At 33.5% G+C, this 72,089-nt stretch overlaps 1 protein-coding gene and 1 long non-coding RNA gene across 2 annotated transcripts; one reads left to right on the top strand and one right to left on the bottom strand.

Moving 5' to 3' along the window:
• Positions 6,788 to 7,376, bottom strand: LOC109328053. The gene is made up of 3 exons (XR_002105395.1): positions 7,280 to 7,376; positions 7,048 to 7,153; positions 6,788 to 6,898 (listed from the first exon to the last, which is right to left on the bottom strand). It is a non-coding gene; the product is annotated as an uncharacterized LOC109328053 (long non-coding RNA).
• On the top strand, positions 46,089 to 57,934 carry LOC109327344 (tRNA (guanine(37)-N1)-methyltransferase 2-like). Its single transcript, XM_019560451.1, has 11 exons — positions 46,089 to 46,402; positions 46,700 to 46,797; positions 47,814 to 47,918; positions 48,194 to 48,256; positions 48,481 to 48,554; positions 54,693 to 55,218; positions 55,312 to 55,422; positions 55,579 to 55,701; positions 56,173 to 56,279; positions 57,453 to 57,527; positions 57,643 to 57,934. The coding sequence occupies exons 1-11, from the start codon at positions 46,308 to 46,310 to the stop codon at positions 57,700 to 57,702; spliced, it is 1,437 nt and encodes a 478-aa protein (XP_019415996.1). The 5' UTR covers positions 46,089 to 46,307; the 3' UTR covers positions 57,703 to 57,934.

Here is a 72,089-nt window from a genome sequence, read left to right as displayed (position 1 = left end):
CGAAAACATTTGTGCTTGTCATTTCTAAGTAAATTTGAGAGTTTAAAAATTGAGAGGTGAGGCTTATGGTTTTCAGATGTTATGGTGATGAATGACAATGATCTGGAGATTCTGGAACGAAGCTGAATGAATAGCCCTCTTTATATAACTCAAGATATTGAGGGCTTTGTGATAATTTTAAATATGGGATTCTGGTATGACAAGATGTAGGGCTGGGTAATAAAACTGACGAGTAAAAAACACACAAATAAAAAATTAATTTTTTTATCCATATCTATATTTTATATTTATACTATATATAAAGCTAAAACTGCAAATAATTACCATAACATAATTTTTCACATTCCAAAATCACCCTTTTGAAACTCCTCTATTAATAACCATGATAAACTTCTAAATATTATTTTTATTATTTTTCACAATACACCATTATTCTTCCACACATTTTCTTATTTTTATGTTTTCATCTTCAATTCTATATTTGATTAATCTTCTTACATATTTGGTCTTTATTAAATTATTTTTCTTTAAAGAATGTAACATAAAAATTATACATATAAAAAAAATAAGAATGTGGGTCGATAGGTATGAAGTACCAATCGACACACTAGTTCGTAACAATATCTCTTTAGCATTGTTGATACATTTTGTAACAAAAAATAATAAAGATACATTGATTTGTATATTTTTATATTTGTCTCCACAATATACATTATTTTGCTTAAATTAATTGCATTAATCATATTTTTTGTTTAAAAGATTACACTTATTTCTCATGCAGTGGTGGTCAATGTAATGAAAGTATAAAAATTAGGGGGTTTGTACAGGTGTAGAAAAGTGATGGGTGATTTATATAATTTCACTAAAACTCAGGGGTGAGTGTAATTTACTCTAGAAATTATACATATTCATTTAAGTAAATTCCCTTTAAACATGTTTTATTTTTATATAATAGTAGAAATGTATTTATAACACAATAAATGATTCCTTAATTTGAATGAGATACTTATATCTAGAGATGGCAATCGAGCTAAATAGGTTCGGGTGAATGGGTTCGGGTAGTGCATTACTGGAACCCACCCAATTGTTTCATTTTTGACTCAGACCCGTGCAAATATCCAATGGGTCTGTTACCTACAGATCCTTGAGTACCCAGCGGATTTGCGAATACCCACAAATTAAAAAAATATTAAAAATAATTGTGAGTAATTTTATGTAATTGTATGTTTGCTTCCTACAATCTTATATGTTATTTAAGTAATAAACAAGAGAAAAAGTTATAAAATATAATTTAAAGTTTTAAATACAATTTAAATTGAGTATTAAGAACAACTCATTTTACTCAAACAATCATAAAAAAACAAAATCACTACTTCAATGTTTACACATATGAATTAACAATATAACATCACATTACACTCCTTAACAATATAACATCAATGTTTAACCACATTACAATTATGAATTAACAATATAACATTACAATTATGATTAACATGATATTACAATTATGTTATTGTATATATAGATTTAGGAAGGAATAACGGGTCCAGGTACTGCGGGTCTGGGTATCTCATTATCCAGACCCAGATCCATCCAATAACGTGTCTCAAAATCTCCAGTCTCAATTACCTACGGGTTCAAAAACACATTTACAGACCCGGCCCATTGTGGGTATTATCTGCGGGTTCTCGTGGGTTCGAGTCCCATTGCCATCCCTACTCATCAGAAATAAAAATTATATATTTTGAAACTAAATTAACAAAAGCAAATTTTATATATGGGCGAGCATGAATGTAGTGATACTAGTGTTCGTAAGTATCACTATAAGAAGAAAAACTTGTTTGCCACGGTTAAAACCATGACTAGTACACTAAAAAATCGTAGCAAATCATTATCTGGTGCAAGTTGTTGTCCTATAGAGGCATTAAATTTTGTTGTTATTGGATTCACTGGAGAATCAAACAAGGATGGCATTGTGCCATTTGGTGGAATAAAAGGATCCACATCTAGAGTTTGATTCATCATCATGCTTAAACATGGATATCTAATTAGTTGTTATTATTCTATCAATCAAATTTCAAAAATAAGAAGTAGAAGTAAAAAAAAGTGTGATCGAGTGTACACACCTAGTGGGACCTAAAAAGGATAGATGTATGCAATTTTAACCTATAAGTAGAGAGATTGTTTATATGTTTAACTAATTTATCTAACATTTAAATTCTTAAATGTATGTTTGTGAGTTGAGTTTCAGATGGAAAGGATGAGAAAAAGAAGGCTCTAGGCTCATTTCAATAGTATATTTCATGACTCCTAAGCCTTTCTTTTCTCTTCCTCTCTATCGCGCCCCGATTTTCAGCTGCACGACTTTGTTTAGAGTCGCCACTACATTTTATAGTTAAAAATGTCGAAAAATCTTTTAAGTCCAATTACCTTGGGTTTTTGGATTTTTGATATCCAGGTTTGGGAGTCGGTTACAAGGTAAGGAAGGTATTAGCACCCTACCCGCCCGCCTTAAGCGGTACCCTTCATTAAAATATATGACTTTATTATTATTATTATTACTAAATTTTATGATTAATTAATCAATTATTAAGAAAAAATAGTTTTTTTTATTATTATGCCTGACAAGATTGACTTTGATCCTACGTACCCCTATTAAGAGGATCAAGGCTTACGTAGTTCTTTAAGTAGAAAATGGTTTATTGGTTGGATGTATTTTAATTAAAGAAAAAATATTTTTTAGTAAAAAATATATATTTTGCAAGTTTTGTTTATTGTAAAAGGGTTTTTTATTTTGTCATTTAAAAAACGGAATAAATTGATTTTGAGATTTAATTGATTGAAAAGAAGCGGCGTAGAGCGACCTTTCGAAGATGAACTGAGAAGAAAGAGACCTCTAGGACAACCTTCTCTCCATCTTTGATTAAATCTCAAAATTAATTTATTTTTGAAAAGTGCTTGTTAGTCATGTTTTTGTTTAGAAAATATTAAATTTTTGTAGAGATGTGATTTGCGATTTTATTATAAAAAAAAGAAATTTTTATGTATTATTAAATAAAAATAATAAAACTTGATTTAATTAAAGGATACCTCAAAGTGATTTATTTTATCATTTAAGCATTTTTTATTTATCCAAAAAAATTATTTAAATATGAGTCATTGTTTTTAATTTTATGTGTAGTAAAATTATTCAATTGTTTAAAAAATTATGTATTGGATAATGTTATTATGATATAGAATTAATGGACAAAAGAATAAATTAGAGTAAAAAATGAGCCTACCTAATTAAATGAGTAGGAATCTGCACTGTGAGGGTTGGGACTAGAGTGTGGCAGCTTGGAGATATGTATGACACGTGGCAGAAGGTGATTGGATGGATGATGAAGGTTTGAAATGTTTGAACACGTGGCGTAGATTGGTTGGATGAAGGATATGATGCATGTGGGCAAGTGATGGACTCACCCCTACCGAATCTCTTGTTCTCAGGGGAGGTAGGATCCAGTGCCGCATGATGCACAAAAACCAGGTGACATTTGGAAGCTTGAGTGGCTAGTCTTCGAGTCAACGCTAGAGCCAAAAAGGTATGCAGATATGACGATGTTGCTTACGTGGAGACGAGTGCACTGGATGCACAATAAGCCTACCCGCACTAGATCCCTACTTTAGGAAATTTAGTACTTTTCTTCTCTCTCGGTGATGGCAGGTTTTTGACATAGTTTCTTTTGGTTTTTCAGTGTTTACAGTGTAAACTTTTTATGTTCATTATATGCCCTAGTGAACTTTTAACCACCAAATCCTAACATTTCGGTTAACAAAATTTCGAATTCAAATAAATTTAATCTCTTAATTTTAGGATCTTAACAGACTGGTTTGACTCTATCTTTTCATATTATTTTAATAATTTATTGTTATTCATTTTTCAAATTTAAATTAAGTTGTTAGTATATTAATTATTTAAATTGTTTCGATTTTTTTTTATAAAATATGAATAAAAATAAAACTAATAATTTTCTATACATTTAATATTAAAAATTTCAAAAAATTAAAATAAATAAATAAAAAACATTTTTCTTTCTCTTTTTTGGAAAAAGAGTATGAGTTCATAGTGACATATTCCTAATTCAAAATTTTTATTTCCTAAAATTGTTTTCTTAATTTATTTTAGTTGTGAACATTTGGTTAACCTAACAACTTGGATTCAAGAACTCTATCAACATCAATTTATTATTATTTTGAATTTTCAGTTAACCTAATCACTTGGATTTAGGAACTTCATTTGTTTATTAAAATAATTTCGAAAATAATTATAAAAGATTCATAATATTTTATTTTATTTTTATTCATCAAATATTAAAATTTTGGAAAATATCAAAATACATAAAATGAATTTAATTTATTATTTTTATTTAAAAAGTTTTATTTTAGGCTTTTTCTGGGTCGGACAAAATTGGGTATTCACATTCTCCATCCAAAATTCTACTCATAAACGAACCCTTAACAATATTAAGATATATGAGTGTCAAAACATCATTGGTCAAACAAACATTAAGTAATTGCATATTTAAATCAAGTGATCTTAAATTATACGTGCTTGACCAATCAGATGCATGGTAATGTTAAAAGAACAACCAAAATGGACAAAATAGGCATTAAAGCACTCACTCATTCACAGAATTCATTTGAATGGGATGAAAGTCGTTTGGTGCTGGTACTCCAATAACCATATCACTACTTGATATATCATTATTCATTGAGCCAAGATCTGGTTGACTAGCTTCTGGAATAGAAGGTTGATTTAGCAATGGGTATCCCATAGGTATAGTGTTGGCTGCACAACAAAAGAAAAAAATGATAAGATAATAAATAAATGTGAACTCATGCAACTATAATTGGCTATGTTATGAACCACTTTTCTCACAATACAAAAATATATCACCAAGCCTTCATGGTTTAAGAGAGAACTTCCAAGAACCTAGTGCATCTTTTCACTACAATTATTTCTCTTAAAAGGTAATGGGGAATGTGTATCTAAGCATTGCCCAATAAGACACTGTTTTTGTTCCTTTTTCATCAAGTATTTAATTTAGTAGCGCATCAATTTAGTAAACAATAATTGAGATAATTTCTTCATTTCCATACTATTTTATATAATCTTGTAGGAAGAAGGCTAATTCCTTTTGTTGATTCTATAGAAAAGTAAGGATACTTTAGATGTAATGATCTTTGGACTTATTGGGGCTGAACTGTATTTGGTTGTCTTTCTCTGAACTTCTGAAGTGATTCTATTCTTCAATATATTCTTGTTTTGCTTTAGAAATTATAAATATAAATCTAAAAGAGACATCTTTAAAAAAACTTATGACGCAAGAGTTTATCATGCATTTGATGGACTCCATTCTGTGTGGTAGCCAATTGTTAAAATGTGGTAAGAGTCATGAAAAGAAAGCTTCTTGATGAATCAAGAAATGTATAAAAGAAAGCTTAAAGAAGCTTTAAGAAAGAAGAATGAGAAACAAAGATTAATAATATTCTCATTGAATGAATTGATTGATTGAATAAGAAGTGAGTCAATATAACTTATTTATACAAGAGAAAAGAATGAAAAGAAAACTTGTAAAGCAAGTAACTAACATAACCTAACTTGCTAATTCCTCACTTTCTAACCATCTATCATCATTCAAAATAACCTATCATATATCTTTAATATCCCCTCAAGCTGGTGAGTGAAATTTTTTACTCTCCAGCTTGGAATTGATTTGAAGCTTGATTTGAAGTAATAACAACGCTTAACCACCCACGACAGAAGCTATATCATCAAACGCTTAACCATTCATAGCAGAAGCTATATTTTTGCTTAACCACTATGGACAGAAGCTACCCATCCAATGCTTAACCATCCATGACAGAAGTTATATCTGAGCTTAACCATCATGGACAGAAGCGAACCAACCATTGATGATGAAAGAGAGAGAACAGATCAGAATCTTGATCCTAATGAGATGCTTCTATGATGAATAAGAAATAGGGGTAAATGATGAAGAATAAGAAAAGGATGTAATCTTGTATAGGATAAATTGGTCATGATACTCCATTCTTGAAGAGCTTGAGGATATCAAGAAGCTAGCTTATGTACTTGAAAAGAATTTTTGACCAAAAACAAACTCCTTTGATATGAATTTGAAGGTCGATGAAGAAGGTGATAATGAAGAATTTAGGGCCATATGTTGAAAAGAAACATTGGATGCTGAAGAACAACGATGGAGCAATCAAAGAAATCAAGACAGTCTTGTCACATGCAGCATTGTCACCTATTGGAAGCAAGATAACACTAATGAAGACCATTGAGATGAAAAAGAAAGCACCACCATGTTCTTGATTGTTGAAGTTTTCCATGAAATCCTTCATGGAACCATAAACAGAAACTATCAAAAGATAATTATGCTATGATACCATGTTAAAATGTGGTAAGAGCCATGAAAAGAAAGCTTCTTGATGAATCAAGAAGTGTATAAAAGAAAGCTTAAAGAAGCTTAAAGAAAGAAGAATGAGAAACAAAGATTAATAATATTCTCATTCAATGAATTGATTGATTGAATAAGAAGTGAGTCAATATGACTTATTTATACAAGAGAAAAGAATGAAAAGAAAGCTTGTAAAGCAAGTAACTAACATAACCTAACTTGCTAATTCCTCACTTTCTAACCAACTATCATCTTCCAAAATAACCTATCATATATCTTTAATACCAATGAAAACCTTTGAGCAAAGTGAGACATCATTATATGAAATTGCTTGTCAATCAAATGATTGAGCATATGTTTTTTCTTTTTCTATTCCAGACATTAGTAGTAGTCATTGAAGAAATTATTGTTATCTTCTTCCAGCCTCTCCCATACTGAATAATTAAAAAGGGGAAAAAATAAATCAACTATCAAACTATGTTTATGTAATAAATATCTTAATAACATAGCCAATAGATTATTTTTGTTTTTAGAATGGAAATTGAAATATATAAATGGTAGGACAAAGATTAGAAAATGGTACCTGTTGTAGTAAACACAAGATGTATCTTTTCATGAGTCAATATTGCATTCACTCCTTTATCTTTATCCATATCTAATTGTAGGCACCTTTCTATCAAATACTTGATCTACAAAAATTGTTTGAATGTTTAACATAATTAATGAAGGGCAAAACAAATTAGTCCAAATTAGCTTATGATAATTTTCTTCTCAAAGTATGACCCAAATAGATTATAAACAATGAATTTTCTTACATGATAAACATCCTGCAAAGATAGATTGCTATCATTCTTTAAAGCAAATGCCGAATGAGAAGGTGGCTTACTCTAGAATTGATAGGGTTGTTTCTGCCAAACCATAAAAAGTATTAAATAACTTGAATATAATAACAAATCTCAATGATGTTTCTCACATTTGACATTATAAATTTACCTAACTCAATATCTCGTCATGCATTAGCCTTGCCATTGCTATTGAATTTGGCCTAATATGTACATATTGACCACATAGGATTAGCTTCAAGTAAGATTGTTCCTTAGTAATTATGAGATAACATATTTGAATTTTGGAAACAACCTCTTCATTCATGAAGATAAAGACATGTACATTTATTCTCCTTAAACTCCCAATAAGTAGGAACACTAGGCCGCTTTTTGTTCATGTACATATTGAGCACCTCTAACTATGCTATTGAAATTAACCTATTATGGTTTAATATGTTTGGACTAAGTTCTAACAATGCTTTATTTTGACAATGCTCGTGCTATGATGAGTGTCGGTAAGTCACTAATGTGTTATTTCCAAATATTAAAGATATTTGATAAAAACAACAAAGGTTAACATTGGAAGTACAGTACAATAATAGAATATATTCCAATGCTTAATTTTGTCTACCAGTATGGTTACATACAAAATGTCCATTGAATTTATGACATATGGAAATCATTGTGGATACTTCAAATCGAGTAATAACATAAAAATGAATATAGAGGGAAAGAGAACCTGCAATTTCTTCATTTTAACTGAGAAATTTAAGATATGACTAGTTGTCAAAGCCTCAAGTTGTTTTCAACACCTAAAACAAGAATAACATTGATATTATGAAGCAAAGTAAAATACATTCTTTTAGAACCATGTAAATCTTGAAGCCAATAAACTCATCTAAAAACAATCTAATTCATCGTTTGAATCATTAACTTTGACAAAATTATATAATGTAACAAGCTAATGCATATTGAAAAATATATAATAAAATAACAAGCATTGAAAATTACAAGTTTTGAACTTTTCATGCGGTAAATAGGCTTTTTTTAATGCAAGGCTTCTATCTATAATTTCTTAACTAGTAAGAATGCATGACAATATCTGCCATTCGATATTTAAGGTGATGTGGAAAAAGGTCTGAAATAATTGCTTACGTCATTAACTTTAAGAAATTATAAAATTTAATACAATTTCTTTTTACTGTAACACAATCAAAACAATAACGACATTCTATAGAGAATCACTGTTTTGAATTTTTAATATAATTAACACACAATTCCACGATGCAATATTCCTATTTTTAATTTCTAAACCACATATTGTTATCAAGAATCGAATCTTTGATATTTAATCTGATATGATATCGAATCGAATAAGCCTTATAGTATTAGATCATTATTACTCTAACCTTGGACATAGTTTAGCATTCTATATTTAAGGTGGAGTAGCTTAATCTTATTTCATTTTATTTTTTAAGAAATAATAAATGAAACAATAATTGAAACTGGGATTTGAGAACACTTAGCAGCTATATCTATTTATTTCTATAAACTCTAGTGAACGAAAAGAAGATATATATATATATATATATATATAGGTAACAAGTGTGTTTAAAAAATAGAAAGAAGAAAAGGTTTATTATAACTTACCACTTCCGGAGAAGAAACAATTTAGAGGGAAACAACAAGTATTCATAGTATATAATTTGGAGGGAAACCACAAGTATTCATAATATTTGGAGGGAAACAATAATAAATATTTATAGTATTTGGAGGGAAACAAAGTGCATTTTATGACATATGTTTATCACTTATCTACAACGTCTTAAACTTTTTTAAGGAATACAACTTATTAAGCAAGTATTGATCCCCAAAATGTGAGAAGTATGTATGCAACTCTTATTGATACTAGAAGGAATATCGCCAGCTTGTGGATGCCCCTCAACTTCCTTCATTTTCATTAAACGTTCGAATTTATTGTACCATTGAATGAGGGTAACCAATTGGTTCTGCATCCGAAACAAGTCGGCTTTTTGTTGCATGCTTTTGACAGGGTACAAATTTTGCTTGCTAACCCCGAATCCTGCACCCCAGATACGACCAGAGTACTTAGACAATCCTAGTGCCTTATCAAGTACCACTTGACTATTCGGGGTCTATAGCTCTCCTTTATTTTCAATGGGATTTGCATATGTGGTTGGAGGTTTGAGGTAGACATTGCCATCAGCATCTCTGCACTTGCCTCCATCGATTCTAAATTATCGGAAAGCCTTGTGGACAGATTTAAGTATGTAATCCTTATGCTCAACCAACATCAAAAGTTTACTAAAAATATAAATACAACACATAAATACATTGTTTGGAAACACAAAAATACATGTAAATAGCATGAACGCACATATACATTGCATGAATACACAAAAACACATATAAATTGCATTAAAACACATGCATTGCATGAATACACAAAAAGACATATACATTGCATGAAAACACATAAATACAATCACTAAAATGGAAAATTACTGTTATTTCATTCCAGATACGCTCCTTTACGAGATTCAACCTAATCAGTCCAAGATTAAGTTTTCTGATTGAACAAGTTTAAGAGTGTAAAGGGAAGTAAATCAACTTTTAGATATTTAAACGTCGTAACAAATCAATAACACTCATATAAGAAAATATTGTTGATATGACATCTTCCACAATACTCCTTTAAGAAAGCACTATTGATATGACATCTTCAACAACACTCACTAAACCATGCACTATAGAATAGATGTAAATTAATAGTGCCTACGTAAAGGAGTGTTGTTAAATAACTAGGAGGTGAATCCACTTTTGACATCTCATCATCATAACATATCAACAATGCTCATATAAGAATGCGTTGTTGATATGTAATATTCAACAATGTTCCTTTAGTCATTCGTTGTTGCATAGATGTAAATTAACAATACAGTCTTAAAGGTGTGCACTTAAACAAAAATCATTCAAGTCAAAGCTAATTCAACAATGCTCTTTCACGCCAACGTTTCAACAAAAATCATTCAAGTCAATGATAAAGTTACATCCCCATCTACGTTAATAGTATTATCTTACCATGCACTATAGAATAGATGTAAATTAATAGTGCCTACGTAAAGGAGTGTTGTTAAATAACTAGGAGGTGAATCCACTTTTGACATCTCATCATCATAACATATCAACAATGCTCATATAAGAATGCGTTGTTGATATGTAATATTCAACAATGTTCCTTTAGTCATTCGTTGTTGCATAGATGTAAATTAACAATACAGTCTTAAAGGTGTGCACTTAAACAAAAATCATTCAAGTCAAAGCTAATTCAACAATGCTCTTTCACGCCAACGTTTCAACAAAAATCATTCAAGTCAATGATAAAGTTACATCCCCATCTACGTTAATAGTATTATCTTTAATATGCATTGTTGATGATCTTTCGCCTCGTTTTCACAGCATTGTTCTAGCAAGCGCGGTTGAATTACTGTTGTTAATTGCGATATCTAGCATAGTAATTGTTGTTACTTTGGTTATTGTACTTGTTGTTTATAGAACCTGTAGGTTTGTAGTTGTTACTTTGCTTCTTTTTATTGTCTTTCCAACCATTGTTATTTATAGTTTGGTTTGGAAAGCACTTTCCATAGATCATTCTTGTTAGGTATCAGTGGTCTAGACACACCTAGAAAGGGGGGGTTGAATAGGTGTAGCGGTTATCGGTTACCGCTTCTCGCACCAAAACCCGGTTATGGAAAACAACCCAGGTAATAGATTAACCAGTGGGCTTAATCGATTAACACGTAACAGAAACATAATTACCAGATTAGCTTATTGCACAATCATTTACCAACAAACAAGAAGAGATATAACAAAGTAGCAGTATGCCAAATATCAGCTTCAAACACGATTAAAACAGTTTGAATTACAAAAGAGATTGAGAAAGAACAACTTGCACAAATGAATTTTTATCCTGGTTCGTTTACGGGTCCACTTGCAAACTATATCCAGGCCTCCCCTTATAATCTTAGGAGATTTCTCTTCACTATATTGAAAACTTTGTATTGTCACATACACCAATTCAATTACAAGACTCTAGACGCTTCTTTCTTGAATTTCAAGAACCTCTAACCTTGGTTTGACTATCTATATCGCTCGAGAAAACCTTTCTCGCGATCCAGCCCCAACCAAGATCCTCGCTCTAAATTCCAGACCTCTAAGCCTTGGTGAAGATTCACTCAATCTCAATGGTGGTAAGACACCAAGAGACAAAACCCAAAGTATAAAAACAATATACAAAAACAGAATTTTACCAAGCACTAAAATCCTCAAATTACAACAATGAAAACTCAAAGATTAACATACACTCAAGTAAAACAAGCCATTATGAATGTATGCAAGTTAATACAAAACATATAACGCTGAATATTTCTCTAAAATCTCTAAAAATAATATACGAACATGCAAGAAAGAATGAATGAGATTAAGCACATGAAAACAAAATGCAATACATCATGAACAATATGAACTAAGCATGTTAATCTCTCTTTCTCACACATGCATCTCTCTTCTGCCTATAATGCAGTAAATCACGAAAATATGCTCTCTAATAGTCCCCAAACAATAATATGCAATGCTACATGTTTCTGCAATTTGCCAGAACTTATACAAAACACATTTGGCTCTTCAAACCGTTATTTTCAGTCACGCAGTTAAAACATAAAACAGTTAAAACAGAAAAAAGATACATTAATCGATTAAGATACCATGTTAATCGATTAACCAACATATATCAATACGTGATTAAATGGTAAACTACTTATATGTTATGCTTGACTCCTATACATTTTTTAGCAATTATGTTATGCCTAATATGCACATATAGCATGTATGATTAATGCATGAACATATAATAAACTAGATGATATGCCTCATGAATATGATATGTCAATATTAATGGCTTGTGAGAGTTGCATATAGGCTTACCTAACCCATACTCACTAACTAAGGCACACATCCCATACTACTTAGAATATAACTCTATTGAGAAAACCTATAATAGATATGACCATTGAGTTCTAGGCATGTTGATTGTTGAGACATCTTCAAGCTTTTACTAACTTCTTGTCTGCATCAAAACATAGGCAAAACATTGCTAGTGCAATCCTTGACACTTTGCACTTTCAATCTCCGCTTTTGATGATGACAAACACCACATCAAATACCACATTACATTTGATGTAATAGCTTGACGATGTTGTACAAAGCAGTTGTAAATTCAAAGTTGAAGCGCTTGCTCTCCCCCTTAGGTAAGCAACGATTACTACGGAAGCTATTTTACAACCTGCAAATACATCAAACACAACAAACAACCTTTCTCCCCCTATTGACATTATCAAAAGGATATGAATATTCAATTATAGTCAAAAGTCAGAAGAGTTATTATTGTTAAGACAGACTGTAATTAATCAATTAATTTTGGGTGCTTAATTAATCAACCAGCTGTAAGAAAATTGCACAATTGCTCATTTTTATATGATTTAATCGATTAAATTGACAGTAAACAGTGACAAAACTGATTCAATGGCATGAAAGGCTTTGTGAAGTCAAATTAAGCGTGAAATGATTAAACAGTGATATATTTGAATAGTAAACAATAGGCTTAATCAATCAATAGGAGTACATACACCAAACATGATCAAGATCCATTAAACATAAATCCATATTATTTACGACATAATTAACCATCAAATATGAAATAGACAATTTGAAAACAGTAAAATATTACTTCCAATTGTAAACAGTAAGCAATGATTAAGCATAATACCAACGCAAGCTTAGTAGAAGATAAGTAGTTTAGCTATTACAATCCATATGCAAAAGCAAAAATAGAAAATGATGTTCTCAAGAAGAAATCAAGGATCAACATAATCTATAAACTAGGAAGTATAAACCTAAGGATATAAGGTCTCATAACTACAGATGAGATGGAGGGTTTTTATCGTCAGGAATGGTTGTGCCACCACTACCCTTGATGAAGGTGCTCAACTTGTTGAACTCGGCACACAACCTCTTGCTTTGTGAATCAGCAGTTGTCTAAACGAAGTTCCTCAAGGATTGATAATGACTATCTATGTAGGCAATTTGACGCTCCTCAAAGTTCTCCAAATCAATATGGTATGTATCCTTTAAAGACTGAAAATGTAGATCCATCCTATTGTTAAGTCCATGTTCCATAGCATCCAATAGAGCTTGTCTAAAGGCTGGTTCTTGTGTTGCATTTCCAGAAGACTCCCTTTGAGTTGCAGCATTTGGCTCATGTGTTTCATCCTGATCATCCTCACCAGATGGGTCGAGGTTCACAGTGTTGAAATCCTCCTAGTATTGCCAAGTGCTGCCATACTTGTAGATGCCCATCTTGTGGATCAAACTTTCACCAATCAAGTGATCTTTATCAGAACATTCCACAAGAATAGTATCGGAAACATCAACATGCAAATAGTCAATAATGCATGAGATGAAAATACTGTAGGGAAGCAACTTCGATTACAATGTAGAGACACTATACATGACCTTCAGGATCTCTTCAGGCCAATTAATCGTCACATTTTCCTTGACAACATACATGAACCTCAAATCATTCACGGTAGGTTGTGCATGATTTCTGTTCCTTTGAATCAATATGTATACAATTAGATAGTGCAAGAGCCTATTCTCTATGGATAATGACCCAACTTTTGTCAATTCACCTTGAACATATAATTGAGGTCTCCTCAAACACGACTTATACACTTCAGCAGCATCAAAAGAATTGTTAATCCAGTCACAATTTCCTAGAAAAGCACCATTACTCGATAATCCACCCATATTAATGAATATTTCATCACTCAGCTGAAATAGTTTTCTAGATATCATAGACCAGTACTTTCCATCCTTGTATCTAAAATTAGCATAGTATTCCCTAACTATAGTAGGGTAAATGTTACCTTTCAATTCCAAAAAAGGGACAGCCCCTCGTGCTTGCATTCCATGCAGAAAATCGAAGTTTTGTTCCGCTAACCAAGTTAAGTTGGCATACCTTATGTATGTAGGATTTCTTCCCTGAAACTTGAGCAACCGAGTCTCTTGCAAAATAAAAGAATAATACGAGTCTCCACAGTCTTGCCTTACTTGTTGATTCGAAGATACGGCTTTTGGAGCATGTGGTGGAAGTTGAGCGGTTGTTTTAATCATTTTTGCACGACCTTTTTCCATTTGTAGCTGAAAAATCGAGTTGATTTGGAGGTTTATGGAAGGATTCACAGAAAACCTAACTTAGGGTTTGGAATTTCGGGGTAAACGGATTTCTTGGAAATCATTGATGGAGAAGAAGGTTTATGGAGTGGAATGGGGTTGGAGTATTCGGTTTTAGGCTAGGTTAAAGTGTAGGATTGATATTGAACTTGATCCTCTGAGATTTGAGAGAAAAGGGGATGAGGGAGGTTTTGAAAAGTGCCCATAAACGCTTATGTTTCTATTTAACTGGTATAGTTAATCGATTAATTACCAGACTTAATCGATTAACCAAGTTAATGCTTATGTTTCTATTTAACTGGTGCCGTTAATCGATTAACTACGAGACTTAATCGATTAACCAAGTTAAAAAATAATAGGTTTTAAAAAAATGCACCTATGTAATAGATTAAAATAAGGCCTTAATCAATTAAATACCATCAGATACAGAATCAAGAGCGTTTTGGATGTTTAAAAGCCTGCAAAGATTTCTAACTTCTAGAATGCAATATTGAGCAGTCACATATATACATAGAGCTTATTTATATAATCATGGATCATATAAGGAATAACTAGCATTCAACATATTTTCATTTTGAAGCATACAAGGCAAATAATCATGCAAGGCAATAACATAAACTCAATCAAGATATTTTTCATCAAGGATTCCTAGTTTTCTTTGAAGAACATAGAAGATATCTCGTGAGAGGGGCTTGGTGAAAATATCCGCTAATTGCTTAGAGGTTTCTACGAATTCTAGCACACAATCGCCTTTCTGCACATGATCACGTAAAATGTGATGCCTAATCTCTAAATGCTTGGTTCTCATATGCAAAACGGGATTCTTGGAAAGGTTCATGACACTCGTATTATCGCACTTAATGGGGATATTTTCTATTTTAAGCCCAAAGTCCTTAAGTTGCTGCTTCATCCAAAGGATTTGAGCGCAACACACGCCAACAACGATGTATTCCGCTTCTGCGGTGGACAAAGCAACACACGCTTGCTTTTTTTTGTGCCATGCCACTAAGGAACTGACTAATAAATGACAAGTCCCACTAGTGCTCTTTCGATCCAACTTACACCCAGTGAAGTCAGAATCAGAGTAACCTACCAAGGATAATGAGGCATCCCTAGGATACCATAATCGCATATTTTTTGTTCCTTTTAAATATCTCATGATGCGTTTAACAACACTATAATGTGAATCTTTAGGCAAAGCTTGAAATCTAGCACACATACAAACACTAAACATAATATCAGGACAGCTTGCAGTCAAGTATAATAAAGAGCCGATAATCCTACGATATTTGGTTACCTCGATAGCTTTTCCCTTTTCATCTTTATCTAGATAGCATGAGGACGCCATAGGAGTAGATGCATCTTTACATTGCTCCATATCAAATTTCTTTATTTCTTTAGCAGTTCCTTGCAATATTTCGATTGATGAATGAAGATGTCACTTTCCATTTGTTTAATCTGAAGCCCAAGGAAGAAGGTCAGCTCACCTATCATCGACATCTCGAACTCGCCCTGCATCATCTTAGAAAATTCCTTACAAAGGATGTCATTAGTAGATCCGAAGATTATACCATCAACATATATTTGAACAAGTAAAAAATGATTATCTAATCTACAGATAAAGAGATTGGTGTCGACCATACCTCTTTCGAACCCTTTCTCTAATAGGAACGAACTCAATCTATCGTACCAGGCTCTAGGAGCCTGTTTCAGGCCATAAAGGGTCTTCTTGAGTTTATATACATGGTTCAGGTATTTGAAGTTTTCAAACCCTGGTGGTTGGTCTACGTACACCTCCTCTTGAATATAGCCATTTAAAAATGCGCTCTTAACATCCATTTGGAAGAGCTTAAAATTCATGATGTATACGAAGGATAATAACATCATAATGGCCTCAAGTCTGGCTACAGGAGTGTAAGAGCATCCTAATGGCCTCAAGGCTGGCTACGGGAGCGTAGATCTCATCATAGTCGATGCCCTCCTCCTGGTTGTAGCCTTTGGCCACTAAGCGAGCCTTATTTCTTATGGTCAAGCCAGATTCATCTAGCTTGTTACGGAAGACCCATCTCATACCAATCACTGGAAATTCTTTTGGTTTAGGGACCAAGTCCCAAATATTATTATGCTTAAACTGGTTTATCTCCTCTTGCATAGCTATATCCCAGTGTACATTCTCGATGACTTCAATGATGATCTTTGGCTCTATTTGAGACACAAATGCAATGCAATTACATAAATTACATAAAGAACTACGGGTTACCACCCCCGTAGATATGTCACCTATCACCTTGTCTTATGGATGATCCTTTTTGGTCTTCCATGCAATTGGCATGTCCTGATGCTCCTGTTGAACTATTTGTTCTGCATCTTCTTCACTGTTCTGGTTCATGTCCATTGAATAAGCTTCTTCTAGCACACTTGAAACATCAGCAGGAAAGACCTTTCTCTTCTCTTTTGGAGAAGATTCGTTAAAATTAACATGAATAGACTCTTCTACTTGCATGGAGTACTTATTAAACACATGTAAAGCCTTACTATGTAATGAATATCCGAGGAATATGCCTTCATCAGCCTTCAAGTCAAATTTTCCCAAAATTCTTTTTCCATTATTGAAAATAAAACATTTGCACTCGAATGTATGAAGATGAGCAATATTCGGTTTTCGATCTTTTAAAATCTCATATGGGGTTTTTGAAAAGTAGGTCTAAGAAGTATTTCATTCATCACATAACACACAGTGTGTACTGTATCAGCCCAGAAATATTTGGGAACATTGCTCTCATTTAGCATGGTTCTTGCGTGCTCCTCTAGAACTCTATTTTTCCTATCAACATCTTCATTTTGTTGAGGGGTACGGGAAGCCGAGAACTAATGCATAATGCCATGCTTATTAAAAAATTTATTAAACTTATGATTTTCAAATTCTACGCCATGGTCAGATCGTATGTAAATAATTTTAAGGTTAAACTGGTTTGAATTTGTTTTTCTAGACATTTAAAAGATTTATATGCATCACTCTTAGATGCCAAAAATAAGGTCCATGTGAATCTAGAAAAATCATCAACAATTAAAAAAGCATAAAAACTTCCACCAAAACTCATGATCTGCGATGGTTCAAACAAGTCCATATGGAGAAGCTCCAAATGTCTAGTAGTGGATATCGCATTCTTTTTACCAAAAGAATTCTGAACTTGTTTACATTTTTGACACATGTCACAAGAATTTGAGTTTTAAAATCAAGTTTTGGCAGGCCAATAACCAAATTATTTTTAGATAAGTTTTCTAGATGTTTCACATGAATGTGTGCGACCCGCCTATGCCAAAGCCATATGTCATCTTCTTTTGAAATAAAACATTTTGAGAAAAGAGAAGTGACAACCTCCAGGTCAACCTTATAAATGTTATTAACACGATAGCTGACAAACTTGACATTATTAGATAAAACATCACGGAATATACAACATTCAGAATCAAATGACACGCGATTGTCTTTGTCACAGAGTTGGCTAATACTCAAAATATTATGTTCTAGACCTTCGACGTATAGAACATTCTCGAATACAGCATGATTTGAGTTCCCAATTTTTCTAGTGCCTAGGATCTTCCCTTTGTTGTTGTCTCCGTATGTGACAAAATCTTTTTCCTTCAATGATAGGTCTAGGAATTTTGACCTATCTCCTGTCATATGTCTTGAACACCTACTATCAAGATACCAATGTTGCCCACGTGTTTGTAGACCTACCTGCAAAATAAATCACTTGTTGGTTTCAGGTACCCAAATTATATTGGGTCCTTTTCTATTAGTAACCAGGGAGTTATCTTCCTTTTTCACCCAAATGTAAATACCACTCGGTATCTATTTCCTGATGTAATAGGGGTAAGAGGTGTGGCCATGTGTGCCACCATAGAAACATGTAGAAACTCTATTTTTGTTATAAGACTTTTTATTTGCACGAGTTATAGGTTTCCTATATGGTCTATTTCTACGTAATGGGGGGATATACCCTAATCCAGTATGGTCACCAACATTTCTTGTTTTACTTAGCAAGTTATCTAATTGGGTTTGACTCTCTATAAGTTTTGTGAGTTTTTCATTTAGTTTAAAATTCTCATTTCTCAAGTCCTCGCAAGACTCATAGACATTTGTTTGACATAATTCATCGTTAGAGCAGTCGCATGAATTACAAGAAAAAATTAGATCTAAAGTTTCATTTTCTAATTTCAGCTCATCTAATTCTATTTGTAGTTGTAATATTTTTTGATCATTTAGCAGAATTACCCTTTTTATATTGGCATTAATTCTAGCTAATTTCTTTAGCTCTTCATGAATTTTGACATACACAACATATAAAATCTCATACGAAGGAGAGTCATCAGAAGAGGATGAGATGTCAGAATATACCTCATTATCAACATCCTTTGTACTACCTGATTCGCAAGCCTCATCTTTTATAGTCATTAGGCATATCTTGGCGGTCTCCTCTTCATCCGAGGTGCTTGATGTTGTCTCTTCCTCCGGCACATCCCAAACAATGTAAGCTTTCTTCGATTTGAAGTCTCAGGGAGTGCTCTTTTCTGAATCAACCTTCTTTAGGTAAGTGGGACATTGAAATTTCATGTCCCGTCTTACCATATTAATGGCAAGTGAAGCGCTCTTTATTCTTGCCTTTTCCTGTTGATTCCACCTCTTTCTTTTAGAAATGTTTGAAACCTACTTTCTTCTGCAAGAATTTCCCAAACTTTCGTACGAAAAGGTTTAACATTTCTTCATCAATGTCAGAGTCATCATTATCTATCTCTTCAGTAGGTTGTGATGTTGTAGCTTTAAGGTATATGCCTTTCTTATTGCGTTCTGACTCTTCGTGCATGGTCAAGCGTCCAAGCTCCATCTAAACAGTTTGAATTATAAAAGAGATTGAGAAAGAACAACTTTCACAATTGGATTTTTATCCTGGTTCATTTGCGGGTCCACTTGCAAACTACATCCAAGCCTCCCCTTCTGATCTTGGGAGATTTCTCTTCACTATATTGAAAACTTTGTATTGTCACATACACCAATTCAATTACAAGACTCTAGATGCTTCTTTCTTGAATTTCAAGAACCTCTAACCTTAGTTGGGCTATCCCTATCGCCCGAGAAAACCGTTCTTGCGATCCAGCCCCAACCAAGATCCTGGCTCTAAATTCAAGACCTCCTAGCCTTGGTGAAGATTCACTCAATCTCAATGGTGGTAAGACACCAAGATCCAAAACCTAAAGTACAAAAAAAGTATACAAATATAGAGTTTTACCAAGCACTAAAATGCTCAAATTACAACAATGAAAACTCAAAGATTAACCCACACTCAAGTAACATAAGCCATCATGAATGTATGTGAGTTAATACAAAACGTATAACGCAGAAAATTTCTCTAAAATCTCTAAAAAGAATGCACGAACATGCAAGAAAGAATGAATGAGATTAAGCACATGAAAACAACATGCAATACATCATGAACAATATCAACTCAGCATGTTAATCTCTCTTTCTCACACATGCATCTCTCTTCTGCCTATAATGCAGTAAATCACGAAAATATGCTCTCTAATAGTCCCTAAACAATAATATGCAATGCTACATGTTTCTGCAATTTGCCAGAACTTATACAAAACAGATTTGGCTCTTCAAACTGTTATTTTTAGCTACATAGTTAAAACAGAAAACAGTTAAAATAGAAAACATACACGTTAATCAATTAAGACACCACGTTAATCAATTAACCATCATATATCAATACGTGATTAAATGGTAAACTACTTATATGTTATGCTTGACTCCTATACATGTTTTAGCAATTATGTTATGCTTAACATACACATATAACATGTATGATTAATGCATGAACATATAATAAACCAGATGATGTGGCTCATGAATATGATATGTCAATATTAATGGCTTGTGAGACTTGCATCTAGGTTTACCTAACCCAGACTCACTAACTAAGGCACACATCCCAGACTACTTAGAATATAACTCTATTGATATAACCTAGTATAGATATGACCATTGAGTTCTAGGCATGTTGATTATGGAGTCATTTTCAAGCTTTTACTAACTCCTTGTCTTCATCAAAACATAGGCAAAACATTGCTAGTACAATCCTTGACACTTTGCACTTTCAATTCTTGCCTCGTAAGTCTCCTATATTCTTGTGCATGTAATGCATTCAACACATGCCAAGGTGATGTATGACATATCCTTAGACATTTCTAGAGATGAAATTGCAACTTCATATTTTTCAGGAAATGTAACTAGAATCTTTTGAACTATTCTAGAATCAGAAAATTTTGTACCAAGATGCCCTACATTTTTGGCATTGGCTAGAAGTTTATTAGAATACTCCTTGATTGTTTCTGAATCTCTCATCCTTTACATCGCAAATTCTCGGGTCAAATTCATTTCTTGCATCCTTTTGACTCTTTCATCTTCCTCATATTTTTGCTTCAAAAAATTCTACATTTCACTGGATGCTTTCAGTGTCATTATTTTGTTAACAATGGTGGGTGAGACAGGTGCATTTAAACATGCTCTTGCTTTGGAATTTCTTTGCTTCATATCCTTCTCATTTTTAATTTATGCAACAAATGCATTGTGTGGAAGAGTTAGAATGACATAATATTGGTTAATGGCACCCCATAGATCATTAGTATACAAGAAAGCTTTCATTCTTAGATCCCATACATGATAATTTTTTCCATTAAACATTGGAGGTGAAAATTGAAAGTGCAAATAATCAAAACTTGCATATTTTAAGTTGACCTTGGTTTTGATGAAGACAATGGACATACAAAGAAAGCTTGAAAATCTTGAAACAAATAACAAGCCGAAGACTCAAGGGTGATATCTATAAACCTAGGGCTTTATATCTTTACCTTTCTATAAGTCTTAAGATGATTGCCTTAGATCGAGTCTAGGCTATGTAAACTTAAGTGGGAGTCTCACAAGAACTAAAAATGAACGAGACAAAAATTGAGACACATCATATAGAAATCATATGGTAAGTAAGTTCATGCATTTACATACATGGTTTTGTGCATTAAAGGTTATCATATTTGAAAAATATGTATTGCGTGATCACATGTTATATAGGTAGTTTACCATTAATCAAGGAACTATATTTTACATAGTATAATCGATTATGTATAATGTTAATCGATTATCGAGATTATAGTGGCTAATCAATCTGAAACCTATGATGTATTAATTGATTAAGTCATTGGTTAATCGATTAAGTCATAACAGACATAACATAAAATCAATTTTAAACATCTCATTAATAGATTAAGTCACTGAATATTCGATTGATGACAACATCTGTGTGGTTTCTATAAATGTTGTAACTCTAGCCCATGTGGCACAACTTGTATAAATTTCGAAAATAGTTTAGAGCATACATTTTCATATCTTGCATTACAATGAGAAAGTGTCTTTAGAGAACTTAGAGAGTGATAGCATTCTGAATTAGATTCAGAAATTTAAATCATTGCATGTTTTCTCTAGGTTTCAATGCATTGCATTCTTGCATACTTTCTTGATTTGTTTTAGAGATAAGGGAGGAAACTATTTTTCTAAACAGTTTGCAATTCAGTTTAACGAAAACCTTATACATTATATCTATTAGATTAGGTTTTTGTGAGTTTTCTTCTTAGTGTTTTAGATTGAGTTTTAATTGTTGTATCCGAGTATTAAGTACTCAAGATAACTGAACAAAATCAATATTAAACAAAATTGATCTCTTGGTGAACAGTTTCACTTCAAGAGAGATCTTGATAATCTTCACAGAGACTAGGAGGTCTTGGTTCGAGCGATACCGATGTTGAGACTGAATCGCGAAAAGATAGGAGATCTTAATAGGCGAGTTAGATAGGTCAAATCAAGGTTGTTAAGCTCATCGGTGCCAAGAAAGAAGTGGCTTAGTTTTTTGTTTTTTTAATTGGAAGTGTTTATGTAAAACTTACAATTGCAATAGTGAAGAAAAATCTCCCGAGATCAGAAGGGGAGGCCTGAATGTAGTTTGCACTGGACCGCAAACGAACTAGGATAAAAATTCCTTGTGCACAATTTTCTAACCCTTATCTCCTTTACTTTTAGTCTTTATATTCTTGTTAATTGGTTGATTCTGTGTTGCCTACTATAAATTGTTTTAGTACCATTTTGTAACCTCTGTAATCAATTAATTGTATAATGATTTGTAATCGGTGACTTGATGTGCAAGAAACCATAAAATCAAGAAGTGTAAGAATCAGGATAATCGATTATCCACAAGCATAATCGATTAAGCCCAAGTACTAGTTAATCGATTAAAACCAAGCTTAATCGATTAAGTGTAGTAACTTTCTATGTTGCGCAAAATATCGGAAAAGCAAAGTAAGTGATCTGCAACACCTATTCAACCCCCCTTCTAGGTCTATTATAACTTGCAAATACCAAATAAGTGGTATCAGAGCTAGGATAAAAGTGCTAGCTTGACCACGTATTCGTTCAATCCTAGAAGATAATAGTATGGGTTCCACAAACCCTTTTGGCGGTCATGGTGCATCCATCAACCGCCCTCCAATATTCAGTGGTGAGGGTTTGCCTACTGGAAAGTGCACATGAAGATCTTTATCGGGGCGATTGACACGGATATTTGGGAATCCATGGTCAATGGTCATTTCATTCCACTCCACTTGGGGGACGATGATCCTAAAGAAAGCCCGAAAAGTCTTTGGACTGATGATGAACGTAGAAAGGTTCAACATAACCTTTGAGCTAAAAACATTATCACATCGGCTCTATCATATGATGAGTTCTTTAAGGTTTCGTAGTGCCAAAATGCAAAATAAATGCGTTAACACACGGGTATGAGTTATTTCACATGTTACCAAACGAATCTATTAGAGAATTGCAAAAGCGATTTACTCACATATTTAACCATTTAGTTTCCCTTGATAAAACATTTTTAAAGGAGAACTAACGAATGAAGTTTTGCATTGTCTTGACAGGAAATGGCAACCGAAAGTAACTACAATCATTGAGTCAAAATATATGGATTCCATACATTTAGGGACATTATTTTGCAAACTCCAAGAAGGTTGAATCTGAAAAAGAGCACTCCTCGTCACTTAAAATCATAGAAGGCTTATATATTATGAGATGTTCCTAAGGAGGAATCAGGATCAAGCACATCCGACGAGGAGGGGTCTGTGAAACTATGCTTAATGGTAAAAACGCAAGAATATTGCAGCTCGAATGGTCAAGATGATACCAATGAGGTATACTCTAACACTTCATCTTCTTCTGATGATTCTTTCCCTATGATGAATTATATAATGCTTATGTTGAATTACATGAGGAATTGAAAAAGCTTGCTAGGATTAACGTAGACAAAAAACAAGTAATCCTCTTGCATGAACAACAAATTATTAAAAGGCAAAAAAAGTTAGATGAACTAAAATTGGAAAATGAGACTCTTGATTTAATCTACTCATGTAAATCATGTGATTTCTAAAACAATAACTTATGTCGAACTGATGTATGCGATACTTGGGAGAGTTTTCAAACTGAAAATTCCAATTTTCAAGAAAAACTCGAAAAGCTCACATATAGTAGATTTAACCTAGACACATTACATGCTGAATCAAGAAATGTTGCTAACTATACATAAATAGGATATAAACTCCCAACTAATAAGAAAAGGCCATAAAGGAGACCTATAATCCATACTCTTAATTAGTGTATTCAAATGATCCATGTGAATATGAGCAATTCTCCTATCCCAAAGCCATGCCTCATTATTATTATTGGCAACTAGACATTTTATTGGTAAAGATGAATATATGTCAATCATATAAATATTATTTATTCTCTTACCAATAAGTTTAGAGTTATTAGAATCCTTACTTTCGATGATGCATTTATGTGGGTAGAATGCCACATGAAATCCTTTCTCACATAGTTGACTTATGCTCAACAAGTTGTGCTTGAGTCATTCAACAAATAATACTCCTTCTATAGTTGTTTGAAGGTAGTTTACCGATTCTACCAACTCCAAGTATTTTTCCTTTGTTGTTATCACCAAATGTGACATAGCCTTTGTCCCTTGGAGTAAAGACAAAAAAACTTATCTTTGTCACCCGTCATGTGCTTTGAGCAGCCGCTGTCCAAGTACCATAAATTTGAGGTGGCTCTCAAATTTTCCTCTTCATCATCAGAGTGATGAGATGCCATGAGAGAGAGATGTGCATGTTCTTCATTTTCTGGTTCAAAGGCGGAACTGGTATCATTATCTTCCCAAACTATATTAGCTCTTCGTCTAGTCCTCATTTCATTTTTACCCTTGAAGGCATTCATCTTCATATTTGGACAATCCATTTTCATATGACCAGGCTGGCCACATTCAAAGCATGTGAAGTTTTGGTTTGAAGTGGAAGCGTCATTATTCTTAGTGAATTTCTTCATTTGTCTAGTTTTAGTGCCTTTGTTCCTTTTAAAGAACTTGCTGAACTTCTTTACAAACAAACTCATATCTTCCATCTCTTATTTTTCAGATTCATCTCCTAATGAATCATATCTATCCACTTTTTCCTTGAGAGAGATAATATTCTTCTTCTTTTCTTACTCTTCATGTTGTTTAAGCTGACCGAGTTCTAATTCATGTTCCTGCAATTTTCCAAACAATGCAGCCATGGACATCTTTGATAAACTTTTCTTTTCAGAAATGGTTGTAACTTTTGGTTGCCATGTTCTGGTAAGTGATCTTAGAACTTTTAAGTTCAAGTTACTATTTGATAAAGTTTTTCCAAGTGAAATGAGATGATTTATAAGGTAAGTAAATCACTTTTGTAAATAAAGTATTTTCTTTCTAGGATTCAGACGAAACATTTCATATTCTTCGGAAAGAGTATTTAGTCTCAACCTTTTTGCCTCTTCGGTTCCTTCGTTTGTAGTCTCTAGAGTATCCCACATTTCTTTAGTAGATTTGAAGTTTGATACTCTAAAAAAATTCATCAATATCGAGTGCTGAAGTGATGATATTTTTAGCTTTTAGATCATATTGCACTCTCTTCTTGTCTTCATCATTCCATGAGGATTTTGGCTTCACTTCCCTCACACTCTTGATAATTGTGAAGGGTTCATAGGGACCTTCCTTAATTGCATTCCAAATGTCTAGATCTTGAGACTCTATGAAGATTCTCATTTTGATCTTCCAAAAGTCGTAGTATTCTCCAACAAAGCTTGAAGGGCGATTGATGTTGGAAGATTCTCCTAGAAATGATCTTGTGGCAATCTTCGAAGTAAGATCAGTTTTGAGAATAAATTACTCAAAAAAAGCTCTGATGCCAATTGTAAGACTGAGATGACATCTAAGAGGGGGTGGAGGGAGGTGAATTAGTTGTTTAAAAATATGACTGATTTTTCTGCACAATTCAAGAGTTAATAGTAGTGGAAAATAATATGCAGAAATAATCAAGTAAATGTAAGGAGATAAAAGAGAAGAGAATATAAAGATGTTTTTATACTGTTCACCTTCTTGTCCACCGACGGCTACACCCAGTACTCTTGCAGCACAAGAGATTTCTTCACTAAATATTAAGAGTAGTAATTACAATTTCTCACTCTGAGATTCCCTTGTACCTTACTCGCTCACTAACACCTATATCACTCTTTAGAAAACACATTTTCCAGGTGACTCTATCCCTTTTCTTATCACACCCTTGTGAAAGAAAGTAATTCAATACTTTGAATGAAGAAAACGTTCAACAATGGCAATGAATTGCCTTGACAAGATTTAAAGTTATAAAATCTTGCAATTCAATAACTCAATGTATACTTTAGTACTAATGTTCATAAGATTTGAATAACTTGCAATAACACTTAAGGCAACTTTGAAAAACAAGTTCTGAAAGTTATGAACAAGTTGCGCCAAGTGTTGAACAAGTATTTCAGAAAATTGTAGTTTTAGTAAGTGATTTCAATCTGAGTTATGTTATGTATTGTGTGTGTTTGAAATGAGTTTCAAAGCCTTTATATAGATCTTCCAATCAACCAGAATACCTCTATGAAAAGGTAGGACTTGTTTGGAATGAGACTATTTCATTTGGGTGGAAAGTTGTGCGGTTTGAATCTAAAAAATGGTGTGACATCTCTCAGTAATCAATTGCATAATCGAAGTAATCGATTACCCAACAATTTTGTCCAACTGAGAAATTAATTTTCACAGACAGTAATTGATTACTCAAAAGTTGTAATTGATTACCCAATTGTTCTATCCAACTTGGTAATTATTTACTGTGTTGTGTAATCGGTTACCCACATGGTGTAATCGATTACCCTGATCAATTTTTGTTGGATAACTGATTTTTACTCATGTAACCTATTATTTAGTTCTGGTAACCTGTTCCTTAGTTCTGGTAACCTATTACTTACTTCTGGTAACATATTACTTAGTATTTTGAAAAGTGTTTTCATTTATACTTGTATTTATCAATTTTCTCTTAAACTACTTTTGAGCATTACTACTAAGTGTATAGATTAGAGTATAAGGATAGAAGTACCTAAAGACTTATATTCTAATTGCTTGAAGCTTTAACTTCATTGTCTTCCTAAGTATTCTTCTTTTTTCTTCTTTTATGTGATGTTGATGTCTTCATCGAAACCTTGCCAAAGTCAGGAGCCAGATCTTCACATAATCCATATCGCATAGGCATAAATTTGACCCATATTTGTTAGTTGTTCAAAAAAATCCATTTCAACTAAAACAAACTCAAATATAACAAGTTGTTAACAACTCAAAATATCAGACACATAATTAACAATTTCTTAATAACAAGCACTAAAAAGAAGGAGAGTTGGAGGAAGAAGAATGGAAGTGAGTCTGGAAGAAGAAGAGTGGCTATGACTCGTGGAACACCTTTGAAAATGGAGAAGAAATGTTTTGTCGTAGGGGATTTGTGAGTTGTGAGTAGAAGGGGATTTGTGACATTGTGATAAGAAGGAGATGGAAAATTGGCAACAGTGCAACACTCGTGGCTTACTTTGTGAGTTGAGTTATGATTTCTCACAAAACATGTCATGATTTACATTGTCACTTCTGGGTGAATACTAAATGGCAGAATGAGTAAGGGCCTTCAAAAAATTGGGCCACTTAATGTTCGTGGGTCATGACATTGCAATAGGAGTCAAATGTTGCAAGTGTAATTGACTTACTTAGTTTTGATGAAGACAAGAACTTTATGAAGACAAAGACTATGTGAGAGCTTGAAGATGAAGACAACTTTATAAGCAACATGCCAAGACTCAAGGTTACCATAGATTAAGGAGAAAATTTTATGTTTTATAGAAGTCCTAAGATGATTACATAGACTGAGTCTAAGTTAGGTGATCCTAGGATGGAAGTATCACAAGACCTAAATTTGACTTACCTAAAATGAGACATTTCATTCATCTATACATGATTAGATAAGTGTTCATGCATTGCATTGATCATACATGATTTTATTACATTAAAATAGTACATATTATAACATCATGCATTACATGCTCATTCATCATTTACGAGGTTCATTTCACATCAAAGAAAGTACTCTTCAGCTCTATCATTTGATTAACATGAATTGATAATCAATTTTCTATTCGTGGAATCTGGTAATCGATTAGGCATTATAATAATCGATTATTCAGAGTTCTAGTAGCTAAAGATTTTGGTCTTATGGCAATAATCGATTATCAAAAGTAATGATCAATTATGTCCATTAGATATATTGTTTTTAGCTTATCGATAATCGATTACGAGTTTAGATAATCAATTAGATCAAACAAAAAATTGTTTTGTATAAAAATCATTTTTCTTCTCATTGGTTCAAAATGTTAGTTTTCAAATTTTCCTATTTTCTAAGAACTCTCTGAGTGAAATCTTCTATTGATTTGAGTTAGTGTTTCTTTGAAATTCAAGAGAGAAAAGAGAAAGAATTTTCATATTTTCAATAGAGTGCATATTCAGAAAACCTTCTATAATAATTCATTAGAATCTAGGGTTCTTGTGAGATTTTTGTGATTAGGGTTTAGTTCTAAGTTCAGTGTTGTATTAGCACATTCAAGGTGCAAATTACTCAGATTTATCTTTCATTAGCCAAGTGAATTAAGATTCTCAATAGTGTTTAGAATTAGTGGTTGAATCTTGCAACAATTAGGTTTTGTATATTCACACTTTACAAAGGTCTTGGTTGTGAGTGATCAGTGGCTGAGACTATACCATAAGTAGGTGTTGAGTATTCGAAAGAGCAGTTAGAGGTCAAACCAACGTGAGAGACTCTATGGCCAAGAAAAGAGTGTTTCTATAGTTATTGGAAGTGTGTTTGTAAAATATATTTGATTCCATAGTGAAGAAAGTCTTCCGAAAGGGAGACCTGAATGTAGTTTGTAAGTGGACCCGCAAATGAATCACGATAAAATACTTTGGTGCACTCTTTTCTATCCTTTATCTCTTTACAATTCAGTTTTTATGTTATTGATTCTTTATGATGCTTAATTGACTCTTGATTTGAGAGTTTTTGTTTTATTATTTGATACAATGTCATTAAGTATTTGAATCTATAAATATTAGTTTTGGTAAAAACTTATTTGGCACGAAAGCGTATAATTCAAGATTACAAGATTTCGAGATTCAGAATAATTGATTATTGTCTGTCAATAAATGATTACTATGTGAATAATCGATTAGCCTATGTGATAATCGATTATCCTAGATTGTGTTTGTGATATTCGCGATTAACCATAGAAGTTGCTTTAGTGAACCGCTACACCTATTCACTCTCCTTCTAGGTATGTTTTACTCTGATTTTACACAACAAGTGACATCAGAGCTAGTATGGTTGTGCTAGCTTAACCGCTTAGATCGTTGATCCTAGACAAATATCACTATGGGCTCTACTAACCCTTTTGGTGGCGATGGCACATCCATCAACCATCCTCTAGTTTTTAGTGGCGAGGGGTACGCCTACTAGAATGTTCACATGAGCCTTCCTTGATATGTGCCCTTCCTTCATCATTTCATTCCAATTTAATTTGAAATGCCAAACTATATCTCTTCGCCTTATCTCCTAGCTTAATTACAATGCTACTTCAGATAGAGTCGTGTCTCATGTCTATCTTCTTGATTCCTTAAGATGGGGTTCAAACCGTGCCACCTTGCCTATGCTTGCTTGAACTCTTTAAGGTCTAGTCGTGCCAATTTGAACCTGCTAATCTTAAATCCCAATGTCCTAGTCGTGCCATGCCTAGGGTCAAGTACTTGGCCACTAATGGACCATGTTACAAGAGAATAAATAATTAAATTCCCAACCCCATGTTACATGACTTTATTTGAGAAACTAAATTAAAAAAAAAACTTAAACAAATAATTAAAATCCTAAGACTAAAATAAATCCTAAGACTACCCATGAGAATTAAATTCTCATTTATTACAACTTATGCAAATAAAATTAGGTAAGTTAAAATAAATCCTAAGGACATAAGTGTCATTCCTCCATGTGATCTCTAGGGTCAATTGTGTCCTTTGTTGCCTTAAGGGGTCCTGATTTGGCTTTGGCCCTAATTATAGGACCTTTATGACCTCTCTTGCCCTTTGAATCAAAGGCTGACCTAGGATGGTTTACATCACAAAGGATGTGGATTCTATGATACTCGCTACACTTTTTTGCAAAGTTCAAGATCATGAAACGGAGTTAGGCCGCTTGACATTGCATGAGGAATCAGATAAAAAGAAGAAGAGAATTTCTCTAAAAGCCTCTATATCACAAAGTCAAAAATACATACTTGCTGATTCCAATTCAGATTCCGACGATGAAACGTTGATGCTTATGGTATGAAAAATCAGCAAGTTCCCTAATAGGAAAGGTGGGTTGAAAAGGTTTCAAGGAAAATAAGCAAAAGACTCATCCAGAAAAGGCATGGCTCCGAAGGAATTCTTTACTTGCCACAAATGCAAAAAAGAAGGGCATATGAGATATCATTGCTCAAACTATTTTAAAAAGTATGAGAAAGACAGGATCAATAGTCAGGACTTCAAATCGGAGAAAGCTTATATCGTGTGGATTGATCCCGAAGGAGAATTAACATCAAGTACCTCAAAGGAGGAAGAAACGACACATTGTGCCTCATGGCCAATAATCAAGATTATTGCAAATCAATTGAGCATGTAGAATCTAGTGAGGTACAATCTTTTGAAAATAGTTCATATTCAGATAATTCTGGAAATTCACCTACATATGATGAACTATATAATGCCTTTGTTGAACTACATGAAGAATTAAATAAACAAACTAGAATTAACGTAGATAGAAAAATAGTCAACTTTTGTAGGAAAAGAAAATAGCTGAAATGCAATATGAATTAAATGAATTAAAGTTATAAAATGAGACTCTTGATCTTATATGTGCTTGTGATTCATGTGATTGTTCTTCAAAATTAATTGAGACACATGTATGTGAAAATTGTAAGATTTTAGAAGCTAAAAGTTCCGTTTTAAAACAGAAAATTGCTAGCTTCACATATATTAGTTAAAACCTTGACAACTTACTTGCTACTTCAAGAAATATAGGTACCCGAGCTGGTTTAGGATATAAACAAGCTAAGAAAAGGAGACCATATAGAATGTAAGTAGCTCATAATCATAATATGAATACAAATAACTTGTCTACTTCTTTTTATTATGGAATTTATGGTCATACATCCATCTCTTGTCATATAAGAAGGCATGGAGTGCCTAGTGGTAAGTTTGTATTGATACAAAAAGGACTAGCTCCCTTGGTTATTAACAAAAGGGGACCCATCATAAATTGAGTACCTAAAAGTATCAAGTGATTTTATTTTGTAGGTATGCCTCCGAACACACGTATAACATTGATATCTTGATAGCGATTGTTCGAAGCATATGATAGGTGATCGGTCAAAATTCCTTAAACTATCATTCAAAGAAAAAGGCTATGTCACATACGGTGATAACAATCAAGAAAAAATACTCTGAGCCGGAAAGATAGATAATGCTTCGCAAGCTATTATCGACAAAGTTCTTTACGTAGAAGGGTTGGAGCATAACTTTCTAAGCATAAGCCAATTGTGCGATTGAGGTAAGAAAATGTTTTATTTCATGATTGACTTGGAACATATCACTTCTTTGTTTTCAAAATGCTTTATTTCAAAAGAAAGTGATATTTGGGTTTAGCATTGGCGAGTAGCACATATTCACTTAAAACACCTAGAAAAAGTGTCATCTAAGAATTTAGTAATTGGGCTACCAAAACTGAATTTTAAAACAAATGACTTTTGCGACACTTGTCAAAAGTGCAAGCAAGTCAAAAATTACTTTTCATAAAAAACTGTGATATCCACAACTAGGCCATTGGAACTACTCCACATGAAGTTGTTGGATCCTCACAGATTATGAGTTTTGGTGGTAGCTACTACGTGCTTGTGATAGTCAATGACTTTTCTAGAATTACATGGACTTTGTTTCTTGCTTGGAAAAGTGATACCTTCAATTCTTTTAAGAATATTGCCAAACAACTTCAAAACCAATTTAATCATAAAATTGTATTTATTCATAGTGACCATGGTGGTGAATTTGAGAACCACATGTTCGATAAATTTTGCAAGAAGCATGATATGCAACACCAATATTCTGCTCCTCGAACCCCTCAATAAAATGGAGTTGTTGAGAGGAAGAATCGAGTCTTAAAGGAGTTGGCTAGGACCATGTTAAATGAGAGCAAGGTTCCAAAATATTTTTGGACCGATATGATATAGACTATTTGCTATGTGATAAATAGAGTACTACTACTTAAGCCTTCACTTTGTAAAACACCATATAAATTATTAAAATGTTGTGAACCAAATATTTCACATCTTCATGATTTTGGTTGTAAATGTTTCATACTTAATAATGAAAAAGATCATTTAGGAAAGTTTGATTCAAAAGCTGATGAAGGTATATTCCTTGGTTACTCTGTACATAGTAAAGCATATAGAGTTTGTATCAAACATACTATACATGTAGAAGAATCTGTTTTTGTTCATTTTGATGAAACTTTTCCAAAAGAGAAGAGAAGGGTTGTTTGTGATGATATTCCAAGTGCTTTAGAAGACGCATATGCAAAAGATAATGAAACATAACATGTTGAATATGATGATCATGAAGCAAGTCAAGATCATCAAGATATGCCTATAGCATGGAAGAGAAAGAAAGACCACCCCATTGACAAAGTAATAGGTGGCATTTCTAAGGGAGTGGTAACCCGAAACTCTTTATGCAATATCTGTAATATTGTTGCTTTTATTTCACAATTTGAGCCTAAAAGTGTTAGAGAGGCCTTATAAGATGAACATTGGGGTATAGCTATGCAAGAAGAGCTAAACTAGTTTGAACGAAACAATGTGTGAGACTTGATCCCTAAACCAAGCGATCATGCTATCATTGGCACAAAATGAGTCTTTCATAGCAAATTAGATGAATCATGCTTAATAATTAGGAACTAAACAAGGTTAGTTGCTCAAGGTTATAATCAAGAAGAAAGTATAAATTATGACGAAACCTACGCCCATGTTGCTAGGTTGGAAGCCATTAGAATGCTCTTAGCCTATGCTTATATAATGAATTTCAAACTCTTCCAAATGGACGTAAAAATTTCATTCTTTAATGGCTATATTCAAGAAGATGTATATGTTTAGCAACCTCCTGATTTTGAAATTTTTAAATACCCAAACCATGTGTTTAAGCTCAAAAAAGCTTTATATGGGTTGAAACAAGGCCCAAGGGCTTGATATGAGAACCTAAGCTCATTTATGTTAGAAAAAAGGTTTGTGAGAGGTAAGGTTGACACCATACTTTATATCGAAATCTGAAAATAACATATTGTTAGTACAAATTTACGTAGATGATATTATTTTTTGTGATACTAACGATAACAAGTGTAAGGAATTTTATGATTTGATGAAAGGAGAGTTTGAGATGTCTATGACGGGGGAATTAACTTTCTTCCTAGGGTTACAAATAAAGCATATGAGTAACTGAATCTTTGTTCACCAATCAAAGTATTGTAAGGAGCTTTTGAAAAGATTCGACATGGATAAATCAAAGATGCTTCTACACTAATGGCATCATCTTGCTACCTTGACAAAGATGAAATGGGAAAAGTTGTTGAGGTAACCAAATATAGTGGTATAATTGGCTCTTTATTATATCTTACAACGTGTAGACCCGATATTATGTTTAGTATGTATATGTGTGCTAGATACCAATCATGGCCTAAAGAGTCACATTTTTCAGCTGTGAAACACATCATGAAATACTTAAAAGAATTTATACACATGAGACTATGGTATCCTATGGATGCCTCTCTCTCTTTAATAGGGTACTCGGACTCCGAATTTGCCAGATTCAAATTGGACCGTAAGAGTACAAGCTTGTGTCATGGCACAACAAAAATTAAGCTTGTGTTGCTTTATCAACCGCCAAAGCGAAATACATTGCCACTTGTGTGTGTTATGCTCAAATTCTATGGATGAAGCAACAATTGTTAGACTACGGTCTAAAGCTTGATAAAATACCTATCAAGTGTGACAACACTAGTGCCTTAAACCTATCTAAGAATTCCATATTGCATTCTAGAACTAAGCATTTTGAAATTAGACATAATTTTCTTAGAGACCATGTGCAAAAAGGTGATTGTGTTATTGAGTTTGTGGAACGTTCAAAGCAACTTGCCGATATTTTCACCAAGCCTCTGCCAAGGATACATTCTTTGTTCTGCATAGAGAACTTGGAATTCTGGATGAATCATATCTAAGTTAACATGCTTAAGGTTTTATATATGACTTTGCCATGCCTCTAATATATGCTTATATGTTACTTGAGTTGAATGCTTCTTGTATATACTTGAGTTCATGATTGTTTTGCATGTTTAGTAATGTGTCTTAGACTCTTAGGATAGGCCTTTACCAATAGTATCTTAGCATCCACCTAGAACCACACAAAAATCACTTAAATTTGTGTTATTACTACAAGTAATTGATTGTGGCATACTATAATTGATTACCTGAGCAAAATTATTTTCAAAATAATCGATTATTATCAGTGGTTAATCGATTACCTGGGATAATTTTTTTAAATTCTGAAAATTCTCACAACGATAATTGATCATCACTTGTAGATAGTCGATTACTAGCAACAGTAAAATAGATTGAAATCTCCTATCTATCATCTCTCCATTCAATTTCATCAAAATCCATTTTTCCCTAAAATTTCCCAATTCAGAAACCTTAAGTTCAATTCGAGAAATCGATTGGTTAATGAATTATACCATCCCCTTTCTGCAAGATGAATGATGAGAGACCTCAACGTGTGAAGTACTTGACAAAATGCAATAGATCTTCTAAAACTAATGGTCCATCTAGTTCTAGAGCAGGTAGAACCTTAGTGAGGAATGATCCGTATTATGCTCCAAATCTCCAAGCAGCGAGATTGGCTAGGTTCCTTGGTAGAAAGTAGACTTACATTAGATATGTTGACCTTACATGGATGGTGCAACAAGGGTTTGAGTTTTCACACCAATTGGAGGTACAAGGGGGTACTAACTTCATCAAGCTAAATTGTAACATATATCTTTCTCTAGTTAGGGAATTCCACGCAAATTTTCAGTACAAGAATGATGTGTATATGAGTTTGGTAAAGGGAAAACTGTTTAATTTGGATGCTCATATATTTCTTAATGTCAGAGGTCTTACAAGTGATGGTGCACCTCTAGGTGATTGGCACGATGAGTCATAAGAATCATATGATACTGGGATATGTATAAATCTTGTCATAGAGGACATCACTTCTATATTCTAGGAGAGGCAACGAAAGTTGGTGCTTTTTCGGTTGAAAACACATTGCTACATCTACTTGCGTATATTTTAGTTAAGAGGAACACCAACCATGCTCCATTTATCATCACTGACCTTAAGTTGACGTTCGCTATTAAAGAGAGAATTATGGTTAACTGGCTTGCAGAAATCCTCAAGGTTATGTTTGAGATTACATCTTCGTCATCTAGACTACTAGCATATGGGATCTTTGTTTCCCACATTATTGATCATCTTAGGATTGATACATCAAATAAGGAGATTATGAATGTGAATTCCCGATAGCACTTGGTGAGTGACAATCTGATTCACAAGATGAGAATTTACAAATATCATACAGGATGGATGTATTAGTATGATAATAACCTTATTGTTGGTTTTGATCTTATAGATGAAGACGAGGAAAATGACTCAGATGACCAGGACCCTGGAAATCAAAGCCTTAGAAAGGGCTCAATTACTATCTCTAATATAATCTCATGGAGACAAATCACCACCACCACCTAAAAACTAGTCTAGCTTAGGAATGTCTAGTTTTCTTAGTTAGGTTTTAGTTTATGGGTGTATGTGTGTCTGTGTGTGTTTTTTTTTGAGCTTGTTGTGTCCTGGACTTATATTTTGTTATGTTTTGTTTGTACTACTTAACTCTATGGTTATTATACCGTTTAAACATCGTATTTTCTCGTATTATGGTTTGTATGTGCAATTTCTTACATGTCTACCATTTTCTTGTTATGAATGCCTGGTATATGTTATCATTGATCATATTTTATCTACCTGGTAATTCTATGTGATTCAATATGCAAAATGGATAGTAATATGCTTACGATTGTTATGAAAATTGCATGTCTTTAAACCATATATATTTTTCTAATTGTTGAGCAAAATAATCGATTACTATCAATGGATAATCAATTATTTACAATAAACTTGTGCATTTGTTCAATTCTTTAACTACTTGATCAATCATACAACTTCTGATTTGGTTAAGTCAATATACAATTGTTAAAATCTTTCCTTACTTTTGGCCATATTAATCACACTATGTTATTACTTTTTGGTCATGCCAAAAGAGGGAGAAAATATTGTTTGACATTTTGCATGTTGTATTTTTATGCTTCTACAAACCTAAGTATACATGAATATTGATGTGTGCTACCCACACTATCTCTCGCATAGATTGAGGGGGAGAGAACTAAGTGAGGAGGAGTAGTGCTTAAATTTTCACAACCTTAGCAAAACTTCAAGCTGATCGTCGTCAAGCTTATCAAATGAGTGAAATTGTTCAATGTTTGACATCATCAAAAAGAGGGGGATTGACATTACAATAGGAGTCAAAGGTTTTAAGTGTGATTGACTTACTTAGTTTTGATGAAGACAAAAACTTTAAGAAGACGAAGTCTATGTGAAAGCTTAAAGATGGAGACAACTTTACAAATAACTTTCCAAGACTCAAGGTTATCATAGATTTAGGAGAAACTTTTATGTTTTATAGAAGTCCTAAGATGATTACTTAGACTAAGTCTAGGTTAGGTGAACCTAGGATAAAAGTCTCACAAGACCTAAAATTGACTTACTTAAAATGAGACATTTCATTCATCCATACATGATTAGATAAGTGTCCATGCATTGCATTGATCATACATGATTTTATTGCATTAAAATGGTACATATTTTAAAATCATGCGTTACATGCTCATTCATCATGGTGTGTAAACTTTGAAAATCATTGTACGACTTAAAGAAAGCTCCATATTGTTGGTTCACTAAATTGTCTCATGTATTTGTGATGTGAGCCAAGGGGGTACCCTAAAATTTGGAGAACAAGCACCAACTCAAGGACATTTGTTGGAGGCACACTAAAGAGTAAGAGGCTATTCCCAAGCCAAGCCCAAAAATAATATGATGAGGAGGTTCAATTCAAGCCAAGTCATGAAGTGACATTCAATAAAGTGAAGATATGTACAAGTAGGACCCATGCATTTTGAGCAGCCACCTACACCAGTTCTCACGCGTGTGTTTCAATTGAATAAGGAATAATTTATGTATTTAACTCATTTGGAAACATTGACATTACAGTTGCAAGGAAATATAGAGTGGTATGGTAATTTTCCTTTATAGGAGAATGTCGTGTGGTTGAAAGGTGGAATGAATTGTTTCCTTCTTGGAATAGGCGCGTGGTATGAATTGTTTCCTTCTTGGAATAGGCGCGTGGTATGAATTGTTTCCTTCTTGGAATAGGCGCGTGGTATGAATTGTTTCCTTCTTGGAATAGGCGCGTGGTATGAATTGTTTCCTTCTTGGAATAGGCGCGTGGTATGAATTGTTTCCTTCTTGGAATAGGCGCGTGGTATGAATTGTTTCCTTCTTGGAATAGGCGCGTGGTATGAATTGTTTCCTTCTTGGAATAGGCGTGTAGAATGGATTGTTTCCTCTTTTGGAGGATTGGCATGGTAACTAAAGAAGGAATGCTTTATTTTAAACCTATCTAAGAATTCCATATTGCATTCTAGAACTAAGCATTTTGAAATTAGACATAATTTTCTTAGAGACCATGTGCAAAAAGGTGATTGTGTTATTGAGTTTGTGGAACGTTCAAAGCAACTTGCCGATATTTTCACCAAGCCTCTGCCAAGGATACATTCTTTGTTCTGCATAGAGAACTTGGAATTCTGGATGAATCATATCTAAGTTAACATGCTTAAGGTTTTATATATGACTTTGCCATGCCTCTAATATATGCTTATATGTTACTTGAGTTGAATGCTTCTTGTATATACTTGAGTTCATGATTGTTTTGCATGTTTAGTAATGTGTCTTAGACTCTTAGGATAGGCCTTTACCAATAGTATCTTAGCATCCACCTAGAACCACACAAAAATCACTTAAATTTGTGTTATTACTACAAGTAATTGATTGTGGCATACTATAATTGATTACCTGAGCAAAATTATTTTCAAAATAATCGATTATTATCAGTGGTTAATCGATTACCTGGGATAATTTTTTTAAATTCTGAAAATTCTCACAACGATAATTGATCATCACTTGTAGATAGTCGATTACTAGCAACAGTAAAATAGATTGAAATCTCCTATCTATCATCTCTCCATTCAATTTCATCAAAATCCATTTTTCCCTAAAATTTCCCAATTCAGAAACCTTAAGTTCAATTCGAGAAATCGATTGGTTAATGAATTATACCATCCCCTTTCTGCAAGATGAATGATGAGAGACCTCAACGTGTGAAGTACTTGACAAAATGCAATAGATCTTCTAAAACTAATGGTCCATCTAGTTCTAGAGCAGGTAGAACCTTAGTGAGGAATGATCCGTATTATGCTCCAAATCTCCAAGCAGCGAGATTGGCTAGGTTCCTTGGTAGAAAGTAGACTTACATTAGATATGTTGACCTTACATGGATGGTGCAACAAGGGTTTGAGTTTTCACACCAATTGGAGGTACAAGGGGGTACTAACTTCATCAAGCTAAATTGTAACATATATCTTTCTCTAGTTAGGGAATTCCACGCAAATTTTCAGTACAAGAATGATGTGTATATGAGTTTGGTAAAGGGAAAACTGTTTAATTTGGATGCTCATATATTTCTTAATGTCAGAGGTCTTACAAGTGATGGTGCACCTCTAGGTGATTGGCACGATGAGTCATAAGAATCATATGATACTGGGATATGTATAAATCTTGTCATAGAGGACATCACTTCTATATTCTAGGAGAGGCAACGAAAGTTGGTGCTTTTTCGGTTGAAAACACATTGCTACATCTACTTGCGTATATTTTAGTTAAGAGGAACACCAACCATGCTCCATTTATCATCACTGACCTTAAGTTGACGTTCGCTATTAAAGAGAGAATTATGGTTAACTGGCTTGCAGAAATCCTCAAGGTTATGTTTGAGATTACATCTTCGTCATCTAGACTACTAGCATATGGGATCTTTGTTTCCCACATTATTGATCATCTTAGGATTGATACATCAAATAAGGAGATTATGAATGTGAATTCCCGATAGCACTTGGTGAGTGACAATCTGATTCACAAGATGAGAATTTACAAATATCATACAGGATGGATGTATTAGTATGATAATAACCTTATTGTTGGTTTTGATCTTATAGATGAAGACGAGGAAAATGACTCAGATGACCAGGACCCTGGAAATCAAAGCCTTAGAAAGGGCTCAATTACTATCTCTAATATAATCTCATGGAGACAAATCACCACCACCACCTAAAAACTAGTCTAGCTTAGGAATGTCTAGTTTTCTTAGTTAGGTTTTAGTTTATGGGTGTATGTGTGTCTGTGTGTGTTTTTTTTTGAGCTTGTTGTGTCCTGGACTTATATTTTGTTATGTTTTGTTTGTACTACTTAACTCTATGGTTATTATACCGTTTAAACATCGTATTTTCTCGTATTATGGTTTGTATGTGCAATTTCTTACATGTCTACCATTTTCTTGTTATGAATGCCTGGTATATGTTATCATTGATCATATTTTATCTACCTGGTAATTCTATGTGATTCAATATGCAAAATGGATAGTAATATGCTTACGATTGTTATGAAAATTGCATGTCTTTAAACCATATATATTTTTCTAATTGTTGAGCAAAATAATCGATTACTATCAATGGATAATCAATTATTTACAATAAACTTGTGCATTTGTTCAATTCTTTAACTACTTGATCAATCATACAACTTCTGATTTGGTTAAGTCAATATACAATTGTTAAAATCTTTCCTTACTTTTGGCCATATTAATCACACTATGTTATTACTTTTTGGTCATGCCAAAAGAGGGAGAAAATATTGTTTGACATTTTGCATGTTGTATTTTTATGCTTCTACAAACCTAAGTATACATGAATATTGATGTGTGCTACCCACACTATCTCTCGCATAGATTGAGGGGGAGAGAACTAAGTGAGGAGGAGTAGTGCTTAAATTTTCACAACCTTAGCAAAACTTCAAGCTGATCGTCGTCAAGCTTATCAAATGAGTGAAATTGTTCAATGTTTGACATCATCAAAAAGAGGGGGATTGACATTACAATAGGAGTCAAAGGTTTTAAGTGTGATTGACTTACTTAGTTTTGATGAAGACAAAAACTTTAAGAAGACGAAGTCTATGTGAAAGCTTAAAGATGGAGACAACTTTACAAATAACTTTCCAAGACTCAAGGTTATCATAGATTTAGGAGAAACTTTTATGTTTTATAGAAGTCCTAAGATGATTACTTAGACTAAGTCTAGGTTAGGTGAACCTAGGATAAAAGTCTCACAAGACCTAAAATTGACTTACTTAAAATGAGACATTTCATTCATCCATACATGATTAGATAAGTGTCCATGCATTGCATTGATCATACATGATTTTATTGCATTAAAATGGTACATATTTTAAAATCATGCGTTACATGCTCATTCATCATGGTGTGTAAACTTTGAAAATCATTGTACGACTTAAAGAAAGCTCCATATTGTTGGTTCACTAAATTGTCTCATGTATTTGTGATGTGAGCCAAGGGGGTACCCTAAAATTTGGAGAACAAGCACCAACTCAAGGACATTTGTTGGAGGCACACTAAAGAGTAAGAGGCTATTCCCAAGCCAAGCCCAAAAATAATATGATGAGGAGGTTCAATTCAAGCCAAGTCATGAAGTGACATTCAATAAAGTGAAGATATGTACAAGTAGGACCCATGCATTTTGAGCAGCCACCTACACCAGTTCTCACGCGTGTGTTTCAATTGAATAAGGAATAATTTATGTATTTAACTCATTTGGAAACATTGACATTACAGTTGCAAGGAAATATAGAGTGGTATGGTAATTTTCCTTTATAGGAGAATGTCGTGTGGTTGAAAGGTGGAATGAATTGTTTCCTTCTTGGAATAGGCGCGTGGTATGAATTGTTTCCTTCTTGGAATAGGCGCGTGGTATGAATTGTTTCCTTCTTGGAATAGGCGCGTGGTATGAATTGTTTCCTTCTTGGAATAGGCGTGTAGAATGGATTGTTTCCTCTTTTGGAGGATTGGCATGGTAACTAAAGAAGGAATGCTTTATTTCCTTTTGATGGACGTGTGGTTCAATGAAGAGAATGTGGTATGAATATTTGTTTCCTTCCTTGGAGGATTAAAATGCAACTTAAGGAGGGATGATTTGTTTCCTTTTGTGGCCGTGTTATTCAAGGAGAGAGGATGATATAATTTATTTCCTTTTTGGGATTACTATATGAAATATGATTATAGTTAATAATGTTTTTATTTGTTTCCTTTTTAGTGTTTTTGAATTCAAAATAATAATATTTTTATAAGGGAAATTCATTTGGAATTGGGGATTGATTACAATAAGCCATTAATTGATCTTTATTGTCATAATTAGTTGATTACAATTTAGCTGCACTATTAATCAATAAAATCCATAATACATATCAAATACACCAACCAAGAAATGATCGTCCAAAAAGGAACTACCCCAAGGAGGTTCATATCAATTTGTATCTTATGGATTTAAGCAATCATGTCTTGATCATTCTCTGTTCACCTTGCATTAAAAATGGGGTAAACTTGTTGTTCTTGTTTAGGTCGATGATCTAATCGTTGTTGGTAATGATTCCTTATCCATCAAATGCTTCCACATGAAAGATCTTGGCACATTGAATTATTTTCTAGGTATTGAGTTTGTTTGTAATCCTACATGTATTTTTCTCTGTCAGCGTAAGTACACACTCGATATTATTTATGAAGTTGGCCTCCTCAGTGCTAAACCTGCAGGCACCCCATTAGAACAAAATCATCGTATGTCTCTTGCTATAGGGAATCTTCTTACTAACCCTGAACGCTATAGTCAATTGATTGAGTTATTGATTTATCTATGTTTCATATGTCCAGAGCTTTCATTTAGTGTTCATAGGCTATCTCAATTTATGCAGGAACCAAAAATTGAGCACTAGGAAGCTACCCTTAGAGTGGTTTGGTTTCTCAAGGGCAATCCTAGTCAAGGCATATTGCTTTCTCACAAATGTGATCTTCAACATCATGTATGGTGCAACTCTGACTAGGCTAGTTGTCCTCTTACACGTCGCTTCTTTACTGGTTGGTTGGTCCAATTTGGCCAATCCCCTATCTCTTGGAAAATAAAGAAACAATCATTTCTCAATCATCGGGTGAAGCTGAGTATCGGTCCATGACAACTACTACATGTGAGCTCAAATGGTTAAAAGAAATTATTTCCAATCTTGGAATCACTCATACAAAACCTATGATTCTTCACTATGATAGTCAAGCGGCCTTGCAGATCTTTAAAAATCTACTATTTCGTGAATGCACAAAGCATATAGAAGTCGCTTGTCGTTTTGTTTGTAATGAAGTCCTCCACCATAATATTCATCCAACATATGTCTGTAATATTGCTCAACTCACAGATATCTTCACCAAAACTTTGGGAAAAGCATAGTTTGAATCCTTCCTACGGAAGTTGAGCATTATGAATCTCCATGCTCCCACTTGAGGGGGATAATGCGGTAAAATCAAATCTGAAGGTGATATGTAAACATATTTGTATAGATTGATTAGGTTGTTATTATCCTAAAATCAAATCTGAAGGTGATATGTAAACATATTTGTTTAGATTTCAGGAACAATTTTCTGTGTATATAAATAATGCAGTATTGAGGAATAAAACATCTAAATCCATTTCTTTACAAAATTTAAAAAATTATTGTCCTGATTTTAGTGGATAAAAGAGATAATTACTTATGACAACCTCTAAGGGATGCCTTTGATTTAGGATCGTTTTAGCTTGAAATTATGAGTTTTTTAAATTAGGATTCGATTTTGGTATTGATAGAGATTTTTAAGCCAAATTTAGGTTGGATTGTGTATGGAAATTGGGGTAGAATTGTGTGTTTAGGTTTGTAGGTTGTAGATTTCGGTTTGGATAGATTCGTGGGGAAAATGGAAAAGATATGAAGATGAGGCGCCACAATTCAAGAACTTGATAAGCCAGTGAGATTTACCACAAGAAGGATCCTTGATAAGAATTTTAGACGCCATACCGAGAGGGTGATGAGTCTTAAAACACCACAAGTACAATGACTCTTGATAAGTTCAGGTTAAGGAGCTTTAGTTCAACACTTAGGAATTCAATCCATAATTTACTCAAAAACAAACTTAACTTTATTAATGCAATCTGGTTACATAAATAGACAAGCAACTAGGCTCCCTTGAAAAATAAAAATAAAATAATAATTAAAAACCTAAGTAAAACTTAGACTAAGTCTAATTCCTAATTACCTAAATAAAATAAAATCCCTAATTAATCATGTAAATAAATTTAGGTTGCAAATATTTGGCATTCAGTTGGAATTTAGTTTGTGGCAGATCTTGACTTGGCCTTGTTTGTTAAGGCTGAGTTCTTTTTTATTTGAACAAGATAAGCAAACATATCTAATCAGGTTGGGAAAAAATATTCATGGTTTGGGTATTTGAAAAATGGCCTTCATTTGTGTCTTGACTTGAATTGGTTGAGAAGTCTTGAAATTAATCCCTGGCCAGATCCACGAGTCTATATTTTAGGTTGTAATGGTTGAGTTGTGAGCCTTGAGTTATCTTTGGCTGAGATCTTGGATTTAATAAGTGGTCATCCTTGACTTGCATTTGAATTATTAGGCGTGAGCGTGGGACGGGTTAAGCATGTCCCTCATCCGTCCCTAAAATTGACCAGGTCAATTTTTGAAATCGAACTTGTCCCTAATTAGGATGAGATGCGTGAGGGACAAGTCCAAAATAAGACGGGTCAAGATAGGGACGAGTCTGGGTTGGAAAATGACAAAATGATAAATGTAGATTTTTTCTCAAATCTTTAAGTCTACACAATCAAAATTATCACAATCTTTATCTAAACTCAACTAAAACTTGCATTTCACATACATCAGTATATAAACTACAAACCGTAAATTGCATCCTTCAAACTAAAAACTATTACAATCATGTGACCAAAAATTATAGAAGACATTGAATATTTCAGAACAATTTAAACTGTCAAGTGTCCACATAAGTTGAAGTATTCTTATAAATGATAAAAAACACATGAGAAATGGAATGATAACATGTCAATACTCAAAAGTTCACACAAAAGCGAATACAATAACTAGCTATTAACTTAAAAATGAAACTTAAATTGGAGTTCACACAAAATATACAAAAACTAAAAATTAACTAGTTTTCTATCAATCAATATTCATGGTTGCATGCTCATCTTTAACTCCTTGTGACTCGAGAATCTTTGCCACCACCTCTACTAGAAAAATAGTCAAAATTACATAATGCATATTTTTAATTGAATTAACCAAATAGTAAAAAGAAGTGAACTCACCATCAACAACTTTCTCAGTGATGTCAACTTGATCAAATTCTTGATATATAACTATAAGGGACGGGCCAGGTGACCCAGACATAGACCTGAACCCGTCCTTTTTTGATGACGGGTCTGTCCTTTTTAATCGGGTCTGTCCTTTTTTATTTATTTGGACGGGCCAGACCCATCCCTGAGTCATAGGATTGAGACGAGTCTACGGTCAGACCAGGTCTTCTTCACCCCTCGATGATATAGTCCTCCTTGATTCTAACGGTGAGATGCAAAGTGAGGATGACGTGGTTGAGCTTTATTTCCTTGCCTCAATCAGAAATCTTCAATATCATCTTTTAATCTTTAGATTAAAGATATTTTAAATCATAGGCTAATCTGAATTAAATCTTCTAATTATTTTGAGTATAATCTGAGGGTTTAATTCTTTTGATTTAATCTTTTATAATTTAATCTCCTCTGAATTTGGCCAACCGAATTATGATCTCTTTCCCTTCATTTGTGCCACACCTGAATGCTTCCAATGGAATGGCTTGAGCCGATATCCCTCCATTGACCTTGGTTTTGAATTGGCTTAAGCCATGCCACCCTTAAGTCTTGGCTTGTCTTGTTTCTTGCATGCTCCTTCAATCTATCTCCTTGCTTTATCTATTACATGTCTTAACCCCTTAGCCGTGACATGTCTTAAATAAAACCATTGGCCACTAATGGACTGTGTTACAAGGAATAACACAATTAAATTACGTTCCCAACCCATATTACATGAATAATTTGAAATAAACTACTTAAACATTAACTAAAATAAATTCCCAACCCTATTTGAGAATAAATTCTCACTTATTTAGTTGAATCTAAATAAATTTAAACTAAACTAAATAAATTATAAAATCTTAAGGACATAAATGTTTGTTATTGATTAGGAGGCTCACCAAAGTGAATGATGTCATTTGAGAACTTATCCTTGGAGGATTTGGACCTTGTCCTAATCTTTAAGGATCCATTGCTCTTGAAGGATACCCCTAGTAGATTAACATCAATTATATTATGATATAAAAAAATATTTTATTCTCTTGTGGAAGCAGGCAATTGAACATTTAGTTCTTAAATAATCATTTCTTTTGATTTTTTGTTACAAAACTTTAATTATAAGCTGTTTTATTTTTTACTTTAATCGAAAAAACATGTTTATATTTGAACGGGTCAGATATTTGAAACGGGTCAAAAGTATCGAATTCATGCTCGTTATTGCAGTTGGCCACTGACGCCGCATTAAACCCTCACGTAGTGGTTGGTGGTGGTTGCATTCATTCTCTTGCGCCATCGCGAATCTCGAAAGTTCCAGGCTGTTTCTTGAAGCTGCGTGCTTCGTCGTCACTTGAATCTTGAAGAGGCAATGTTTGACGATAGCAAGTTCGAGGAGCACTTGCAATTGTGGGCGCTTCGAATTCCTAACCAACTATGCAATGTTGCCACTCGAATACTCAACGGGTACAGATAAAGTCTATTTGTGAGTTGGGTTTCGGAAGAAAAAACCCTTCTAGAGTCATTTGACAAGTGTAATTCATGGTTCAGAAGCCTTCATTTTCTCTAAAACCGAACTCGCAAATACACCCTTACTTATATGTTGAATATATTTGTATAGGCAAAGTTTCCTTTTTTTTTTGACGAGGAGGGGAGGAGGAAACTGTGTGGCTGCATCACACTTATGTCTTGCAAATTACTGTTAGATGAATTGTTTCACTGTTTAATAACTATATTTAATTTGACAACAATTTAATTTTTCAGTTACTTGCTTGACAAGCCTCGAGTTAAGCCTATCACTGAAGATCCATCGTGCCAGAAAAACCGTTACCTGTTGCTGTCTGAGGAAGTTAAGAGTCTGGGTATGATTTAATAAGTGCAATAAAATGGGTACTCTTTGAGATAATAGTCCTTGAACCTTTATGTTGAAATGATTATGTACATTTAAAAGTACTTCTTTTTAAATGGACTTTTTTTGACTTAGGATTTTAATGCGGAATGCTGTCTGGATTTTCTACCTTTATTATTAAACCAAGTATGAAGTTACAAATCTGTAAAATGCATTTGCACCTTATCATCATGCTATATGATTCCTCGTGGATATAGCTTAAAGTTAAAAATTTGTTTTGCCTAGATCTTAAAACATTAGGTTGACTGGCTTTTAGTCTCCAACGGTGTTTTAAATTGCGGTTGTTGTTATGGTTATGGTTACTGTGATTGTAGTCATTGCGGCTGCTGCAAATGCGGATTGCGGTGTGATTTATTTTGTAATTTAAAAAATATTTTTGAATTTGATGCATCCGGCGGCCCAAATGCGATTGCAGTGCAGCCCCGATGTGGATACATTATTGTGATTCGGTGTCACACCAATTGCGGTGTGGTTGCGGCTATTACCGCAACCATAATATTATGGCCGTATCATGTGATGCAGTCCACAATTTAAATCATTGGTCTCCGAATCAGCTAGAGCTTCTTTTGTGGTGTTAACTTTGTGAATTTCTATTTTCTAGTACTGCTAGATTTGTAATACACATTCATGAGTTGACTGGTTGACTTTTTGCCTTTTGTTGTCTCGTTTAAGTTCGTGTTTGTTTTGGTGATCATTCTTACCTGCAAGATTAATTTTCACATGGGTGATTAAAATTTGCTGTTGGTGTTAATGTCATGCAGACAGACCATTTCCTTTTGAACATGTTCCATTAGAACTGTTCTTATTTCCATCACTTGCATCTCCTTTGATTTTTGTTTCTTTAATCATGTTTACTTGAGAATCTTGGGTCAAATTTTGCATTTACTGTACCAACTTTCTTGTCGTCTCATATAGTATTTATATTTTCATTTAATATCTTGTCTCTAACTCAATTGCATTGTGAGGCAGATTTATCTGATATTCCAGAGGAAAAACTTAATGAGCTAAAGAGTTTGTGTGAGTTTGAAGTTTTACCCTATTCATTGACACTGGGATATTCATATTGGAACGTAGGTCAGTACAGTTTTCTTTTCAGCATATTGCAGAGGTTACCATTTAACTCCAAATTTTGATTTGCCGACTATCTAATTTGTGGAACTAATGTTTGAACAAGAAAAATAATTACCTAGCACTAGAGTAACATCCAACAAGAGTCATCAGATCTTTTCTCAGGATTGCGTGTTAAATTAGCTGTTAGTATAAATTTGTAATGATTCATTTGTTTCTTACATCATGTTTGCCCTATTGTATGAAGTTTAAAATTAACAGACAAATTAATGTGTTTATAGATCATGTGTTGAAGCAGATACTGCCTCCTGGAGTTGAGGTGCCTTCATCTTTTGAAACAATAGTTAAGTATTTACTTTATTTTTTGTGATATCTAACTTGCATTGTTTTACTCACTCTGGTTTCTACCATCTTTTGGATATTAAGTTCCAACTTATTATGGGTGCTTTGAGATTAATTTAATGAGCAGTCTTTATTAATTTGGTTAGTATTGCTTCCTCTAGGGCCAACAGTAATATCTGTTTGGTCAGTTGCTGACGGTAAACTAACATTCAAATTACATTTGCAGGTCACATTGCCCATTTAAATCTACATGATGAATTACTTCCTTTCAAAGATGTTATTGCGAAAGTTATTTATGATGTATGTATGCCTATGCCTATTTCCAGTTTTTGTTTTAACTTGTATATTTATTGCCTAGATGCACTAGTCACACACACTTAATTGCCTTATACAAGTATGAGATGGTTGTTTCACTGAATCCTGACCACCTCAATTGATTTTAGAATAATCGCTATTACACCATCTTCTATAAATACAATGATTGATGCAGGACCAATATTTTATCTTTAAAATCCCAGTTGTAGAATGCTTTGTTTTTCTTTTTCTTGATTAGTCTTACTATATTAAAATAGAGGCGAGTCTCTGCACAACGGTAAGATTTTTTTCTTACGATTTGGAGATCACGTGTTCAAATCTTGGAAAAAAACATATCTAGTTGTGGGGCTAAGCCATCGTACATCTACAATCCTCAAATCCCATTTGGTGAGAGCCTTGTGTACTAGTGATAAGAATTAGATTTTAGGGATTAGAAGAAGTAGATTTAGGTGAAGAAGAATGAAGTTCAAGATCAGAATTGATCTTTAATGATTTCTTTATTGAGAACTATAGAAATTCAAAGGTGAAGCATTACACTTTGAAGAAGAAAAACTCCCATATTCTGATTTCCGAATCAATTATTCTTCCCTCCAATTTTTACTTTCCAAAAAGATAACCACCTAACTACCAAAGCATTCTATTGATAGCACCCCCAAACCCAACTAACTTTAACTATCCTGAAAAGCTGAATAACAATCACCCCCCTTTACATTCTTTCTGCTAACATATACATTTTTAATAGGGGGTTTATACCCATTCCTAACAATACTCCCCCTAAAGGAACTAACTTGTCCTCAAGTGGAAAAGAAGAAAACTTCTCTTGGAGCACAACAATCAACTCCCATGAATTATTGCAAGCAGCCAAATTAACCCACTTAACCAACACCTCAATTTGACCCTGTTGAGTCTTCTTGCTATCAACTATGTCTTCTGGTTTCGTCTCTATCTCATATTCTTCACTGAGTAAAGTAGGGAGAGGCTAAGGAGCTTGATTGGGTTTTAGAGCCTGCTTGAGCAGAGATACATGAAAAACTGGGTGAATCTTAGCATGCTCAAAGAGATTTAGTTTATAAGCCACAATACCAATTCTTGTCACCAGTTGATATGATCCATAATACTTGGCTGCCAGTTTAGCAAAAGGCCTAGAAGCTAAGGACTTGAGCTTGTAAGGCTGGATCTTGATATAAACCCAATCCCCATTTTTGAATTTCACCTTCCTCCTATGTTTGTCATCCTGTCTCTTCATCTGGTCTTGGGCTTTTAACAAATTCTGTCTTAGTTCTCCCAAAATTAATTCCCTCTGCTGAACTAACTAATTGATGTCTTCCACTTTAGATGGAAATTCTCCAGCTTTAATCAACATTGGTGGATCCCTACCATACAAAGCCTTGAAGGGTGTCATCCCAGTGGAACTGTGATAAGTAGAGTTGTACCAAAATTCAGCCCAAGCCAACCATTGGACCCACTATCTAGGCCTAGGTCCTAAACACCTCAAGTATCCTTCCAAACACCTATTCACTATCATTGTTTGATCATCAGTTTGTGGGTGACAAGTAGTAGTACTAAGCTTCAACCGAGTTCCAGCTAGCCTAAATAACTCCTTCTCGAACTTGCTTACAATTTAACCACCTCATTTACAAACAGAGCAGCTACCTCCTTGGCAGAAAAATGATGACCCAAGGTATCGAAATGAGCATACTTTGTCAACCTATCCACTACTATTAGAATGTTGTCCTTACCTTGAAATCTAGGCAATCCTACATTGAAATCCATGGAAATATCCTTCTATACCTGAGTAGGAATTGACAAAGGTTGCAATAGTCCACCAGGGATAAGGGTGGAGTGCTTGTTTCTCTGGTATACATCACACTCCTCCACAAACCTCTTACTGTCTTTCTTCATCCCCAGCCAGAAAACACAACTAGCTATCCTCTTGTAGGTTCTAAAAAACCTGAATGGCCTCCTATGGGACTTTCATGACATTCCTTCAAGATGGTGAGGATTATGTTGGAGTCTCCGGCAATGACCAATCTCCCCTTGTTCAATAACGACCCACCTTTAAATTCAGACCCTTCATGGCTGCCTGACTTTATAATCAAATCCTGGATCACTTGTTGCCACCTGGAATCCTAAGTGTCTTCCTTGGTCCAATCCTCCTTTTTAGTAATTGAGACTAAAGAAATGGCTGCATACATTTATCTCCTAAATAGGGCATCAGCTATAGAATTCTCCCTTCGTGGTTTGAATTGGATCTCAAAGTCCATTCCAATCATCTTAACAGTCCACTTGAATTGTTCTTCTGTGAAGAGTCTCTGGTCAATGAGGAACTTGAGGCTTCTCTGATCAGTCCTAATTACAAAATGCCTTCCCAGTAGGTAGTGCTTCCACCTCTGCACAGCCTGGACTAGGGCCATTAGCTCTCTCTCATATACTGGCTTTTGCTGAACCCTTAGAGACAGACATTGACTCCAAAAAGCCAAAGGCTTACCCCTTCCATCAAGACTGCTCCTATACCCTTGCTAGAGGCATCTGTCTCTACGACAAAAGTTTGAGAAAAGTCAGGTACTGCTAGCAAAGGAAGGTTAACCATAGCAGCCTTCAAAGCCTCAAAAGCTTCAGTGGCCTTCTCATTCCATTTGAAACTATCCTTCTTTAGGAGTTCAGTGAGGGGCTTGACTAGCTTCCCATAGTCCTTCACAAATCTTCCATGGTAACTAGTGAGGCCTAGGAATCCTCTTAATCCCTTAATCTCTTTGGGTATGGGCCAAGAAATCATGGTTGCAACCTTCTTCTGATCAACTTCTATCCCCGGTCCAGAATTCACATGGCCCAAATATTGTAACCTGACCTGGGCAAAAGTACACTTCTTCCTATTAGCCTTTAGAGAATGATCCTGCATCATACTTAACACCAATTGCAAATGCTTCTCATGACTATCCTACACCAAGATGTCATCAAAGAAGACAAGGACAAACTTCCTGAGAAAAGGCTTTAGGACTTCATTCATCAAGACTTGAAAGGTGGAAGGAGCATTGGTTAGGCCAAATGGCATCACTACAAACTCATAGTGTCCTTCATGAGTTCTAAAAGTTGTTTTCTCTATATTAGGGATGGTTACCTTGTTGAGGGATTTGTAGTGCACACAAAACCTCCAACCTTCATCCTTCTTCTTGACCAAAATGATGGGGCTGGAGTAAGGACTTATGCTAGGCCTGATCACCCCTGCTTGTAACATTTCTGCCACCAGTCTTTCAATTTTATTCTTCTAGTAGTGAGGACACTTGTAGGGCCTGAGGTTAGGGATGTTGGAACCTTCCTTGAGGTAGATGGCATGATCATATTCTCTTCTAGGAGGGAGGCCTTCAGAGTCTGTAAACACACCCTCAAACTTTTGCAAAACGTGTTCTACCCCTTCTGGTATTCTGTCAATTGGGCCAACAGCATCCCCCTGATTCATCATAATGCAACATCAATCCTTCCCCTTCTTCCACTAATACTTTCATGAATGCTCTTAGAGGAAGTTAGGTTTTAATCAAGGTTGGATTCTCCCTGCTCTTATGGATGGTCCCCTCCTTCTTCATAGTTAACTCTAATTTACCAAAGTCTGCTTTTACTTCCCCCAAATTGGCTAGCCACTACAATCCCAAGACTAGATCCGCCCCTTTCATCTCAAACAGATAAAATTCCTGAATCAACTCCAACCTCTGTAACTTCAACTCTAACTGAGCACATTTCCCTTGACAATGCACCTTGTGTCCATCACCTACCTCCACTATATATCTAGGAGTAGCTTGCACTTCTAGTTGCAACTGTTCCACCAACTTGGATGAGATGTTGTGTGAAGCCTCACAACAATGAGTATCATTACTTCCTTACCCTTCAAGCAACCAGCCACCTTCCAAGAATTTGTAGAGGTTAGGCCAGCCATATAGCCCAAACAGACAACTGGAGTGACTGCATACTAGCTACCATTGACTCTTCATTGTCTTCTTCTTCCTCCAACAAGATCATTCTAAGTTGCCTATTCTTGCACCTGTGATCCCTATTATAGGGCTCATCACATCTGAAACACAACCCCTTCTCCCTCTTATCCCTCATTTATGCTCCTGTAAGGTGTTTAAACCCTCCCTCTTTACTCCTTCCACTGTCAACTAAATGAGTATTGCCCAGGTTAACAGAGGCACTCCTAACAGAGGTTGATCAAGTTTCCTATCTATTCCAGGCTTAGACTCTACAGTTACAGACCTATTAGGAATAGTAGATCTAGTAAAACTTGAAGTTCTAGCATAAGAGTTATTGTTCACCTTCTTTTGCAGAATAACATTCTTTTCTTCTATATCAAGGACTTGTGAATTACCTCAGTCAAATTGGGATGTTCATAAAGCCTTACCTCAACCTTGACTTCTTCTTTAAGGGCATTCAAGAAAATTTCTTTCACAAATTCTGGATTAATCTCTGAGAGCTCCCACATACTTCTCAAATTCCTCCACATACTCCATTGTCCCTAGCTATGTCAAGGCCAATAATCTCTCAAAAGGATTCTGCACTATGAAAGGTTGAAACCTTCTGATCACAGCCAACTTAAATCCCTTCCAAGATGGTTGAAGATTGCACCTACTCCACCATTGATACCAACTGAGGGTCTTTCCTTCCAAAGCCATTAAAGTGGCTTGTATTTTCTCATCTTCAGTCACCTCTTTCAGTGAGAAATATCTCTCCAGCCTATGTGTCCACCCAAACGCATCATCTCCTGAAAACGTAGGTATCTTCAGCTTCCTCCATCTCTTCCTTCCACGAATTTCCCTCATCTCATGTTCTCCCCCAAATTCACTCCCTTCATTGTGAGCATTTGGAACCCTAGCTCTAGTGGTAAATTGAGCTAGTGTTTCCTCCAACCTCTTTATCCTCGCTTCATTCAGTTCGTTTTGTATCCTCTGTTTCTCTCTTTTCCTTCTTATCTCCTCGCCTTCTTGCCACCAATCTTCAACATTTCGAGCCATGCTTCTCGTGGACACCATGTGCAGAATCAAGAATCAAAGCGTGTGTAATCAGGGCACCAAGATGGTTCGCTGATATCAGTGATAAGAATTGGATTTTAGGGATTAGAAGAAGTAGATTTAGGTGAAGAATAATGAAGTTCAAGATCAGAATTGATCTTGAATGATTTCTTTATTAAGAACTTTAGAAATTCAAAGGTAAAGCGTTACACTTTGAAGAAGAAAAACTCCCAGAATAACTGATTTCCGAATCAGTTATTCTTCCCTCCAATTCTTACTTTCCAAAAAGATAACCACCTAACTACCAAAGCATTCTATTTATAGCACCCTCAAACCCAACTAACTTTAACTACCCTGACAAACAGAATAACAATCATCCCCTTTACATTCTTTCTCCTAACATATACATTTTCAATAGGAGGTTTATATCCATTCCTAACAACTAGCCCGCCTTCTTGGGCTACTATAGTAAAATGTAGTACATGTACAAAACACGATGTATATGATAGGTTATATACAAAGTCTAGACCTCCTATCAAGAATGTATATGTTATGCACAAGAAACAAAATTAACTAACTAGCTTGTAGTTGGGAATTCTATTAGTTAGTATAAATAAGAAGAGAATACTCCTGAGTGAGTCAGTTTTTGGGAAGTTGGTAGTTTGGACTGATTCATAGGGAATCAGTTACAACTGTTTTATAAACTTGTATCCTTCTCTATTACAAGAAATAATATATTTCTCTGTTTCAGAATCACCTTGGTTGTGAACAATTCATTCACTCTGTTTTGGTGTTCTTCTTCTTCTACTTCAATTACCAGTTCTAACAGTATAACATTTTTTAAACTATATTGAAATATGATTCATTTGACGCTACCTGACTTACTACTGTGTACTTGTCTTTGTTCGTATTGATGTGTGATTCAAGAAAACTGGAATAAGTCTGTAGACTTTTTTACATCAGTGTCTGGCTGTATTGATATTTGAATAGCATTGTCTATGCTGCATAAAATCATACATGCCTATTCAAAGATTCTTTTACAAAATTAAACTTTATATGGTTAAGTTAAGCATACTGTATTATTCATTTTCGTCCACTGATTATCATGTCTTAATTATTTGTGCAGAAAAATTATCCAAGAATCAAAACTATTGTTAATAAAGTTGGAACTATTACAAATGAATTTCGTGTGCCAGAATTTGAAGTTTTAGCAGGAGAACATGATATGATTACAGAAGTGAAGCAATATGGTGCCACTTTTAAGCTTGATTACAGTTTGGTTTACTGGAATTCAAGATTGGAACATGAACACAAAAGGTTGGTTTCTCAATTCCAAGCTGGGGAGATCATTTGTGACATGTTTGCAGGTATAGGTCCTTTCGCAATACCTGCAGCACAGAAGGGGTGTATAGTTTATGCAAATGACTTGAACCCATATAGCATTAACTATCTAAGGGTTAATGCCAAAATCAACAAGGTTGGTGATCACATTTTCGCTTACAACATGGATGCTAGAAAATTCATCTTCCAGATGATGGAAGTACCTAATTCTGAGATTAAATTAGAATCTAATGTTCCCATTTTGGAGACTTGTGAAACAAGCAAGATAGAGAATCACATTGTTTTGAATTCAGAAAATGATAAGCTACCTGGTAATATCTTCGCTGTAGATAACTGCAAATATCTGTAAATGTGATTTGAAAATATACTACTTAATCCCAATATTTTGATTGATGTTGATACAGATGGCCTAGGATACAAAATTTACAGTGGTGTGGAGAATCTTCAAAGTTCAACGGCCGGTACTGCTACATCTGTAATTGCTATTAAAAGGTCTTCTAGTAGTTCTCATGAAGGTATTCTAAGGACTACTTTAACACATCAGGCATCCACTGGGTGCCACAATATCTTTGATTTTCTAGCTGGTTAAATATTTATGCCATTTCCGTTCTGATTCCGAAGACATGAAATGTTGTCTAATAGTAAAACTTATGATTGTTTTTATTTGACAGAGAATGGGACAAAAGTAAGCAATAACCAGAGAAAGAGAGGTTCTGGGATCTCTGAAACCAAAACTTGGGAACATATTGACCATGTAATAATGAACCTACCTGCATCTGCTATTCAGTTTCTAGGTATGAATGCCAGTTGATGTGAGTTTGTGACTCTTTTCCCTTAAAAATAATTTACTCTAATTTTCCTCTCTGGTATAACTCTTATTTTCTTCATCTATTAGGACTTTTGAAACTTGTTCTGTACTTAGTGTATTAAAAACTGCAGCCAACCTTAGAATTGACATTGCTCTAGCTTTTGATATGGGTTGTATGGTTTCTGATTTCTATAATCATCTTTTGTGAGATTTTTTTTATTGTTTTTGTACTTTATTTTTGTAAGGATGGTTCCTTTGACAATCTGGCTGAAGTCTATTGCTTTTTATGTACTAGCCATCATAATTATAATCAAAATTCATTCATGTTCCTTTTTCTTATTAGTATGTTTTGTTGTGTGCTCGAATCCTATTGAATAATTGCATGTTATTTTAAAACATTTTTCATTTTATTTTAAGATTTTTAGGCAGATAGTTAACTATAGATATGCCTTCCCAGATGCATTCAGAGGATTAATCCAGAGGAAATACTGGAAAGGACCTCTTCCATGGATCCATTGCTACTGCTTCATAAGGGCAACTGAAACGCCAGAGTCTATATTAGCTGTGAGTTCACCCTGCTAATGGTGTTTCATGTCAAATGCTCTGAATAAAACATGAATGAATTCCCTGATTTGTGCATATAAAATCTTGTGCGGATGACTAAAGCACTTGATTTCATAAACTAATGGACATGTTTGTTCGAATAGTTAATTGCTTATAAAAATGAATAAGTAACCAATCCTTAGTCCCACTAGGTGGGATTAGCTACATGGATCAGACTTATGTCATAATGTTCAATCATAAATCATGTTCATCGACAAAGCATTGATCTCCTAATCATTTTGCTTATGGTTTTTCTTGGTCTCCCTCTATCTCTAGAAATTGGACTAATCTTCGTTTGATCTAATCTCCTTATTGGAGCTTCTAGGTCTCCTCCACACATAACCAAACCATTTAAGACGCAATTCTACCACCTTTGCTACAATAGGAGCCATGCTAACTTTTTAAGGAATGCATTCATTCTTAATCATATCTTGTTTAGTGTGTCCTCTCATCCAACACGACATTTTCAACTCTACTACATTGAGTTAATTCCCTTGATATTCTATAGCTGTGGTAAAATTTTCTATTAAGCTTGAATGACATTATTCTATCATATATGATACCCGAATCACTGCCATTTCATCCATCGTGTTGTATGGTTTACATCCCCATTAATTTCCCAGTCATGTTGTATGGTTAACCCAAAATACTTAAATCTAGTGACTTGTATGATATGATCTCTAATTTTATCTCTACGGTAGGGTTTGTTTGTATCTTGCTAAATTTATACTTCGTATACTTCGTCTTCGACTTATAGGAAAGTTGTGTGTTTCTAAAGTTTTTCTCCACATTTGTAGTTTCCCATTTAATTACTCTCTCGAGTCTACAATTAGGATAATATAATTCGTAAAAGCGTGCATATGGTACTGGTTCTTAGATATTCACTATGCACATCCAATATCAATGTAAAATTAGGTATAGGCTCAATGTTGACCCATGTGTAGTCCTATAGCAATAGGGAAAATGTTCGGAGACACCAATCTTGACCTCATCAGTCATATCTTTAATTGCTTGAATATAGGCAATATGAACTCCTTTTTTCTCTAGAGCTTTTCACAATAACTTTCTAGGACCTAGACATCTTATCATATACCTTCTCCAAAGTAGAGTAGTTAATTTAATTTCATCTTCCAGAATGCAGAGTCATTTTTAAATGCCCCTATACAAGGCTCCATATTTCACAAAGTTAGGGATGTGGCTCCAAACAAGGTATCAGCAATCCAGCAACACTTCCAAATTCACTCACCTGTATTTTTTTATTCCAGTTGATTTGTGGAGCAAGTATAATTATATACTTATGGCTCTTGTTTTTATTTTCCTGCAGGCAATGTTTTGTTTAAGTTTCAGGTTGCCAGAAGCATGTTTTGTGGAAGATAATCAATAAAATCCTCAATGAAGCTATTGAATAGTAATTCCCTAGTCCTTAGAGTTAGACAGGGTAATGCTTAGCATTGTTGTATTCTATGCTAGACTACTTGCTAACTTGGATGAAATTAAGAACATGTCCAAAGCACTACTGAGCCTCCTAAAATGAGTAATTGAGGAATTCTTGTAACTAACTTGTAACCATATTTACCCACCATTTTAGTGTTGTTTCAAAAGGGTCAAGTTAATTTTCGTGTAACTTTTTGGGAATTTTTAAATAGGTCCTACACTTAAAAATTTAATTTGTAATAAAATCTCTAGAATATAATAATTTGCCATTGGGTCCTTGAGTGTTATTTGTTTCCAATTAGGTTTATAAACTCTGGAATCGTTTGTAATTGTGTTTTGATGTAGGGTTTCATTATCAGAGTGATTATTGTTTTGTTGTTGTGCTGATTTACTAGTGTTTTACTTAACCTCAAGGATAGAAAACACTACTTCAGGTACTAAATTACAATTTTTTAAAGTTTAGGACTTCATAATTAATCTACCCTTTTAAAAAAGATACTTCCTGAGGAATATGTAATACTAACTTCTACGATTAGTCAACAATCTTAGGAAAGTCTTGCTTAATGTCTAAAATATCTTAAGAAAACAACAAGACTACGTTATAAGATTTGAAATAATGTAGTATCTATTAATCAAGACCTTTATTTAATAAATGTAGAGGACATCAATTTAGCCATTTGGAATCAAGAAGGGTGACTAATAGATCCAAAACGTAGCTAATGGATCCTAAAAGAAAGGATTTCTTTGAATAATAGTGGTTCAGGGATTAGCATGTCTGTTGCTTCTTTTTTATTAATTTTAGGTATGAAGATTGTTTCACGGCAATTGTCAAGACTACTCATGTTGACTCATACTAATCATGAAATGAATTTTGCTTCAATTATTAACTTTTTTTCATACATATGGTAGGATCCAGAAACTCAATCATTTATAATGGTGTTGAATCTTGTTGGTTATGCATTATCTATTTGTACAAAAACTTAAAGTTGGTAATGCTTGACTAACTTGTAACTAATCTTGTTGGTAATGCTTGACCATTTTCGTAGTATTTCTGGTGATTGACATACAAGGATTGAGTATTGAATTTTTATACACACGTAACAATCCTAAACCATAGATACAAAGTTCTTCATTACCATGTTTTTGTATATTTCACCATATGGCAAGGGGAAAGGGAAAAAGTGATTTTTTGAAGTGGTGTACTTCTAAAAGGTGAGATTTGGTGAGTGTAATCAAAGACAAAGTCTCATGGTGAGATTTGTGACGAGTGAGATTTCATCATAGTAAAAATTTATCATGTTTGCAAGAGGACTAGAAGTAGCCTTTGGTCAACTAGTAGGTGTACTATGATAAATCTTGATGTCTCTCCTTTGAGTATACTCTTTTATACTTTTGTGTTTGATTTTTGCATACTTACCTATTCTATTGCACCTCTACTCTTAAATTTTTCTAAGTTGCAAAAATTCGCATTAAGTGCAGAAAAATCGGAAAACTAATTTACCATTCCCACCCTATTAGTTTAACATCTTATCTTATAATTGGCACCAGAGCATAGATTGGATAATTTGCTCCTAAATCCTAACTTTTAAGGTGGCCTCAAAATTATCTTTAGGATAATGTTCCAACATAAATCGTCCTCCAAGGTTTTTGGAGAATATTACAATTTCTAGAAAATTCACATGAAAATATTTATTGAATCTCACGATTTGGATATTTGAAATGCCATAGAAGAGGGTTCATACATTCTGTATGATGTAATCAATGGTGTTAAGGAACCCAATCCAAAAAGTCTTTGAAACGATTAGAACAAAAAGAAAGTCCAATATGACCTAAAGGCAAAAAATATCCTTACCTCGGCCTTAGGCATACATGAGTTCTTTATAGTATCTAATTATAAATCCACTAAGGAAATATGGGATACTCTGAAAATAATTCATGAAGGGACTTAAGAAACATTCAGGATGAAACCTGGAGAGAAGATCTTTAATCTTCAGAAAAGGTTCACTCATCTTACCAACCACCTTATTGCTTACTATAGGAAAAGTCCTATCAAATAGTGACCTAAAACTTAAAGTCCTTAGGTCACTAACTAGAACTTGACAACCAAAGGTAATAGCCACATCTGAAAAGAAAAGCCTTTCAAAAATGTCCTTGAGTGCTCTGTTTGGTAAATTGTAGGAACACGAGTTGGAACCAAGACAACTTGAACAACAAGAAAAGAAGCGCAATAATATATCCTTAAAAGTGAAGTCAAACTCATGTGAAACCTTAGGAGATGAAACATATGATGATGGAATGGAGAACATGAATGTACTAGTCATGAAGTTCATCAAGTTTCTCAAAAGAAACAAATGTATTAAATCTGGTCCAAGCAAGAGATTCACTAGAAGCAATAAAGTCTCTACATCAGGATAAAACTTTACTTGCTTTGAGTATGGAAAACCTGGTAAAATCAAGGTTGATTGCTTCACTATTAAGAAGAATCCCTTCCGAGGGAAAACAAAAAATGAAGACAGGAAGGTGAGCATACATTGCATGGGAAGACAATGACAAGAGTTTCAATTCATAATACGAGAATGAGGAACAAAGGCATTTGTCCCTGATGGCGTCTAATCATCTAACGAGAACGAGGTAAGTGATTCCAAAATTTTAGATAGACCTTCTTTTGATGAACTTCAAAATTCTTTTAATGAACTTCACAAGGAAAATATGAAACATTCAAAATTATTTCTAATATATTTTGGAAAATCACAACAATATTTTAAGAAAGGATATGGACCTCATAAAGGTTAACCCTTTTAAAAGTTCTAATTGTGACACTATAGAAACAAAAGTTTCGTCATTAAGCCAAGAGCTTAATGAAATTGATAAGAGTAGTCACAATTTAGATAATATTTTCAAAAACAAAGACATACTAATGATCGAAGAAATCTAGGCTATTCTAATAGTCATCATTCCAAAAATAAACAGAAAAATGTCTTTATAGAAACTAACAAGGGTAGCATGCAAAAACTTCATAAAGATAGTATTCATATAAATCATTTATTCAAAACTAAACCTAGGATACATCAATATCAACCTACTTGCTTTTAGAAAAGTTGTAAAAACATAGGCCATACACCTAATTCTTGTTATATTAGAAAAGTTGGTGTTCTGACTAGCCAATATAAGTGGGTTGAGAAATGTGCTAACCGTATACGACCCAAATTATATTGGGTACCTAATAAAAATATTTAATTGTTCTATAGGAGTGCCTGGAAGCCGCAAATGAAATATGATATATGTGAATGCAAGTATGCATGACATGGTTTTGATGAAGACAAAGCTTAAAGTTTAGCAAAGAAAAATCAACTACAACAACATGAAGACTCGAGTTCAAACTTCAAGAGGATCAATAAACAATAAAGAGTAAATTTTCATTTCTTTAGGTCCTAAGATGCTTTGATTGGGTATATCTAAGTGCGTGAACCTAATGATAAATCTCACATATTAGAATGATGAATATGACACATATGAGTTTTTTATTCATACATGATTTAGATGCATTAGCATTCATACATGATTTTGATGCATTAAACTAAGTTGAACTTATATCATTTCAAAATCATGCATCATGTATTAGTTAATCATGTTAGAGGTTCATGAAATATTAACTAAGTATTTTCATAAAATAGTTAATCGATTAAAGCTATAGTTAATCGATTAAGTCTTTGAAGATGAGAAACCCGTTAATTGATTAAGTATATGGTTAATCGATTAAATCAGTTTCAGTTTTGGAATCTTGGATGATTTAAAGAGCATTAATCAATTAGGTGTCTACATAATCGATTAATATGATAGAAAATAGTATGAAACTGAATAGTATTGTAACTACCATTTCCCATGAGCAAACATAACTTGATACACAAGAATATTCTAGGAAATTTCAAGAAAGATTTTCTAAAAAGTGCACTAGAAACTGTTGATACAAGAAAATAGAGAGTTTATGAATCTTTGAAGAGTTTGTTAAAAGTATTCATTATTTCGAAGATTTTCTAAGCCTTTGCATCTCATAGCCATTCATCTTCATACTATAAGATTGTGAGATTCATCAAAGAGTTTTTTGGTTCTTAATTTAGTGTTTGATTAGTATATTAAAGGTGCAAAGAATTTTATACACATAGACTGGTCGAGTTGTACATTCATCTCTTGGGGTGTGAGGCATCACCTTAGAAGAAGAGAGGAATTTAGGAAGAAATCCTAGGTTAGAAGTGATGTGGTTTCCATTAGAAGCCATGTGCAAGAAGAGGTCTCTTTGGAAGTCCTTAGTTAGAAGTAGTGAGGTATTCATTAGAAGCTAAGTCCAAGAGATTCTTGGTGGAAGAAGTGTTTGAAAAGACATTTGATTTCTTCTTAGTGAAAGCAAATCTCCAAGATCAGAAGGAGATGATTGGATGTAGATTGTAGTGGTTAGCAATCGAACCATGATAAATCATTTGTGTCACATTCTCTCTTTTCCCTACACTTTTACCTTTGCACGATTATCGTTTTTTGTTATCTTGGATTACATTCATATCAAAATTATTGTATAAGTCTATTTGTATGATTAGTCACTTTCATTGAACTGTTTAAGTGTATATTAGAATATATTAATCACTACTTCTTGTTGTATAAAGAACAAAATATTTTCAAGAAAATCAGTAAGGTTAATCGATTAATCCTTTTGTTATTCGATTAACTGGAGATTTCTGTTAATTGATTACGTAATAATTTAATCGATTAAAACCAATAAAATCTTTGATTATCTTTTGTAACCGAATTGTTTTAATTAATAACCAAACCACCTATTTACCCCATGTAGGTGAAGTTAGAGCCTTTGTTAACCAACAATATCTAGACATCGACTGCTCTAAGCACATGACGAGTGACAAAAGTAAAATTTCAGTCCTCACTCCAATGTACAAAGGATTCATCACCTATGGAGATAGCAATAAATGTAGAAACTTGAAGTTGGTCGAGTTGGAAAGCCATCTTCTACTACCATTTAAGGCGTGCTATATATTGAAGGCCTTAATCATAATATTCTAAGCATTAGTCAACTTTGTGACAAAGACTTTTATGTGGATTTCTACCCCGACAAGTGCATCTTTGATGATAAGATAACACATGATGCTAAAATCTTAGGAAATATGATTAACAAAATTTATATGATCTCATTAAATAATATTTCTTTAAGAGTTAAGTGTCTTGTTGTTAATAATGATGATGCATGAGTATGACACATGAGAATTGTTCACATTCACATGGAACCATTTGAATAAGTTAATTAAAAATGAATTAGTAATTAGTTTGCCCAAGATGAAGTTTGTGAAAGACAAAGTATATGTTTCATGTCAAAAGGGCAAACAAACTCAAATATATGTTAAGCCAAAGCATGTATTTTTGTCTGATTGGCCATTACTACTATTGTATATGAATTTATTTGGTTAGTATAAGACAAAAAGTTTTGGAGGAAACTATTATGAAAGATAACAAAAAACTCATATGCAATAGTAGTAGTGGCCTATTTTTGGTATACAAAAGTGATGCTTTTCATGCCTTTCGCAAATATGTGAAACGAGTCCAACATGAAAAATCTCTAAAATGCATTGTTTGAGGAATTTTGTAATGAATATGGTATCACACATAATTTCTCAGCACCTAGAACACCACAAAAATAGTGTTATGGAGAGGAAGAATATGTCATTAGAGGAACTCGCACGTACTGTGTCGAATGAAACTGATCTACTTAAATACTTTTGGATGGATGTTGTTAGTACTATTGCTTTGTCTCCAATATAGTTTTAATAAGGCCTATTATCAAGAAAACCCCATATGAACTTTACAAAGGTAGAAAACCAAATATACCTCATTTAAATGTCTTTGGATTTAATTTCTTTGTTCTTAATAATGGAAAAGATAATCTTAATAAATTTGATATATAATCTAATGAAGGCATATTTCTTAGTTATTATCTAACTAGTAAAACATATAGATTTTTTTAATAAAAGAACCTTAACCATAGAAGAGTCTATGCATGTACCATTTGAAGAAACTAACCCTTCCAAGGAGGATAAAATTATTTTTAATGATAATGATTTACCAAGTACATCACAATCAGAAGTTCCTATTATTGAAGAACAAAATGGCATAGAGCAAATGAAATCTAACAATGAACTACCTCAACAAGAAGAGCATATACATTATGATTTAATAAAGGAGAGAAGCACTTGAAGATTATCCTATTGACAACATCATCGATGATATAATTAAAGGAGTATCTACTCGACTTAATTTATATGATGTATGTTTAAATTTGACATTTGTCTCTCAAGTAGAACCATCTAAGATAGACGTTGCTATTGAGGATGAACACTAGATTCTTGCTATGCAAGAAGAGCTCAATCAATTTGAGAGAAATTAGGTTTGGGAACTTATTCCTAGACCTAGAAATAGGCAAGTCACAGGAACTCGATGTGTATTTAGAAAAAAAATAAGACCAAAAATGGCATAATTGTTAGAAACAGGCTAGGCTTGTAGCCCAAGGCTATAACCAAGAGGATGGAATTGATTTTGATGAAACATTTGCTCATGTGGCAAGACTTAAGGCTATTAGACTTTTGCTAGCTTATGCGTATTCATTAAATGTTCAACTCTATCCAATGGATCTTAGAAGTATCTTTCTAAAACCCTCCTGGTATTGAGGATTAAAAGACCTTCCTATGTATATAATCTTATGAAAACACTTTATGGTTTAAAGCAAGCTCCAATGCCTATTATGATAGACGTGCAAAAAATTTATGTGGAAAGGGTTTTGAAAAGTGTAAGGTCGATAGTACACTATTTATTAAGAAAATAAATCATCACACACTTCTTATTCAAATTTATTTTGATGATATTATTTTTTGTTCTACTAATAATGATTTGTATAATGATTTTGGTAAGATGATGCAAGGAGAATTCAAAATGACTATAATGGAAAAGTCGAACTACTTTCTTGGACTAAAAATACAAGAAACAAATGATGAAATCTTTGTAAATTAGTCCAAGTACTGCAAAGATTTACTTAAGAGGTATGAGATGGACGAATGTAAAGCAATTGCCACTCCTATGAGATCCAATACATATTTCAATACTACTGAAGCTAGAAAATGCATTGGTATAACTAAGTATTGAGGTATGATCAATTCCATTCTTTATATTACTGCAAGTAGACTTGATATAGTGTTTTGTATATGTCTATGTACTAGATATCATTCAAGACCTAAATAGTCACATCTAGTTGCTGTAAAAAAATTATGAAATATCTAAAAAGAATAATTAATGTTCGATTATGGTATCCCAATGGAAGTATATGTGATTTGGTTGGATACTCAAATTCAGATTTTGTTGGATGCATAACTAAAAGGAAAAGTACTTGTGGGAAATGTCACATTCTAAGAAATGCCTTAGTCTCCTAATCATGTAAGAAACATGTCTATGTTGCTTTAATTACTCCAAAGGTAAAGTACATAGCAGTAGGTAATTGATGTACACAAATGTTGTGGCTCAAATAACTATTATATGATTATGTTCTAAACCTAGGTTGCATGCCCTTGAAGTGTGATAACACTAGTGCTATCAACCTTACTAAGAATCCAATAATGCATTATTAAACCAAACACATAGATATAAGGAATCACTTCCTTAGGGACCATGTTCTAACGAAAAATGTGTAATTAGAGTTTGTTGACACTCATAATCAACTTGTAGACATATTCACTAAGTCCTTAGAAAAATAATTTTTTTAGAAAATTAGGAGAGAATTAGGCATATTAGATGCAACAAACTTATTTTAAACCATCTTTCATGTTTATATAAAGAAATATCATGTTTATGTTGGTATGTAACCGATTAACCTGTCTAGGTAACCGATTACCAGGTACTAGGGTACCTGATATTCGAAAACCTTAGAGTAGTAACTGATTATTTTGAGGGAGTAACCAATTAATGAGAGAAATAGAACCTATGTGTAACCGATTACTCAAGTGAGTAAGCGATTACCTAATGAACTCGTTTGGAAAACTAGGTTTTCTTTGAATGAGTAATTGATTACTCTAATTATCTTTTATATGGGATCCTTCAGTTTTTCTAGAACTTCATCTTCCTCCACTTCCAAACCCGCGTGTCTTATCCCAAAAAACCATATAATCTTCATTTCTTAACCAATTTGAGTGGAATTTGAGGCTAAACATGCTACATTTTCAATTCTAAACTCTTTCAATTCACAAATTTCAACTTTCGTGTCCAAAATCAAGAATCCCATATTTCATTTCTTGAAACACCCTAAAATTTCAAAAACTCAAATCCATGGCTTCTTCCAGAATCAAGAAGCTACACACTAAACCTTCTCAAAGATGCCAACTGGGTGCATTTGAGACTAATCCCCTAGATTTTTCAAGGCTACTCTCAACTGATGAGCAAAGAGAAGTGTTCTAAGTATACTTCCTAGGACGGTAACTGATCACTCCCTAGTATGATATACTAAACTCTTTTGAATTTGCTTAATTTCAATTTGCCGAATTCCATAGGCAAAAAAATCTCTGTGATTCCTATTTACAAAATAATGCCCATTTCCCTGAACTATTAAGGGTATTTTACTATAATATGAATGTAAGAAAAGACAATATTTTCTTATGTTAAAGGAAAACCGAGATATCATATATGTTGGAAATCTCATCTTAGATGACTGTTTGTTGCATTACTTTTTCAGTTATGTTGTAGTTGCCAAATATTCAAATTATTCTCAAATCAATGATATGGAACTACAACTTATATATGTCCTAAAAAGTAACAAACACGTTAACTAGGCAGCCATAATTATGTGACAAATGTGATATCTTATGGATAAAAATGGTCCACTACTTTATGTTATCATAGTCACTACCATACTTGAGCATCGAAGTGGTCACTCCACTACACCTTTGGATATTCGTGTTGCTTCACAACCTGATCCTCAACCCTATCAATCTCAAATTTATCTCTCAACATCTTCTAGCAAGCCTACTAATCGAATGATTATGGACGATTTGGTGAATCTTGGAGGCTACATCACTAGAAGGGTGTAAGTTTTTTATGCTCATAACCAACAAGTTCAGACTGAACTTAAACGTCTATCTAATCGATTGGACTACATAGACATTGATGAAGATGATGAGTAGGAGAATCCTTAGTCTTAGGGTTGTGTGTCTGTATTTTTAGGGTGTAAAACTTTGCTAATGTTATGTCTTTTATGACTTTTTTGTTGTAACATTTTGATAAATTCTGGTTATATGTTGCTATTTCAATGTGAACATTATATGCTTTATTGGTTTATATAATCTAAGTAGCACTTATATATATTATTCATAAGATCTAACCTTGACACAAAAATAAATATATCTTGTATCCCTATTATGCCTATATACTTTGCATATGGAAAATTTGGATTTTCCTTTGTTTCATGAAGTCAAAAGGGGAAGAAAAGTTGGAGTTGTGTTTTTTAGATTTAAACCTTTCCAGGGCAATAATTCTAAAAAAAAAGGGGGAACATACAAGATAGAGGGTACATACACAAATCTAAATGGCTTATACATCAAGAAACATGTATGCAAATCAAGAAAACTCAATGTCAACATGGTATTGGTTTGTCATCATCAAAAGAGTGACATTGTGAAGAAGATATTAATCTTGACATTGACTCGATTTTGATGAAGACACCAACATCACAAAAAGAAGTAGAAGGACTGAAGACCTTGAATATTTAGAAGCATGCTCAATTCAAGTTTAATAATTTTTTGCTTTCTAAGATATGTACTTGTAATCGAAAGTCATTTACTCTTAGTATTACCAAATGCTCATAGGAAATATGTTTAAAAATATTAAACTTGGTTTAAAAGGTGAATTTAAAATATCCAAAGCTGAGTAATAGGTTACTCGACTGAGTAATGAGTTACTATGACAGAGTAACCAATTACCCAAACTATGTAACATGTTACCAAACAAAAATAATTTGGAGTAACTGATTAATCAAGTGAGTAACCGATTACTCAACGTGACAAATATTTTGATAACCGATTACCCACCTCTAATAATCGATTACTCATAGCTATTACAATAGTTTTCAGATTCAAAGTGAAACAACTTCTCCCAAAACGAATGGGTGCCACTCCAATCGATTCCTACCTTTAGGCATGATTATGACGACTAATTGGAAGCCTATTTAAAGGTCATTGACATTCAGATTTGTAACACCACTTTTATATATCAACCACACTACATTTTCTACACTTGTATAAACAACTTGTTCAAATTTTCTGAAATTTTGTTTTTTAGTGTTTTCTTCTAAGTTTTATACACCTAAATGCTTGAATATTTGTATAGTAATTCTAGTGATTGACATATAAGGATTAAGTATTGAAATGTTATACATACTTAAAAATCCTAAGTCCGAAGTTTTTCATTACTATTTTTCTTATATTTTACCATAGGGTGTAATAAAAGGGAAAAAGTGATTTTTAGAAGTGTAATTAGAGACAAAGTCTCCTAGTGAGATTTGGTGAGTGTAATCAGAGACTTGGTGAGTTTTGTAACGATTGACATTTCATTATAGTAAAAATATCTTGTGTTGCACTAGAAAGTGAACCAACTTAAATATCAGTCTCTCTCTTTTTCTTATACTCTTTTATAATTTTGTGGTTAATTTTTACATACTTACCTATTCTGTTGCACATCTACTCTTGCATTTTTCTAAGTTGCAAAAATATGTATTATGTGGAAAAAAAACTAAAAAACTAATTCACACATTTTAGCTTATCATATTATCTTACAAATTTCAGTTGGAAAATATGTGATGTGTAAAATGATTTTACACGTAAATTTAACATCTGGAACATCATTATTTACAGTGTATAATATTCAGGGCTAACAAATTTATTTTGACGGTCTCAATTTAAACGGTAGAAGACATCAGCCCGCTCCGTTAGATACTATTTGGGTCAACAAGTAGCCAATGATATATAAGTAATATTTATTTATGACTTTATGTACAAGTTTCTAATTTGAAAGCATCATCTCTAGAGTTCAGCACGAATGCCAAGAATTTACTAAGTGCAGTGAATTGAACACACAGCAAAAGCCAAATAATAACACTTGAATTGAGATTTTACTTATGACAAAAACTTATATATATATATATATATATCCAAGCACTAGAGTATGGGAAGAGTAGAGAGCCACAAGTGAAACACCACATTTTGAACCAATATATCCAATATAAACTCTTTCACTCCTCCCCGCATATCCAATATAAGACTCCACACTTAAATAAATCCAACAATCTCAAGTGTGGGTACCACACACTTTCCGGTTCAGTAAGTCGTCGAATTTGTGCAAATTGGAGTAGTAGGTGAGAAGAAGAAGAAGAAATTCACTAGAACATAAAGTATGTTTATAACTGACAGTAAGGGGAAGAAATAAGAAGAAGAGGAACCAATACGTCTTCGTGACAACAACTATTATTATGGTAGGGAGGAACCGACAATGATATTATGGAAAGATGAATAAGGTGGGTGGTGGTTGTTTGAAAGTAAGAGGAGGAAATAGAGTTTGATTCTTGAAAAGACGGTTTAAAATTGAAACTCATCTTTGACTCTCTCCTTATTGCTGTTATGAATTAAGGTTGCATACTATTAGGTTTATTCTTTTCTAGTTGGGTTGGGCTATTTATACAATTTGGACTTAACCTTACCTATTGCGTTATGGATTGCTGAAATGATTAATTAATTGTTGAAATAAAAAAACACGAGCTAGATAATAGAAAACAACTTAACGCAACAAATGTCTCACCATCTAACCAATAATTAGTGAATCATTGGTTGAACCATTATACCACTAAAATATTACCCTGGCCAATTTGAAGATCGGTGCAGTATTAATAACATTGATTTTACACTTAACCAAAAAAACTTATTTATGAAATTGTTTTATTCCCTAGTTTAAAACTATTGTGGATTCTAATCAAGTTATCATTTAATCTATAATGGTGCATAGTCACAACTAAATAAAATGATGTGCCAAATTGCTATGCAAGAATTAAAAATACTCCTATAATGAAATATTCTATAAGATATGCATGATCTAAATACAACCTAAATGTTATACAACTTAATTAAGCATAGAAATTTACATTATATTGTTTTAAGTGTAAATATCTAAACTTGAATGGAAAGGAAAAATAAAAACTAGAACTCATGGGTTTGGTGGGAAATAGCCCTAGCCCAAGTGTCAATTGTACATGGATTTCATCATCCTAATCAGTTGTTGCATTTTTGTCATTTGCTCCTCCTGATCGTCCATGATCTGTTATTGTCTTAACAGTATTTCCTCCTGCCAAACTTATAAGTGATCTACATTTGCACACAAGCAGGTGTAGTCTGCCTCACTTGGCATATATGTCGAACCAGCATGGTATGATGAAGAAGAGGGGCCATATGGCCTTGGTGGTAGAGGAGCGGTTCATGTCCTAAGGTGTACTTTGTCCGTAATGGCTTATTATATTCAGAGATTGACCTGTCAAATTTGCTTTTTTTTGGATGGTGGTGCAGAGTGGGTTTCATAGGGGAATTGGTTTTGCCCTATTACGAACTAGAAGATAGTGGAACCCATCTCCTTGACAATTATTTTGATTGTCACACAAGCTTGTAGGTCCAGGCGAGTGTTTCCTCTTACGGGCACTAGGCCACCTAAATCTAGATTGAAATGGTGGGAAATTATGGTTATGAATCTAAGAATTACAATCTTCCTAACTTATACAACCTTAAGAAGGTGTTTAATTAGATAAGAACGGGTATACATATTATATTGGTTTAGCATTGCCCATATTAACAACAGTTTGTCCCACATTATGCTTTTATCATTCTTACCATTCTGAAGGTTGTGTGTACCTGTCGCACCCAATTTTTTGTTGATCACCGGTTATGCAACTGATTGGAGTCGCCACCACGTTTTTATGGTCAAAATGTAAAAAAAACCCTTTTATGTCTAAATATTGGAAAGAGCTGGATTTTGAATTAGATTTCTAGATTCGCGAGTCGATTACAAATTTGGGGAGATATTAGCATCTTGTCCGCCCACGATCAAACGATACCCACAATAATCTCATGGAATTAAGCATATCCTAAAGCTTTATTAAATCAAATAATTATTTATTAAAACAAAATATATTTTTTATTTTTGTGTCTAATAGGAGCTTGTGTTGCACCTATGTATCCATAGTGCAATAGCGAAATCAAGACTATGTAGTTCTTGTGTAGAAAAATGTTTGGTGTGTTGTATTGATTTTAATATATGAAAAATGATTTGAGAAATTATACGGTGGCTATGAAGTGTTAGAGTTAAGAAATGAGATACAACTTTGCCCTATACCATCTTACCATATTAAAAAAAAAGATAAGGTAGTATGACAATCACTTACTACTTTTAATTAAGTAGGATAAATAGATAAGACATTAACTTATACATCTTATCTATATTAGAAAGAAAGAAGATGTAGTACGACAACCGCTCACCACTTTTCTTCAAATAAGACGAAAAAATAAGACTCGATTTGACACCACTTCCATATCCCTAGAATTTGAAAGGACACTTTTTATTAGAAAGTTTTACAATTTAAGGATTTCTCCCATAAATGATAATAGTCATGACTTTTGATTCAGGCCTTTGATATAATTTTAAAAAAACGAATCTTATTTATTGATGGTTTAGATTAACATGATTTCTATTAATTATCAGCGGCTTTTTGATATTTACAAGAGCAAAATTAATGACCAATTGATTTTTTTTTTGAATTTACGAAGAGTAAACTTTTATTAAATATTAGGGTAAGAGTTTTAAAGGACAAGAAATGAACTAATCATCAACAATCAGTCTCATTATGATAGAAAGAAGAAGCAATATGACAATCGTTCATTGGCTTTCTATTCGAAAGGAAAGAAAGATATTGTTCGGGTCGTTCACCAATCCCTTAAACTCTTACCTTTTAATTTATTATGCTCAGATAAAAATAGAATTATTGATACAAAAAATCATACATATTTTTATTATTGCTAATTAATGAATTAAAAAGTAATTATAGAAACCAAAATAAATAAAAAATGAATAAAATAAATAACATAATATATGAACTAAAAAATGAAAAAAAATAAAAAAAAAATGAAGAAAAACAACAAAAACACAAAAAAGATTTGTTTAAGTCCAAACATATGTATTAACCTTCTTAACTGGAATAGGAATAACATATCC

Source organism: Lupinus angustifolius, chromosome LG15 (assembly GCF_001865875.1).
Source record: "Lupinus angustifolius cultivar Tanjil chromosome LG15, LupAngTanjil_v1.0, whole genome shotgun sequence".
Classification (NCBI taxonomy): Eukaryota; Viridiplantae; Streptophyta; class Magnoliopsida; order Fabales; family Fabaceae; genus Lupinus; species Lupinus angustifolius.
This window is presented reverse-complemented; position numbering and strand designations above follow the sequence as displayed.

Bases quoted from the DNA above. Each gene is read 5' to 3' on its own strand.
- LOC109327344 (XM_019560451.1), top strand. From the start codon at position 46,308: ATGTTTGACGATAGCAAGTTCGAGGAGCACTTGCAATTGTGGGCGCTT. The intron at 46,403-46,699 runs GTACAGATAAAG...TTAATTTTTCAG, and splicing joins GCCACTCGAATACTCAACGG to TTACTTGCTTGACAAGCCTC. The intron at 48,555-54,692 runs GTATGTATGCCT...TTATTTGTGCAG, and splicing joins TTGCGAAAGTTATTTATGAT to AAAAATTATCCAAGAATCAA.